General features: G+C 39.1%; 2 protein-coding genes and 1 pseudogene across 3 annotated transcripts; 1 reads left to right on the top strand and 2 right to left on the bottom strand.

Moving 5' to 3' along the window:
• LOC149841932 (uncharacterized) overlaps positions 1 to 1247 on the top strand; it is a 1911-nt pseudogene extending 664 nt beyond the window's left edge.
• Positions 1248 to 15732: 14485 nt separating this feature from the next.
• On the bottom strand, positions 15733 to 40046 carry DRS1 (DROUGHT SENSITIVE 1). Its single transcript, XM_090000551.1, has 5 exons — positions 39928 to 40046; positions 39269 to 39860; positions 23449 to 23855; positions 17642 to 17740; positions 15733 to 16139 (listed from the first exon to the last, which is right to left on the bottom strand). The coding sequence occupies exons 1-5, from the start codon at positions 40044 to 40046 to the stop codon at positions 15929 to 15931; spliced, it is 1428 nt and encodes a 475-aa protein (XP_089856677.1). The 3' UTR covers positions 15733 to 15928.
• Positions 40047 to 43357: 3311 nt separating this feature from the next.
• Positions 43358 to 50440, bottom strand: LOC149841930 (plasma membrane ATPase 4-like). Of its 2 annotated transcripts, XM_089998788.1 has the most exons (18): positions 50174 to 50440; positions 49246 to 49365; positions 48967 to 49065; positions 48462 to 48599; positions 48052 to 48366; positions 47551 to 47877; positions 46967 to 47086; positions 46700 to 46822; positions 46201 to 46305; positions 45709 to 46018; positions 45353 to 45591; positions 45208 to 45240; positions 45028 to 45109; positions 44771 to 44931; positions 44530 to 44703; positions 44088 to 44270; positions 43776 to 43957; positions 43358 to 43678 (listed from the first exon to the last, which is right to left on the bottom strand). In XM_089998788.1, the coding sequence occupies exons 1-18, from the start codon at positions 50243 to 50245 to the stop codon at positions 43582 to 43584; spliced, it is 2880 nt and encodes a 959-aa protein (XP_089854914.1). In that variant the 5' UTR covers positions 50246 to 50440; the 3' UTR covers positions 43358 to 43581. The 2 variants fall into 2 exon arrangements, with proteins under 2 accessions (XP_089854914.1, XP_089854913.1); XM_089998787.1 differs by having other exon boundaries at positions 45353 to 46018.
• Between the last annotated feature and the right edge of the window lie 21649 nt (positions 50441 to 72089).

The raw sequence follows: 72089 nt of genomic DNA, 5'->3' as shown, positions 1-72089 counted from the left end.
ATAGTGTAGTATTCCAAAACATTAAGCCTTCATTCTCTCGGTCAAGCATAGTACTGTTTGATTGATATAGCAAGTCATTATTAGCCAATTATGTTTAAGTTATTCAATTTGTGTGGGATTGGTGGTTTCTTATCATTGAAGGCACATTAATAGTATACATTAAATTTGCCATTTCAAGGCAGCCAAAAGTTTGGTTCTCTGGAGGTTCTTCGTAAGGGAATTCCTTGGGAGTTTTCTCAAGAACTTGTGATTTTAAAGTTTCTCTGAAATGAAACCATAAAACAATAGACTATGACGAACTGAAATTGTTTATATATCTGTTTCAGAAAAACTGATCAATATTATGACACTTCCATGAAAATCTTGTTTAGTTCAGTGATCACAAAATTTAGATTCACTAACTTGCCAATAAAGACCAGTTAATTTTGGGCAGTGGCATTATTTTCATAAACATTCACATTTGTTCACCATGTATTGATGATTATGCTTATGTATGCTTTCACAATCACATGCACATGCATGTTCAGAGTTTTTTCGTTTTATACATCCGGGAATTGAAGTCTGGGATCTTCTCTAAGCTTTGGGTCTGATGGTTCATACAGTGCAGTGATGGTATGTCTTGGTGCAAACTCGTGCTTGTTGCCTAAACTATCGGGAAAGCTCCCTCTGAGAACATGCAGAGGTGTTATCATGCATATGCAACTACCACATGAGTTTGAGTAAAGCTTCTACTTGGATTTTTTTATGGTTTAGCATATGTGATGTTTGAAATTTTTACTGATGCTAGCTGTTTGTCTCAGGGGAGAATATACAGATCACACTCCCTCAATATTGTCAGATGTGTGGCTTGCAATCCAAGGACCTCGTGATTTGGTCATTGGTTCAACATGGGAATGGAGTTCAAAAGATTACTCATCCACTGTTTCTGAAGAGGAAGCATCTTCTGCTCTTCAGGATATTCTACCAAAGGCTTCAGCTGTATTTCCTAACATCAGGAACTGGGCCTTCAACAGTGCAAAAGGAGGCATGAGGGCCATGCCGTCCTTACTGAGCATGGATCACTGCCTCTCTTGGGGTGTTTGGATGATCTTGTCGGAGGGAATGCAAAGTGTAGATACTGGTTTGTAGGGGGATTAGGTGCAAGAGGCCTGCTTTACCATGCTTGGCTTGGAAAGTTGATGTCTAAAGCTGTGCCTTCCTGTGATGAAGATCTGTTACCTTCTGAATTAACTGCATGGACGAACTGATGTGATTGCAGTTTTTATTGGGTCCCGACCACAAAGTTGCCGTCGAAGTATAATGTTGGCAACAAAAACACCAGGCCTGTTGCCCATGGTCAAATACATCCACTCACAAGGTGATATAAGTGGTTTAGTTTTTATATCACCTGAATGTGCCAGTTTCTTACGGTTCAGAGATAAGATATTCGGTCCTACGAATATCGTGAGCCAGCTCAAGCTCAACAACTGTCAGCATCAAATGTGGAGGAGGCTCGTAGGATCATATCCTCGTATGATGAGGAAGGCAACTGTCCAGCGTCAAATGTGGAGGCTCGTAGGATCAGATCTTCGTCTGATGACAGAAGGCAACTGTCCAGTGTCAAATGTGGAGGAGGATCATGTTTGGAGCAAGTGTCATTTTTCTAACTGTGTATATATATGTAGCCCGGTTTCTGTATTGTAATTCATATATCATCCAGGAAAATAAAACAAGAAATATATTTTTCTCTTGAGCATCCCTCCCCTCAACTTTGGAACTCCTTAGGCCCTTCTCTACACCGCATATCTTAGTAGGTGATGATTCTCACGTTGCGCATCATTGGTGGCTTTCAGACGTCACATTCGAAGGAACTGACATTGAGCTCTATCTCAGAACATGACTGCTCTATAGCCTTGCACACGGATTCCTGAATTAGGATGCTTGCACTATACCATCTCCTGTAGTCCAGATCCAGTCACCTCTCAATTGAAGAAATATCAACGAGGATGTTGATTTGTTCTAGTGGAGAAGAATGTGCTAAACTTTATTCGTCACCAACCAAAAGTGGTGCACATGTGTATGCAGGGCAGTGGGACCTATGGTGACGTGCGTGTTGATAAGTGAAAAGCCCATGTCTTGGCTATGACATGTAACGATGGCACAAGATAACGTTATACTGCTCGTAAGCAACTCAACAAGCAAGCTTAAAGTATGTGCGCTACTTCTCAAGTACATCTGCTTAGCTCCATGATCCATGCTTCATGCCATATGAGTCTCTCCAACTACCCGCGACCATGTATCATGCTTCGTGGGTGCTACGCCACCCACGACTTGCAAACGAAACAATTCTACATATAATTCATGTGCCACGGTCGAATATTCTCTCATACAATCATATGTGGAGCATACGTTTGTGAAGTCAAATCATAGAAAAAAGCAACTTCATCCTGTCATGCCAGCCTACACAGGCCCATCAAAACTTCGGGGCCGCTTATCTCCTTACATGTTGAGAATTACCGAACCAAGATCAAAATCTCGTCGATACATTCATACAAAGACCTTAGTGTGATCGTTTCGGCAAAATACGAAGTCTATGTTCGAAAACTCTATTGAGAACAAAAGCGGTATGTTTTTAAAGGATATTAGGATTCTTCCTATTGACGAAAAGTCACTACCTATAACACCTATATAGGAGACCTTTCTTTTGATTTGCATTGGTGCAGTATGGTCCTGAGCGTTGCTCTTCTCAGAGTTTGCAATTTTCACAAAACGGCCAAAAGGCCCAAAAGTATATCCAACGGTCATGTACAAGATGGCCAAGTAGGAGTGTATCGACGACATAATGTTGCATACCCTTGGACCAAGAAGATACTAGTAGCTGTGTGTGTATATGTGTGTGTGAGAGAGAGATCTTTAAATATCACATATGCATTGGTCCGTGTTTCTCCTTAAATATCACATACAGTCTTTTTTGCCTTTGTAAAATTGTTGATGTTGTTTACTACACTTAAAAGGCACCAACTAAAGATCATTTTCCTACTGAATTACTATGTGGCCATCAAAAGGGGATCAGGTGTAGGGATGGCAGTGGACCTTGGAAAAATGGGGCGGCACCCCGTTTGGATCGGGGATGGAGGACATGAAATGGGGATGGAGGTTAAAGTCAAAACCCATGCGGGGATAGACTTACGCTTTCCCCGTCCCACCCTATACCCACTTTGCCCTGTCCTGCCCCGTCCCCAATCCTTCTTTAGGGATGGCAGTGGACCGAGGGGACAGGGTCCCTCCCAGTTTGGACCGGGGATGGAAGACATGAAACGGGGATAGAGGTTAAAATCAAAACCTGTGCGGGGACGAAGGCAGGGATGTAGGTTAAAATCAAAACCCGTGCGGGGATGAAGGGCAGGATTTTGAGACAGGGCTGGGGAGGAGACCTTGTCCCCCACCCTGTCCCTGTCCTCTGCCATCCCTAATCAGGTGTTACCAGCAGGAGTCGTTCAGATGTTCATCCATGCAGTGAATGTGATCCAACCACCATTGCTGGGCAGATTTATTCTCAGCAATCCATTCCATACATTCTAAGCGCAGTTCATTTAGAGCATGGGCGTTTCCCAAAAAGGTTGTGAATGATTGGAGTTGGATGCTCCAACAACCATAGTTGGTTGTTCATTCATTACATGGATAAACGGAATCGGATTGGACTTTTGGCAGCATTTTGGCAAGGGGCAAGCATGGCCCGCTTCGTTGTAGTCTCTGAATAAATTTACAGTTCCATTTTTTTCATGCGTAGCTGGATGGTAAGGTCGTATTATCAAAACCAAGAGGTCTCAGGTAGAATCTACAGAGGCTATACCCCAGCTTGCCTATAAAGAAAAACTAACGTGAAAAGGCCAAACGGATTGATTTACATATCTTGAGAATTGAGGTAAGGCAGCATGCATATCATGTACACGGATATGCATGCGTGCGGGTGCGGGCACACACACAATTTAGCACTAAAGAGCTTTACCGATCCAAGACTGAATCAGGCAAAAGTCACCCAAACCCTGGGTATCGGCGGGCTAAGCTGGGCAACTAAAAGACACTGAACATGAGGCTTCCCAAAGTTAATGGCATAGTCCAATATACCACTTCACTCCTTTAGCAATGCACTAAATTGTATACAAATTGCCAACCAATGTCACTGATTTAATTGCATTCAAAAACCGCCAGCAGATCACACAGTAATATATACACATTTTCAACTTAGATCCACCATCCAAAATGGCCTTTAAGGCATTCAAGTTAAAAGTTGTAAGAGTTTGACACCAAAGGTGTGTGTCCCTTGACTTAAAGCCAAAGCAGCAGGCTCCCTGGTAGGCAGGGGGGCAGCCAAGGGATTTTAGCTGCTTGGCGATGGTTCATACGACAGAGCAATCTCTTCCAGGCCCTACCACCTGAAACAGTGTTTCCCCACAAAAAATAAAAGAACAAAAAAAAACTCAAACTAAGAGCAGTCAATACCCCGGTTCTTTATGCTGTAGTCCACATATACACCTGACCTCCAGTTGTACCACCTGCTAAACACCCTAAGATACATGGATGTGCAGCAAAACGGGATGGAATGGCAGTCATCAGGGAGCGCTTTAAGCTTGTGGTGGTTTTGGAGCTTGTGGAGATGACATCCACTGCCGGTGGTGTGTTACCAATGAAAACATATGAATCATCCCATCCCCAGATCGCTCTGAATCAAGTAGAACAGTAAGACATAAAAAACAACTCAGATATAGAAATGAAGGCACAAGGAGAATTATGTAAACAACATATAAGAGCTGGATTGAACATTGCTATGATAAACATCATTCTAGAGTTTGCAACAGAAATAGATTGATGTAACACTGTGATTGGAGCCGTTTATTTGTTGTCATATCTAAAAAAAGGAAACAAAAACACAGACACCACTAGCATCATTTTCATACTTCCGTGATTACAATTAACTGTGCCAAATATAATTTACATTTTGAAATAACATGTTTTTATCTTATTGTGATATTTTCAGAAGCAAATATAATACCAAGAAACGTGATATTTTCAAAGTAAAACCTATTACGAGATAGTGAATTTTTTATCAGGATATCAGTGCAATAAAAATATTTTCTGTTATTTATGTCTTTTGTATATACAAATATTTTGGTGAGATTTTGCTGTGCACATCCAAAAATTTCAAAATATCACAAGATTTTCCCTTGCCAAGATCTTCCCAAGAAGGAGATCTGTGACCTTAGTTACAGGGAGTCTTTCAACAAGGTAACATCAAGGAGGTTAAATTTAAACTACTAAAAAGGATGATATTCAATATGGAGGAAATTTGCGACAGCTAACAGCAGGCTCAGCCTCACTGAGAATTCCAGCTAGGACTTCAATAAGGATAGCCACAAAGTTAGCAAAACCTGGTTTTGAAGTCATAAAGCTGATATCCCAGGGTGAAAAGCTTTTAAAGGTCAGTGAAGGACATATTACATCTGAAACAGAAAAAAGGGAAACTGACACAAGCTGCCAAAGGCAAGCGCATATTGTGAACTTGGTATCCAGTCTACCACAGAGTAAATTTTCCAGCAGAAAATTCCATCATCTTCCAGAAAAAATACCCACTGAGCATCATGTTTGAATGTGTTTGAAACAGATTAACCTAATGTATGATCATACCTGAAGCAAGCAATGGATCCAGGGGCAAAATTCTTACGATGAACATAGGTTAATTCTCCAGCATCAACGGTTCTCAACAGTCCCACTCGATTGTCTAAACTGCATTTGGCAATTAAAATAGATTAACAGGAACTGATTGATAATAACCCCTTTCCATAATGGGCTTATGTGGAGAAAGACAGTTTTCTCAATTACCAAACCAACCGCTTCTCAATTAGTGCAACTATATGCACTAAACCAGGACTGGATCAATCGAACGACAAGGTCAATACAAAATGGAAAGCAAAACAAAGACTACTAATTTATTTCTTCTTCAAAGAGCTAAGAATACAACATAACGACCATGGCTAGACCCCACTTACCCTTGGACACACAAGTTAAAAAAAGTGCTACACTTCACCTTCAAGAGGCATAAAACCTCTAAGATAACTAGGAACTCTTAAAGAAGGGACACTTAACTCTCACACAAAAAGAAACTTGGACCCTCTAGAATGGTAAGGGACTCCTTGTGAAGAACATAGGGAAAATACATGCTTTTGGGTAAAGGGGAATGGAGTATTTATAGGGAATGTTTGAGCATGAAGTGCAATGAAGCAGGTGTGGCATGGGTTAAGGGGAGTTAAAATGAAAGTGACATGGGTTTTGGTTGGTGGGAAGGATGGAGAAAATTTAGACAAAAAAAGGAGGGAGATAGGTTTTTGACGGTGGAAAGGATTAGTAAAAAAACGTAGGCAATGGGATTTGGTGTGCTAATGGGACCTACTAACTAAATAAAATAAAATAAAATTAAAATTGCAAGCCCATCCTTACTACAATCACTCGAACAAAAATGACCAAGCTAAAATCTAGAAAAGCACTTCATATTTTCAACAGCTTGTACAGTAGAAAACGTAAAGTAGCATGAACGTAACTGGTAACTAGTAGATCCCAAGAGAAAGTAGAACAGCCGACACATTCATAAGAAATGACCCACATAGTCTTCAGCCAAGTCTTCTCATGATCACCATTTCTCAGTCACAAATCACCAGGTCCACAGACCACGTGCATGTGGGAATGTATAGGGGGATGTGTATGTGTGAATAGGGTGCATATACGAGTACATGTATATTATGGAAGCTAAAACTTAAGTGAAGCCATGTTTCTGTCAAACTTTCAACTTGCAAACGAATATATAAACAAGGCAAGGTTTAGTGCAAGATTATTTCCACTCAACCAACAATTTACAAATGGATATAGATGCACATGCATGTTGCATGTGTACATGTATAGATGTCTGTGTGTGATAGCGGTGCACATATGCATGTTTATATACATTATCAAAGCTAAAACTTGGTGAAACAGTAATCTTGTTTAAAATTCAACATACAAGGAAAGATTTAGTGGACTGTCCCTGCTGACATACAGAGATTCCAGGATTTTGGAAGCTTATTTGTGAGTAATGACAGGATGATAGAATGCTACTAGTGGACCAAAAACAAAAGAGAAGCCCCTTTCAGAAAACTAAAAAGGAGGATTTACAAATAAATATACATCAACCTCATATTTTTCTGCACCTCGTTTGCAGGTTGTGTGGTTCAAATGCAACACCTAGACACCAGATCATTGGTTCTGCTAAAGGAGAGAACATGGTAATCAAGGGAAACATTTAATATTGTTCTATTTGAAACTTCGTTCAACCAAGCATGCATAAGCGGATATACATATTCATTGAATGTATCAAGCCAATTTGCTAGACCCATGATCCAGGAGACTGGATGAGGGGTTGGGATCAAGAAGAAAATACAGTAAAATATGGTCCTGCCTATGAGGTCCTCTCAAGAACAGTTGACTCAAAAAAATTCTACTCAACCTTCGTTGAATAATGACTCCCATCTGAATGCAGTGATGACAACTGGAACAAACCTGACACTGAAGAATCTTAACAATGAAGTTTAGCGTAATGAGTGGTAAGAAAACAAAAAGCCGCAGTACCATTAAACTGTTTAAAGATTGAAACTTAAGTAAATCATAACTAAAAAGATAGAGAAAATTTCGGTTTGGCACAGGTTACATTGTGTTTTTTGTTTTATTTTTTTTGGAAAAGCTGGTGCAAATTAAGAGAAAAGAAGAACCAATAACAAGCTAATAAAAAAAAGAATTAGTAAAAAATATAATAATTTAAATTAAACTAAAAAAGGGAAAGATAAGAAAACGTGTTAGCTTTAGGGATATATAAAAAGAAAAAAAAACTAGCCAAGATTTCGTAGTTTTGCTAATCTTCCTAACTATAAAAAAAATGCTGCAAGGATTGAAAAGACCTCACCGTATTTGTCAATACAACAAGGAATACGGAGACATGCATGCAAGTGCTTTATGGTGCTAGAGTGGTTAGTGCAAACTGCAAACCTTGTTGTTGCTACACGGCTTCCAGTTGGTGAGAAAAAGACTGAATAAACAGCTCGTTCATGATTTATAGTAGTTATATGTCTTGATGGACTTTTCTCGATATTCCTCAAATCCCAAATGCAGGCTGTTCCATCTGATGAGCTTGTTAACATTAGGTTGGTGTTATTTGGATTAAAGTCAATGGAATTGATCCTTCGAGCATGTACAAGGCAAGAAATAGAGATTTTCCCTGCTCTATCATCCCAAACCTTTAACTCCCCTCGTCCTTCTCCAAAGTAGAGCAACTTATCATCATTAATTATGACACTGGGCAAGAGAAGGAATTGCCTTTGAACAAGAGTAGACCATATGAAAGGTCTCTTCTTCAATGTCCATCATATGGATAAAACCATCATAACAGCTGGTAAATACTTGTAAATTATAGTTCAACCGAACTTACCAATTAAGTCGAGTTGAGACTACAAGCTAGACAAAGTGAATATGAATATTCAATAAGCATTAGAGTGAAATATTGTGATGAACAGCAGAAGCAACCAGAAAAAAGAAAATAAAGAAAGCACCAAGATAAGGAACGGAAAGAACGGCGGCAAGCATGTGCCCAACAATTGAAATGTTTGGATAAGCACAATTGCAAATGCTAACTTCACCATCAAATGAAACACAGATTTACTAGCTGTAATTGTGATTCAGCATCTACACCATTAGCATATTCGGTGCAAATGGCAACAAACATATTGGATGTCCAAAAAGCAACTATAAGACCCATTTCAGATGCTACGAGAACTCTGGCAAATAATACAATTTCCATAACCCAGAAGTTACCAATGCCAAATTCACAAAATGCAAGTCCGACTTAAGTAAAAATTAACTAGATAACTACTACACCAAAAACCAAAAAATAAAAGCATGTCCAGATCAAGGGCCAAGAACCTAAGAATACAAGCAATTACCTTAGATAACACGAATGGCTGAATGGTAATCCCCGAAACAGGGGCAGAGTGAGGGCTATAGATGTAAGCCCCATCACCACCCTCCCCATCTCCACCATAATCAACATCCCATAAACCAACATGACCAAACTTGTCACCGGCAACAATCACGGTCTGTTGATCTGTCGGGAAGAACCTCACACAATATCTCATACGCTATTGTCTTTCATAGATTTAAACTCTTCATGCATGACATCTATCCACTTTTGAAAGTTAGAACTTTGTATAACTTTATGAAAGTTGATTGGATCATCTTCCTTTAAGACAATATCACTTTCATGTTCTTGAAGAAAAATAATATAATCATCTGAATTGCCCTTCTCCCCTCTCTAGTGGATTTCTTTAATGACACTTGTTCTTGAGTTACTTGAGGTTGTTGAGTTTGTACTCTAGGAGTAAAAACTTGATTTCGGATAGAAAGATCGTGAACATTACCTTGTTGAACAATGTCAGAAATTGAAATATGATCATCATCACTAACAACTGTAGGAAGAGAAACATATTCTTCTTTAAAAGCAATGTCTTTTACCTTATCACTTCCCCTAAACTCAGTATCTTCAAACAAACAAGCATTTTTCATCTCAAAAAATGACTTATTCACATGATAATAAAATTTATAACTCCTAGATCTTTCAGAATACCGTTCTTGAGTCCAGTTTCCTTTCATATGCCCTGTATGACCTTGCCTCAGCTGGACATCCCCAAATATAAAAATGCTACATACTAGGCTTCTTGCCTGCCCACATTTCATACGGGGTTTTGGTTACTGTTTTACTTGGTACTTTGTTCAGTACATAGGTTGCAGTCTTTAGTGCCTCTCCCTAAAGGGATTCTGGTAAAGTAGAATGACAAATCATACTCCTTACCATATCTTTTAAGATCTTGTTTTGTCTTTTAGTAACACCATGTATGCTACAAGTTTATGTCATGGTGTACTGTAGGACGTTACCGCATTTCTCTAAAACTTTAACAAATGGCCCTAGATGTTGTTCACCTGATCCATCATATCTATCATAGTATTCACCACCACGGTCAGATCTGACGACTTTAATCATTTTGCTAAGTTAAGTTTCAACTTCGGCCTTAAACGATTTGAACACATCTTGTGACTAAGACTTTTCATGAATCAAATATAGGTACCCATAACGTGAATAGTCGTCTATGAACATAATAAAAAATTATTGATCATTCCAAGAAGTTGTAGGAAATGGCCCACAAATATCTGTATGAATAAGTTGTAAGACATCTATTTTTCTGTCAGCACCTATTTTTCTTATGTTTGTTCATTTTTCTTTTATGCACTCAACATAAACCTGAAAGTCAGTAAAATCAAGGAAATCAAGAATTTCACTTGTCACAATTCTTTTAATTCTTTGTTTAGAAATGTGACCTAAACGCTTGTGTCATAATATAGCAGAATTCTCATTAGCTAATTTTTGTTTTATACCATGTAAACTTGTATGCAAGGTTTCATGATATGAGGCAATATTATTAAGTAAATATAGATTATCGACTACAAATAAAGAACCAGTTCTAATAAGATTTAAATTAATAAATAACTTAAACTGACTATTTTTAAATAAACAAGAATAACCAAATTTGTCTGATGCGGAAATACAAATCAAATTTCATCTAAATGATGGTACAATGTATGTTTCTTTCAAATTCAAATAATAACTAGTCTTTAATAATAACCTAAAAGTTCCTATTGCCTTAACTTGAATTGATTTGTCATCACCCATATAGATGAATCTTTCAGCATCAATTAGTATTCGGCAACTTAGGCAACCCTACATAAATACACTTATATGTGTGGTAGTACTAAAATACATCAACCAAGTGTGCTTGGGTACATAAATTAAATTAACCTTAGAACAAACCAAAATAAGGAGGGTACCTTTTTTTTCACGTCAAGCATGATATTTGGTACAATCTTTCTTCATATAACCCTTGCTTTTGTAAAAGAAACAACTAAACTTTGCATCCTGATGTTTCTACTATTTTTTTTTGCGATGGAAGGTCCACTACAACTTTCTTATCCTTTTTTCTTTTCTTATATTTGTCTTTAGAGGTAATTGCCAAGTAAACACTTTTTTTCTTTTCTTATTTCATCATTTCATCTTCTTACACACAATGTGAAATGAGCTCATTTAAAGTTCATTTATCTTTTTAACAAATATAACTGACCTTAAATTGACTGTATTATATAGGAAGAGATATCAGAACTAAATGCACAAGTAAGTCCTCAGACAACTCTAACTTTAGTGCCTTTAGTTTTGAAGTAAGATGAGATATTTTTATTATGTACTCCTTTATGTTTCCTTTACCTTTATACCTCATTGAAACAAGACTCGCATGAAGAGTGTTTGTCTCAGCCTTTTCATTTTTAGCAAAATGTTTTTCAAATTTTTTAAGGAACTTCTTGGCATTAACCTCTTCAGACATAGTGCCCCTGAAGGTTTTCAGAATTGTATGTTTAATGATCATAAGACTCATGTGATTGGATCAATTTCACCTCTCATGGTTGTTTTTATTCCCAGTAGAACTCCTATTTGTGAGAACAGTGAATTGATCATCTCGAAGTGCAAGATCCAAATCCATGCACCCAACAACAATCATAACATTCTCTTTCCAGTTTGTGTAATTCAAAATATGGATTGAATTGATATTTGCAGATATTGTAGAAACAAAAGAATTTACTAAATCAAGAACAAAACAAACCACAACAAGCTTATAATCAATATACATATTCACATGCATTAACATTAATTGACATATTTAAACTGTGGTGAACCCCATCACAAGATACCCAACACAACATTGACATTTAGTCTTTGAACAGAAATGTTAACTTGTAAGTGACACTCTTATTACAGTAATCAAACATGGATAATTAATCCTGTCAAACAACAAGTCTTTCTTTGAACCGACTCATTGTTCACATGAAAAACTTGATAATCATCCGATATTTATTACTAAAAGTATGTTTGAGCTCGGCAAAATAATAATCTTTCTTTGGGTCGATCACTATTCACATGAATCTTAAATATACAAACATCTTAATATTCTAAATAAATCAATTTTCACAAGAGAGGTTACTTTGGTAACATGTTGTTTCAATCAACTCATTTTAGAATATTAGACCCTTATTTCAAAGAAGAATACCAAAGTTCGAATATAATATGTAATTACATGGATATGAATAAGAAAAATAAAGGCACAATCCAAATTGGGTAAAAAATATCCAAAGTCAACCCACTAAAAGACCCAAATGGCATACATGATGTCCTGGACCCAATAAAAATTTTCTTAATATATATATATATATTATGAATTCTAAGGCACATGCGAAGGGGTCTAGGGTCGGCAGGGTGGGTCAGACCAGACCCAATCCCGCGGGTTAGGTCAGACCTGACCTGATCCGGGTCTGACCCAATCCTGCAAGTCAGATCAGACCTGACCTGACCTGGGTCAGACTTGACCCAGCTTGGGTCGGTCCCTGCAAAGTCCGGTAGGGGGCCGAACCCTACCCCGCCCACCGCCAGATTTGGGTCACCCGACCGTGGTTGGAGCATATAGCCGACCCCAGACCATCGTCGTCGGATGCCGACATGGCATCCGGCAAGGGCCAGCCAGCCCTCCCGGTTGCTGGAATCCTAAGGGAAAGGCCTAATCGACCCCTCCTTCGATAGAATCAAAAGGGGAAGGGCCGAATCGGCCCTCCTCCACCCATGCATGGTCGGAGAGCCGTTCGACCATCCTTCGCCTGCGCACCACCGCCAAATGGAGGAGGGGGCCATCCGGCCTCCAAAGCCAAATTTGGAGAGGTGGATAGGGGAGGACCGTTCGGTCCTCTCGGTCTCCTCTCTCCCTATGCAGGCACCTAACGGTGCCTGCGCAGAGCCAGATGACGTCCAGTGGTCTGCGGCTATCGAAGGGGTGTGCCACCCCTTGCGGTTGGTCGTCGGTCCCAACAACTCCCAAACGACATCGTTGGCTCCGATGAAAGATAAATTTTTTTTATTAACGACCCCTAATGTCGGCGATCAAAGAGGGGAAAATTGAATCCAATGAGATTTCAGTGACCCAACAAAAAATATACAATAACAAAATCAAATATTTCAACGATTTAATATGAACAGGCGGCTCTGATACCAATTATTGGATCTGGATTAAGAAAATTATTTTCTCATTCATATTCTTATGAGAATTCCTATGTATATTCATGTTTTTCATAACTTCATGCACGCATTCATGTGTGCATGCATATTTTTCTTGATCTCTAAATTTATTCGTGCTAAATCATTGAAAAGATCAGGAACAAATAAATAAAATGTAATGTGGAAGCATATCCGAATCCATCGTTGCACCGGTAGATCTTGATGGAGTTCGATCTTTCAAAACCTCTTTAGGTGACATTTTCTTCTGCTCTAAACCTAAGGAGAGATAGGCAATTTTCTTTCTTGATGGAGAGGCAAAATAGAGTATCCACTATATATGGTTTTGGGGACTATAACCTAATTGTAACCACTCTATTATCTTTTTTGTAATTCAATCAATCATAAAATCAAAAATCGACATATGAGAGTACATAACGTATCTACACATTATTATAACCATACTTTATAAGATGTCATATGGCCCAACAATATAAGATCATTTAAATAGGCATTCACCTTAGACAATTTATAATGATTAGTTAATTACATATGTAGGCCCATGTGAAATATCTAACAGATTTGCCTAACACCATCTTTCTATGTCTAAGAGAGAGAGAGAGAGAGAGAGAAGAAAAAGAAGAAGGCACCGCTACTCCCTTTTGCAATCGTTGATCTTACCGCCATATAAACTCTCGCAAGGATTTGGCAGAAAGAAGAGGGTCAGGGCCGTTATTGGGGGAGAAAAGAGGGTGATCGACAACAGACTTGGGGAAAACGGGGCTTGCCTCACCCCGTTTGGACCAGGGATAGAAGACATGAAACGATGATGGAGGCGGGGATGAAGGTTAAAATCAAAACCCATGCGGGGATTGAGGTGGGGATGAACTTATGCTTTCCACTGCCCCACTCCGTCCCCCATCCTCGATCCCCGCCTTGCCCCCACCCCACCTCGTTCCCGATATTTCTTTAGAGATGGTAGCGGACCAAGGGAAAACGGGTCCCACCCTGCCTCACCTTGTTTGGATTGGAGATAAGAGGTTAAAATCAAAACCAGTGCTGGGATGGAGGCAGGGATGGAGGGTAGGTTTTTGAGATGGGATGGGGTGGAGACCTTGTCCGCCACCCCCACTCCGATCCACTGCCATCCCTAGTGACCCATGACGTTTATTACCCGAGAAGATCCATGTGTGATCGGACACGAGTACATAATAAAGTACCCGGTCCACACAAAACGCAGAAAACTGCTGCGCCCGTAGTGATTTTCTGTGTTTTGTCTTTTACAACTAAAACCGCTGCAGACTGTAGTGTTTTTTTTTTGTTTTGTGTTTTACACAGAAAATCGCTACATGCAGTAGCGATTTTTGTCTTAGTGATTTTCTGTAATTTGTGTTTTACAACTAAAATCGCAGCAGGCGCAGGGATTTTTTGTTGTTTGTGTTTTACACTGAAAATAGCTACATGCAGTAGCCATTTTCTGTGCTTAGACTTATTTTACATTACATTGTATAGCGTAGACAAATGGTTGAATTGCAAGCTTTTTTTAGAGTTTGAATTTTACTGCTTTCAGCTTTTTTTTGTTTTGTTTATTACAAGAGAAAAAACACAAACGGTATCAGAGACTTATCTTGCTATACTTGCGAAGCCTCTTAAGCCGAAGGAGCTTTTATATGATGTATTTCTTTTGTAAACAAATTGGCTAAATAGGAAAAGATTTGCTAGTCTTGATCGGGTGGCGTCGACTGATCCCTACTAAAAAATGTAGTAGCCTTGCTCAATTCCCACGTAAGTCACTTTCAGGGCTACCAATGCCGTCGATAGCACTGGTACAAACGTGATACACATGACTTTATCTTTAAATATCACGCAAACAATGGTCCTCGTTTCTTCTCAATTGTCACTTACATAATAGTCCTTTCCATTTGTAAAAAAAATGCACTTTTTTTAAAAAAAATTTACTTGTACTGTTTCCAAATCTCGAAAGGCATTAACTAAACATCGTTTTCCCACTGAATTACCAGGCGGTCAACAATAGTGGATCAGATATAAACATCAGGGAGTCTCAGATGCCAACCTGGTCAAACTCATCCCCTATGTCATCCTTATCGTCATACCTCATCTGGGATCTCATTGATGCAAGTGATTTTATCAAATCTGATGCCATAAATGGATCCAGCATGGTCAATTTGATGTAAATCAACCATTTTATTGCATTTTTTTGACAAAAAAATGACTCTTTTTTAAAATCCACAAATTTTGGCATGTTTACAACCATTGATTTTTATAGCTTTGTGACAAAAAAATATGACTTTTTAAATCCACAAAATTTGGAATGTTTATACCATTGATTTTTGAGTCGGCAGAGATTCTGGTGATTCAAATGCTAATATTCATTAAATAAACCGTGCAGAACACATCTACCGAGTCATATTTGATCCAGACAACTTGCATCAAATGTGTGTGTACATATATAAGGAAAATCAGCAGTCCCCAGCCAAGCTGGGTAAAATTCAAAAGAGCCTGAACAATGAGGCTGCCACTCCAGCAACGCACTAAATGGTACCACAAACTACCACGATGTCAGTGATTTAATAGGTTTCAGAAACCAGCACGAGATAATATACACAATTTCAGCTTAGACACACTATCCAAAATGGCCTCTATTAGCAAAAGCTTCACTAGATGCTACAGAAAAAGTCCACAGCAACTCAAAGTAAGCAACCGGTAGCCTATTTATGCTGTAGTCCACATATATACCTGACCTCCACCTGTTGCACCTGCTAGGCTCCCTGAGATGTATGGATGTACAGCAAAACGGCATGGAATGGCAGTCATCAGGGAGCTCTTTAAGCTTGTGGTGGTTTTGGAACTTGTGGAGATGACATCCACTGCCCGTCCCGTGTTACCAACGAAAAGATACGAATCATCCCATCCCCAGATCGCTCTGTACAAAATAGACAATAAGACATAAAACAGAAACAGCTCAGAAATCAAGGCACAGGCAAACCATGTAAACATATATAAAAGAGAAACTGAACATGGTGTGAGTGTGGGCACAGATATCAGAAAAATCATTTGCCAAACGGCTAGATTGAATATGGCATATGATTCATTGATCTTCCTACACTGCAGAAGAAACAGATTGATGTAACGCCCTGATCGTAGCCATTAGTTTGTTGTCACGCTGAAAAAGGCACAACTAGCACCATCTTCGCATTGCTGTGGTTAGGATTCAATGTCACAAATTTCAACAGTATCTTGAAGATATTGTGATAGGAAAGCTGGAGGAATAAGCCCTGCGGAATTAGAATACAAGACCTGACTTTTTTTTTTGATATTTACATGGAGAAACCGCCCACAAGATCAGAGACCTAGCTGTGCTGACTCTGCCTGTCGTACTTACGGTTGTTGTTCTGGCGGCGTAAAACTCCATGGGCTTACCCCCTTGCCCCCAGGGAGTCACCATGCTTCAGCTTGCGCAAAGGGTGACCGCCTGCCTAGCGGCCTAGGCCCCATCTCACTATGCCAAACCCCTTTGGGGCCCAAGACCTGACTTGATATTTTCAAAAGTCGATATAATACGAAAAAAGTGATATTTAAAAAAAAATACTAATTTCAAAATATTCCATTTTCAACACGATATTAATGTAATTAAATAATTTTTATGGTATTTTCATAACACTTATATTTTTATCTACAAATTTATATATATATATATATATATACCAATAATTTTTCTGAGATTTTTCTATGAAAACCAAAATTCTCAAAATATTTACAAGATTTTCCCTTACCTAGATTTGCCCAAGAACCAGAATTATGACATTGATTACAAAGAGCCTTTCAACAAGATACTATCAAGGAGGTTCAATTTAAACTACCAGAAAGATCATGGCAGACAATGGAAGAAATTTGTGACAACAGCAGGCTCAGCCAAGAGCAGATCAGGACATATTATATATAATTGATTTATCAGTTATATTCAGTCCCCACCACCCATCTCACTCAACGGAGATGTGCACAGACCCTGATGCATGGTTCCTAAGTGAGATAAGTGTAGGGATTGAACATAAGCGATGCTAGGTTATATACAATATGACATGGCCTGCTCCAGCTCTGCTGCATTGAACAATCCAACTAGGACTTATAGCAAAAAAATAGCAAAACCTGGTTTTGTATATAGTCACAAAGCTGATGTCCCGTGGTGAATAGCTTTCAAAGGTCAGTGAAGAACATATTGCATATGAAACAGAAAAAAATGAACTGACACAAGGTGCAAAAGTAAGTGCATATTGTGACTTCGCTAAAAAAAATCTGCACAGAAGGATAAGTGAAATATGCACTAGAGTATCCAGTCTACTGCTAGACAGCTTTTCCAGCAGAAAAACCCATGGAGCATCAAGTTTGAAAGTGTTTGAAACAGATTAATCAAATGTGTGATCACACCTGAAGGAGGAAATCCATCTGCTTGTCTGATTGTTATGATGAACATAGGTCAATTCTCCAGCGTCAGTGCCTCTCAACAACCCCACTCGATTGTCAAAACTGCATTGGGCAATTAAAACAAATTATCATGAATGAATGATGGCATCTCCTTGCCACAACTGCCTTTTACAGTTTTCTTTATAACAAGGAACCCTCGCCGAAGCGAGGAAAACCCCGGGTGGGGCCCCACGACCACCCTGCCTTACATGGCCAACCAACTGCCTTTTACAGTTGAAATCTTCAACTTGCAAATAAATACAAACAAGGAAGGTTTAGTGCAGCAATGTTCCTGATGAACCAACAGAAGGATTCCAAGGCTGCTGGAAGCTTATGTGAGAGCAATGACAGGATGAGTAAAAGATGTCACCAGAACAAAAACATATGTGAAAATCCTTTCCAGAAAGAAGCGTTTACAAATAGGCATACATCTAATATGTGGTCTGCACCTCATTTGCAGGTTGTGTAATTCTGTTATGTAGCAAATCAGTCCGGATCCAAGACTGATGCAGAGCAGGCCCAGAACATCCCAGGCGCCCAGATCCAACAGCACACATAGTTCATCTCGGGTCCGGGTCCGGACCCGAGACCTGGATCCAGCCAAAACCCTTTAAATAGGGTGCCAAGGGTTTCATGAAGGAGAGACGTAATTAAAAAGATTGCAGCAGCATTTTCCTTTTCAGCAGTTCCTTTTCCTTTGTCATTTTCCTTGATTCTTCCTGTTTTGCATTTATATTTTTGCCATTAAGTCTTTGCTTGTTCTGTTTTCTTCTTTTTTATTTCTTTTCTGTCAGACGTAGACACGGTGCAGCAGTGCCTGTCTTGTTTTCCTTTTACTGTTCCCTTTGATTCCCTTGTTGCTTAGGGATCATTATTTATTAGTCAGTTCCTGTTAGTCTGAGTTATGCATTGTCTCGCTGATTCCCATTGAAAATAAGGAATAAAGTATCGTTCATTGCTTGGGTGCCCCTTTTCATTGTTTATTTGCACTGGTTCGTGGCACGACTTGGGTCGTGTTTTCAGTTCAGCCCACAACACACGGCCAGCGCTCCTGTGTTTGCTGATTTCCCTTGCAATAAAGAAAATAAAGCTACCCACCATCGTTTGGGTGGTTTTCATTTGACTGCGTCTGTGCATTGTTCAACGTGGGAACCGTGATCTTCAAACCAACACCCAAGTGGGGTCGTGCCCTCATCTGTCGAGGCCAACGTGCTAGTCGGCTCTGCATCACAGTGTCGTGTTTTTCTTCCTCCCTAAAGTTGTGATCTATTTTCACTACGTCAACGTGGGGTCCCCATTAACGTAAAGTTGTGATTTGTTTCCGCTGCATCAAATGGTATCAGAGCCCAGCCCCTCCTCCTTCGTCAACGACAGGACGCAAGAAGTGAGGAACGGTCCTATGAGCGGAAAGGCGCGAGAGGAGATCCTGAAGCGGCTACTCAACAAGTTGACGGAGATGCAGGAAGATATGCTATGCCTAGAAAAAGAGGTAGCCGGTCTGTCAAAGCGCATGGATAGAGTCGAAGCACGGTTGGGTGCGCTTGAATCCAAGGTGGATGCGCACACAGTGCCGTTGAATCAACTAGGCGCGCGCACGATCCACCCTGTTGATACTATCGTCGTCAATCCAGCCCCGGTGACGCTCCAACAAACATCGCAACGTGAGGCTGTTGAAGAAACTCTGCACAGGGATGCAGGTTGCGACAATTCTCCCCATCTGGTACCCCCCCTTCAACTCGAATCAGCAGTGACCTGCGTGAACCCTCTCATCGAGGAAGTAGTCCAGTCGGTGCACCGTCAGCCCATCCATGCCACCACCTCGCCCTCGAGCCCTACAATAGGTAATGTTAATGGAGATGGGAGGACAGACGTTGTGGTTCCAACAGTATCAGGGTCCATCTTTGTTCTTAGTGGAAAAGATGGATCTCAAGTTCGTCTGTTTCCTTATCGTATTCATGTCAGAGATAATGTTGATGGTGAATATGACCTTGACCTTGTTGTTACAACCATGAACGACAATGTTTTTTGCTTTTCAACTTCATCTCCTGACTATCCTTTGAAGGTTTGGACCTCCATCAATCAGGGGACGAATAATGTCGCCTCACGGTATAATCATGAAGGAATTTACATCAAGCCATCATCAAGAACTTTCCGGGATGAGGAAGGTAGCAACTTCTGAGTTGAAGTGGTCATTGGTACGCTTGCAGAGTCAGGAGCAGATCACAATTTTAAATGGAGGTGCCTATCTTCGGTGTGTCTGCTCTATATGCTTACTGTGGGGAAGATCAGTCGTCAGAGCCAACTTCTTCCCAACCCGGGGAGAATGATGCAGAGCAGGCCCAGAACATCCCAGGCGCCCAGATCCAACAACACACATAGTTCCTCTCGGGTCTGGGTCCGGACCCGAGACCTGGATCCAGCCAAAACCATTTAAATAGGCTGCCTAGGGTTTCGTGAAGGAGAGACGTAATTAAAAAGATTGCAGCAGCCTTTTCCTTTTCAGCAGTTTCTTTTCCTTTTGTCATTAAGTCTTTGCTTGTTCTGTTTTCTTCTTTTTTTTATTTTTTATTTTGTCAGACGTAGACACAGTGCAGCAGTGCCTGTCTTGTTTAACTTTTACTGTTCCCTTTGATTCCCTTGTTGCTTAGGGATCATTATTTATTAGTCAGTTCCTGTTAGTCTGAGTTATGCATTGTCTCGCTGATTCCCATTGAAAATAAGGAATAAAGTATCGTTCATTGCTTGGGTGCCCCTTTTCATTGTTTATTTGCACGGGTTCGTGGCACAACTTGGGTCGTGTTTTCAATTCAGCCCACAACACACGGCCAGCGCTCCTGTGTTTGCTGATTTCCCTTGCAATAAAGAAAATAAAGCTACCCACCATCGTTTGGATGGTTTTCATTTGACTGCGTCTGTGCATTGTTCAACATGGGAACCGTGATCTTCAAACCAACACCCAAGTGGGGTCGTGCCCTCATTTGTCGAGGCCAACGTGCTAGTCGACTCTGCATCACAGTGTCATGTTTTTTTTCCTCCCTAAAGTTGTGATCTATTTTCGCTACGTCAACGTGGGGTCCCCATTAACGTAAAGTTGTGATTTTTTTCCGCTGCATCAAATAGTATCAGAGCCCAACCCCTCCTCCTTCGTCAACGACATGACGCAAGAAGTGAGGAACGGTCCTATGAGCGGAAAGGCGCGAGAGAAGATCCTGAAGCGGCTACTCAACAAGTTGACGGAGATGCAGTAAGATATGCTATGCCTAGAAAAAGAGGTAGCCGGTCTGTCAAAGCGCATGGATGGAGTCGAAGCACAGTTGGGTGCGCTTGAATCCAAGGTGGATGCGCACACAGTGTCGTTGAATCATCTAGGCGCGCGCACGATCCACCCTGTTGATACTATCGTCGTCAATCCAGCCCCGGTGACGCTCCAACAAACATCGCGACGTGAGGCTGTTGAAGAAACTCTGCACAGGCATGCAGGTTGCAACAGTTCTCCCCATCTGGTACCCCCGCTTCAACTCGAATCAGCAGCGACCTGCGTGAACCCTCTCATCGCAGAAGCAATCCAGTCGGTGCACCGTCAACCCATCCATGCCACCACCTCGCCCTCGAGCCCTACAATAGGTAATGTTAATGGAGATGGGAGGACAGACGTTGTGGTTCCAACAGTATCAGGGACCATCTTTGTTCTTAGTGGAAAAGATGGATCTCAAGTTCGTTTGTTTCCTTATCGTATTCATGGCAGAGATAATGTTGATGGTGAAAATGACCTTGACCTTGTTGTTACAACCATGAACGACAATGTTTTTTGCTTTTCAACTTCATCTCCTGACTATCCTTTGAAGGCGTGGACCTCCATCAATCAGGGGAGGAATAATGTCGCCTCACGGTATAATCATGAAGGAATTTACATCAAGCCATCATCAAGAACTTTCCGGGATGAGGAAGGTAGCAACTTCTGGGTTGAAGTGGTCATTGGTACGCTTGCAGAGTCAGGAGCAGATCACAATTTTAAATGGAGGTGCCTATCTTCGGTGTGTCTGCTCTATATGCTTATTGTGGAGAAGATCAGTCGTCAGAGCCGACTTCTTCCCAACCCGGGGAGAATGATGCAGAGCAGGCCCAGAACATTCCAGGCGCCCAGATCAAACAACACACATAGTTCATCTCGGGTCCGGGTCCGGACCCGAGACCTGGATCCAGCCAATACCCTTTAAATAGGCTGCCTAGGGTTTCGTGAAGGAGAGACGTAATTAAAAAGATTGCAGCAGCCTTTTCCTTTTCAGCAGTTCCTTTTCCTTTGTCATTTTCCTTGATTCTTCCTGTTTTGCATTTATATTTTTGTCATTAAGTCTGTGCTTGTTCTGTTTTCTTCTTCTTTTTATTTCTTTTCTGTCAGACGTAGACACGGTGCAGCAGTGCCTGTCTTGTTTTCCTTTTACTGTTCCCTTTGATTCCCTTGTTGCTTAGGGATCATTATTTATTAGTCAGTTCCTGTTAGTCCGAGTTATGCATTGTCTCGCTGATTCCCATTGAAAATAAGGAATAAAGTATCGTTCATTGCTTGGGTGCCCCTTTTCATTGTTTATTTGCACTGGTTCGTGGCACGACTTGGGTCGTGTTTTCAGTTCAGCCCACAACACACGGCCAGCGCTCCTGTGTTTGCTGATTTCCCTTGCAATAAAGAAAATAAAGCTACCCACCATCGTTTGGGTGGTTTTCATTTGACTGCGTCTGTGCATTGTTCAATGTGGGAACCGTGATCTTCAAACCAACACCGAAGTGGGGTCGTGCCCTCATCTGCCGAGGCCAACGTGCTAGTCGACTCTGCATCACAGTGTCGTGTTTTTCTTCCTCCCTAAAGTTGTGATCTATTTTCGCTGCGTCAACGTGGGGTCCCCATTAACGTAAAGTTGTGATTTGTTTCCGCTGCATCAAAGACCCAGGATACTGGACCATGGATTGTGCTAAAGCGGAGAACCAGTAATCAACGGTAACATCTAAAGTAATATTGTTCCAGTTGAAACTTCATTGAACCAAACATGCATAAGTGAATATAAATATTCATGTCCTACTCATTTTACGTCTAAGTTACATACATAAATTGAGGAATGAATCGAGCCAATTTGCTAGTCCTACGACCCAGGAGACTGGACTGGGGTTGTGCCCAAGAAGATAATACAATAAAATATGGTCCTACCTGTCAGTTCCTTTCCAGAACAGTTGAATAAATTGCTATTCAACCTTAACTGAATAAATTACTAATATATGGGTGCAGTGATGGCAACTGGAACAGATGTGGCAATAAATAGTCTTAACAAATAATTCTAGCATGTTGAGCAATAAGAAATTGAAAAGCCAAACTACCATTAAACTACTCAAAGATTGAAACTCAAGCAATTAAGCAAACGGCAAAGAAATAACAATGTTATGGGAAAAATTTTGGCATGGGTTTCCTTGTTTTTTTCTGTTTATGCTTCTGGAAAAAGTAGTAAAGATTAAGAGATTAAAAAGTAAACAATAAAAAGAAAAATTAAAGAAATCAAATTACATTAAAAAAGGGCAAAGCAATAAACAAAAAATCTTTGCTATATTCAGGGGAAAATAAAAAAATAAAAATCTCATAAAGATTTAGTACTTTTACTGATCTCCTTAACTATAAGAAAAACACTGCAAAACATGAAAGATCTCATTCTATTTGTTAATAAAACCATAAATCCAGAGACCAAATATGCAAGCGCTTTTCTGTGCTAAGAGTGATTAGTGCACACCTTGTTGTTGCTAGAAGACTTCCAGATGGTGAGAAAAAGGCCGAATGAACAGCCCTTTCATGATTTACAGTAGTTATATGTGTTGATCGGCTTTTCTTGATATTCCTCAAATCCCAAATGCAGGCTGTTCCATCTGATGAGCTTGTCGACATTAGGTTGGTGTTATTTGGATTAAAATCAATGGAATTGATTCTCTGAGTATGCAAAAAGCAAGAGGTGGAGAATTTTCCAGATCTATTGTCCCAAACCTTTAACTCCCCTGGACCCTCTCCAAAGTATAACAACTTATCATCATTAGGACATTGGGCAAGAGAAAAAATTGCTTCTGAACAAGAGTAAACCATATGAAAGATCTCTTCTTCAATGTCCACCATACGGATAAATCCATCATAACAGCTGGTAAATACCTGCAGTTGCATCATAAGACATTTAAGACCAAGCAAAAATACATGAGGAAATGACAAAGCTTTGTTGAACCATTTAGCATCTTCAGCAATGATAACAGTTAAAAGATTCCTTAAGCTTGAGAAAATGCCTAGCCTCACATATTCACATACCGAACAGCACCTTAATGCAGTTACTCACAAGCATGTGGAATAGCTCCCAAGTCCCAAAGTAGAAAAACTGCACGCTACTTTACCTAGGATCAAATTCATATCATTTCTAACTCTATTAGGTTCCTCCAAAGCAGAGAAATATGTCTTGCAATGTAAAGAACTAATTCCAACAATACATGACTCGAAATAGTTTTACTTTGGTTTCTTTTAAAGGCCGAATTTGAAAGTACTAAAATATTTTCATATAATACAACTGATCATGCATAATTTCTGCATTTTATTCATACTATTCTATGCATGATCCAATGAAAAATTGCATTAAAAACTCATTCTTATCAGCATTTTCAAGAAACTGCTTTAAATTGAAAATAAAAGAAAAATCACATATTTCAAGTTCTACCCTGAGTTTTTTTTAGTGTTTTGTTTAGTTTAGAACTTTTCAAGTATTAGTCTAATTAGTTTAGAAGTGTTTAATAAATATTTTAGTTTGTTTAGAAGTCCCCATCTCAAAACACGTTTTTGGAGAGGTGTCTTTTAGAATTTTCGAAAATTAACATGGGTTTTCAGAAAAAATCGTGACCTAGATTTTACATTATAAAAACTATTTTTCCGGCAAAGAGGGGTGTCATCCTCTGCCTCACTCCCTCTCTTCTCTTCTTCCCCCGTTTCACTCATGGTCGGTTTCTTCCCGTTTCTTCTTTCCCTCTTGTTTTGTCTTACTTCTAATCTCTGCTATCGCCGACTTCTCCTTGTCCCCATCGTCGGAGGTACGTGCAGCCCGGAGGAAAGATCACTTCTTCTTCTCAACCCCTCAATCGGAGGTAAATCACACAGTTTGCTTCTTCATCCTCTTCTCTTTACATTCATGTGCATAGATTAGATTCTTTGTTTTGTTTTCCTTCACTGAATGCATATATCATAATTTCTTTTAGCATCACATAAATCATATTTGATTCCCTGCATTTGCATAGCATCTAAAAGAGTTTGCTTCAGTATTTTGTTTTCTATATTTAGGTTAGAAATAAATCCAATACATTGCATCACATAGATAACTCTTTGCAGTTTGTTTGGTTCTTTTTACTGTTCTAAAATTTTTTAGAAACCGCAGTCCATACTTACTCTTTTGAGGCCGGCGAACGGACCTGCATATTCACGCAAATCGGTTTGAATCTCCAAAACATTAAGGGATCAGCCTGAATGATTGATTTCATACAGGCCTTGACCAGACGTGAAACCGAGTGATGTCATTGTTGTTAAAATGTAATCTGTAATATATATATATATATATTATTTAATATTATTATATTTTCTTTTATTATTTTCTTTTTTTATTTTATTTTTTTAGCATCTAGTTCAATAGAAACTAGATATTTGATCCAGTCAAGTTCCTGTTGGAACTTGACTGTGCAAATAGATGTTGGACTGTAGTCCAACCGCTATAATAAATGTTGTTGGACTATAGTCCAACAGCTATAATAATAAATGTTGTTGGACTGTAGTCCAACAACTATATTAAGAGACGTTGGAATCCAACGTCTCTTTTGGAGAGCTCAAAATGAGCTCTCCTCTCTCTTCCACTTTTTTGTATATATAGGGGTGAACCCCTTCAATGTAAAGCACCATGCTTCTTAAGCATTTTGTTCATGAATAAAGTATTATTTATTTTTCAAGTGTTCTTCCTTTTATACCCTTTCAAGTGTCATGCTTGTAGTGTCTCCAATAGACACTTGTTTGTGAGTTATTTGTGCATTTGTTGAAGACCACCATTTCATTACATGGTATCAGAGCTACGAAATCCTTAGATCTTGAAGTGCTTCCGCCTCGATTTCCGTGCCACATTTACAAAAGGTGTTTCATCACCTTGTTCTTGGCTCAAGAAGATTTGTTTGAAGAAAGACGAACTTGTGCTACAAAAAAAAATTGGTTTTGTATCCTCTCTTATTCTTTTGTCTACTCTTTTTCTTTTCTTTTTATTTTTCTCTCTCTCTCTCCTCCTATTTATTCCTCTCTTACCCTTGTAAAAGATGGATGACAATGATAAGATCACCATCATTCCTATGAAGCTAAATGATACTAACTATGTAATGTGGGCTTCGATTATGAAGCACCACATTTGGGGAAAAGGTTTATGGGGTATAGTGGATGGTTCCGATTTGGAACCTAAACTATCTCTTACCAAGAAAGAGGGTGATAAAGAGGTTCCTCTAACGGAAGAAGAGAAGAGTAAAGCGTTAACCACTTATGAAAAGAAATGGAAAGAATGAAGGATAGGGCATGCAAAAATTATGTCATGGCTCATCAATAGCATAGACATTAAAAAATGCTCTAGTCTAGCTAAGTTTGAGCATGCCGATAAGGCTTGGGAATACCTCAAAAACATGTATTCCCTTAAAGATATTGCACATGTATGCAATTTACAAGATAAAGTTCGGACAATGACTCAAAAAGATAAAACTATTCGAGAATATTATAATGAGTTGTCCGAACTTTAGGAAGAGTTGGCTCTTCTTGAGCCCAAATGGCATTGTGCCGAAGACATCGAGCTTCGCCAAAAGCAACTCGATATGGAACATTTCTATCAATTTGTGAATGGTCTAAGGCCGGAGTTTGAATCCACCAAATCGGCCATTTTACATCGTGGAAAAATTCCTTCTATTGTTGATACTATAGAAGAGCTCACTATGGAGGAAAATAGACTTAGAAAAGGTACTCCAAAAGTTGATGATGACTCCGTTTTAGCTGTATCTAGACCGAGAAATCATACTCGTACTTACAAGCCGCCTCATTTTGGAAGGCAAAACGGCGACTTTGATAAAAGAAAAGTTATTTGTCATCATTGTCATGAACCGGGGCACTATAGGCCTCAATGTCCAAAGTTAAAAAGAAGAGAAGAAAAAAGAGTTGCATCTGTTGAATCTGAGTCAAAAGATCAAGATGCACCTGTGTCTATGGCTCAACTGATGGAAATCCTTCAACCTCTTCTCAAAGGGGTATCCTCCTCAACCGAAGCCTCAACTGGAGCGGCAGTTGCATCTTTCTCCGATCCAGGTAACTTTCCTTGTCTTTTAGATTCTGGTGCTTCTTTTCATATGACCCCAAATGTTAATAGTTTATCCAAATGTCTTAAAAATAACTCAAGTGTGTCAAAGGTTTTTACAGCCGATGACACATCTCTCGAAGTAAAAGGAATAGGATGTTTTGAAAATCTTCAAAAATCCAAAAGATTTTTTATCCCAGAAGTTAGATATATCCCTAAACTTAATTTGAATCTCTTATCTGTCTCGCAAATATCTGATTATGGATGTAATATCTCCTTCTCTTCTCATGGTTGTTGGGTACAGGATCGCCAGTCAGGGAAGCTGATTGGGGAAGGCCATAGAGAAGGAGGACTTTATTACATGGACTTTTTGGAATTACCCAAGAATGCATTTTGTTATAATATTCAAAAATTAGAATTGGATTTATGGCACAAAAGGCGTGGCCATCCTCATATGTCTAAAATTCAATATTTTCCAAGTTTGGAAAAATTTTGTAATTCTGAAAATTTTTCTTGTAAAGACTGCATTCTTGGCAAAATGAAAAGGTTACCATTTCTTAGTAGAACTTTTGTTTCCTCACGACCACTTGAGTTAATACATTCGGATGTTTGGGGCCCCGCACCAGTAATTTCCAAAGGTGGTTATACATGTTATGTCATTTTTGTTGATGACTTTTCTAGACATACTTGGATTTATTTTCTTAAACATAAATCTGATGTCTTTGCTAACTTCCAAATATTTCATAAAATGGTTAAAAATAAGTTTCAAAATGATATTTCTATTTTTCGCACTGATTCAAGGGGAGAATTTATGTCTAACGAATTCAAAGACTATCTCAATTTACATGGTATTACACATCAAAGATCATGTCCACACACTCCACAACAGAATGGCCTAGCCGAACGCAAACATCGGCACATTATGGAAACTACTAGGACATTGCTAATTGCAAATCAAGTTCCAAAAAGTTTTTGGGCTGAAGCGGTCCTAACTGCCACCTACTTCATTAATAGGATGCCATCTTCCTCATTAAAGAATACAACTCCAATAGAAAAGCTTGTTAACTTAACTCCAGATTATTCTAGATTAAGAGTCTTTGGATGCAAATGTTTTGTTTTCACCAACAGAAATGACAAACTCTCTCCTCGTGCAATCCCATGTGCCTTTTTAGGATATGCTGATAATCAAAAAGGCTACAGGTGTTTCGATTTTCAAAATGACAAATTATATGTGTCAAGAAATGTATCTTTTTTGGAAAAAGAAAGCTTCTTTGAATTTGAAAAATCCAAGGATGTCACTGAATACTCGTTTTTAATTGATCAAATTTCAAAATCCAATGAATGTGATGTTGGATGTGACCTTGACAATGATCAAAGTCCTATTGCTGTTGAAAATGATGATAATGAAGAGCAAATCCATAGGGATGTTAGTCTACAATATTCAAGACGTAGAGAGCAAAATCTTCCATGTGCATTACAAAAATACTCTGAAGTCTCACCTAGAAGAACGTCTAGAATCTCTAAACCTCCAGAAAAATTTGTGTCTTATGAATCTTTTTCACCCACGTATAGGGCCGCCATTACATTAATACAATCATATGTTGAACCATCATCCTATTCTCAAGCAAAAAATCATATAGAATGGATAGAAGCCATGAAAATAGAATTGGATGCACTAGAAAAGGCCAATACTTGGACGATACAAGATATTCCTCCGGGTAAAAAACCTATAGGTTGTAGGTGGGTATACAAAGTCAAAACCAAAAGTGATGGGACCCTTGAAAGATATAAGGCCCGTTTAGTAGCAAAAGGATATGCCCAAGAGTATGGCATCGATTATGAAGAAACATTTGCTCCTATGGCCCGTATGACCACTATTAGAACTTTAATAGCCTTGGCCTCCATTAGAACATGGCCTATCTTTCAATTAGATGTCAAAAATGCTTTCCTGAATGGGAATCTCGTTGAAGAAGTATACATGGAAGCCCCACCTGGTATTAGTATCCCTAAGGGTAAAGCTCTTCGTCTAGAAAAAGCTCTTTATGGTCTTAAACAGGCTCCAAAAGCCTGGTATGACCGATTTAGTCATGTTATGCTTGATATTGGTTTTCAACCTTGTTTAACTGACACTGTTTTGTTTGTTAAGAAATCTGATGCAGGCATCATTATTCTTCTTCTCTATGTGGACGATATGATCATCACCGGAGGCGACAAACAGGGAGTTGCAAATATCAAATCTCTTCTTAAAACTCACTTTGAAATGACTGACTTAGGTTTATTAAGATATTTTTTAGGCATTGAAGTTGCTTATTCCCCTCGGGGGTATTTGATATCTCAATCTAAATTTGCTCTTGATATTGTTTCCAGGTCTGGAATTACAGATGATAAGAAAGTAGACACTCCAGAAGTTGTCAATGTTAAAATGAAAATTGATGATGGAGAACTTCTTGATGATCCTACTCCTTATAGACAGCTTGTTGGAGCTCTTTCTTATCTTTCCATTACTAGGCCAGATATAACTCATGTGGTTCATACAGTCAGTCAGTTTCAGCATGCTCCCACCTTCGTGCACATGGGAGCGATTTTGCGTATTATTAGATACTTAAAATCCTCTCTTTCACGAGGACTCTTCTTGTCTGCTTCATCTTTATTAAATTTAATTGCATATACTGATGCTGACTGGGGAGGTGATCCCAATAATAGACACTCAACTACTGGTTTTTGTGTGTTCCTAGGTGAAACCTTAATTTCGTGGAGGTGCAAGAAGCAACAGAAAGTCTATTTTTCCTCCACCGAAGCTGAATACAAAGCCATGACAACTACCACTATGGAGGTTGTTTGGCTCAGACGATTGCTAGCGGATATGGGAGCTAAAGCAACGCAAGCTTCAAAGATGTGCTGTGACAACAAAAGTGCGATCTACATTGCAAGCAACCGGACATTCCATGAGCGCACTAAACACATTGAGATGGACTGTCACTATGTCAGAGATGAATACTTACATGGAACCATTGATCTGCCATATGTTACATCAGAATATCAATTAGCAGACTTCTTCACCAAGCCTCTCGCTGCTCCCAGATTTCACTTCCTCTTAGACAAACTTTCGCTCATTGTACCGTAAGTTTGAGGGGGAGTGTTAAAATGTAATCTGTAATATATATATATATATATATATATATATATATATATATATATATATATATTATTTAATATTATTATATTTTCTTTTATTATTTTCTTTTTTTATTTTATTTTTTTAGCATCTAGTTCAATAGAAACTAGATATTTGATCCAGTCAAGTTCCTGTTGGAACTTGACTGTGCAAATAGCTGTTGGACTGTAGTCCAACAGCTATAATAAACGCTGTTGGACTACAGTCCAACAGCTATAATAATAAATGTTGTTGGACTGTAGTCCAACAGCTATATTAAGAGACGTTGGAATCCAACGTCTCTTTTGGAGAGCTCAAAATGAGCTCTCCTCTCTCCCACTTTTTTGTATATATAGGGGTGAACCCCTTCAATGTAAATAACCATGCTTCTTAAGCATTTTGTTCATGAATAAAGTATTATTTATTTTTCAAGTGTTCTTCCTTTTATACCCTTTCAAGGGTCATGCTTGTAGTGTCTCCAATAGACACTTGTTTGTGAGTTATTTGTGCATTTGTTGAAGACCACCATTTCATTACAATTGTTGTATCAGATTTTTTTTTATCGGTGTAAGTTGCAAATCACGCAAACTTGCATGAATTGCTGTCATGTTCTGTTGGCCTGCTGAAATCAACATACACTACATGGTATACACAGAATCAATCTGCATCGGCTTGTCCCGGGGTCATGACCAGTATTGATAAAATATTTGCTCACCCGTCCCAGTCTTAAACTGCGAGGAACCGGCACATGTACACTGCTTCAGATATTAACTTCTTTGTGTCGTTGGGATCCAGCAAACCGTGCTTTTCACATTGACGCGGGCTGAATTTCTGTGGACAATATAGCGTAGTAGAGCTGCAGTAGTTGATTTACCAAGGTAACTTTAGATTAATTGATTCTAGATTTTAACGTTGTGTTTGTTATTAACTAGTTAATCTGCACTAACGTATTTTGTTTAGTATGTTTCAGATTAGTGAGTCATAGTCATTTAATTGGTTAGCATGTTTTAAATGCAATTTAGATTAACCATACGACTCCTTGATAAACATTTTGTTTTAGACTAAATAGTTGATTGGCAGTCATATTCTAATGTGCAAATTTTTTTATCATTTAATTAATTTAGCATTAGGTTGAGTAAATCTGTTAAAAGCAAGTGTTCCGTCTTTTTCGCTTAATCAAATAGATTAGATTAATTTCTTTCATAGTTGTAATCTAGTTAGTTTAGATTCAATTTTTATTAGTTAGTTTGTTAAGTGGATTGTTACATTGATTAGTTTCGTGATTGTTAGTTAGTTTTGTTATTTTGTCATTTATTGCTTTAGTTAGTTACATGTTAGTCACATGTCAATGGTTTGTTAAATTTTATTAGAGTAATTTCTTAATTTTTCTTGATTGAATTATTAGATTTTGGTATTGGTTCTTTTCGTGGTTCTGCCATTCTGTGTTTTTGTTTTGCAGAAAAGCGGTTGGACATGCGGTAGACCCTCACAAATACCCTCGAAGAGCCCTCAGAGGTCCCCTCAAAAGGCCCTTTGAGCCCCTCAGGGAGCCTTCAATAAGCAAGAACATACATAAAATTCAAGAAAGGGACTAGAAGCTCACGCATTGAAGACCCTTCTTCTTTTATTTTTAGCTTAGGATTTATTTTATTTATTTGATTCATTGAGTTTGTAATACAACAACAACAACAACTACGCCTTCATCCCAAAACAATTGGAGTAGGCGATATGAACCAACAAAGAAAATCATTCTGGGTCTTCCACATGAATCCTTCTCCTCCATTCATTTCTATCCAATGCCATGTCCTCGGTGAGTTTCAAAGCATTCATATCCTTTCCTATCACCTCCATCCATGTCTTCCTAGGCCTACCCCGACCTCTTTTAACTAATATATTTTCCCATTTCTCCATCCTTCTAACTGGAGCATCATTAGGCCTTCGTCGAATATGTCCAAACCACCGTAAACGATTCTCTCTCATCTTATTTTCAATGGGTGCAACGCCTACCTTCTTACGTATCTCCTCGTTCTGAATCTTATCTTTTATTGTATTTCCACACATCCATCTCAGCATACGCATCTCAGCTACACTCATTTTTTGAATATGATGTCTCTTGTCAGCCCAACATTCCGTACCATATAGTAAAGCGGGCCTAATAGTCGTCCTATAAAACTTTCCCTTCAACCGCAATGGCATTCTACGATCGCACAACACTCCAGTTGCACTCTTCCATTTCATCCACCCAACCTTTATCCTATGATTTACATCTCCATCAATTTCTCCATACTTTTGAATGATAGATCCCAAATATTTGAAAGAATCATCCACCAGTATTTCTTGCTCACCAAGCTTCACTACACTCCCATCACTACTTCGTTGCTTACTAAACCGACATTTTATATATTTTGTCTTACTCTTACTAAACTTAAAACCTCTTGCTTCTAAAGTCTGTATCCATAATTCTAACTTAGCATTAACCCCAGCTCTAGACTCATCAATCAAAATGATATCATCAGCTCATCCATCACTATAGCAAATAGGAAAGGGCTTAAAGCAAATCCTTGATGTAACCCAACCGTTATAGGAAAATTGGTTGTCACCCCTCCACAAGTGCGGACATTGGTTACTACTCCTTCATACATATCTTTAATTATACTAATGTACTTGAGAGAAACACCTTTCTTTATCATTGTCCACCAGAGAACGTCCCTAGGTACTCTATCGTAAGCCTTCTCCAAATCAATAAAAACCATATGCAAATCTTTGTTCCTCTCTCTATTTCTCTCAATAAGTTGTCTAAGAAGATGCATAGCTTCCATAATAGATCTTCCAGGCATAAAACCAAATTGATTCTCCGATATCATGACAACCTTCCTCAACCTAGACTCAATCACCCTCTCCCAAAGTTTCATAGTATGACTCATGAGTTTTATACCACGATAGTTTGTGTAATCTTGTATACCACCCTTATTCTTATATAGAGGCACCAAAGTACTCTTCCTCCACTCATTAGACATCTTATTTGTCTGCCAAATCTTGTTAAAAAGATTTGTCAACCATTATAAACCTTTCTCTCCCAAGCATTTCCAAGCCTCGATAGGTATACCATCTGGGCCAACTGCCCTTCTTGATTTCATTTTCTTCAAAGCCTCTGCAATTTCTTTCTTTTGAATCTTGCGCATGAAGTCACGATTCATCTCATGAAAAGGAATGGAAAAGTCTCCAAGATCCTGAGCATGACTTTCATTAAATAGCTTATCAAAATAATCTTTCCATCTCTCCTTAATCTCCTCATCTTTGACTAAAACCCTTTGCGTTTCATCTTTGATACATCTAACCATACCCAGATCCCTCGATTCCCTATCTCTCATTTTTGCAATCCTATAAATATCCTTCTCACCCTCTTTGGTATCCAACTTGTCATAAACCTCCTTATATATCTTATCCCTCGCGTTCCAAACTACTTTTTTAGCTTCCTTCTTTGCTATCATATACTTCTCCAAATTCTCATTATCACGACTTTTACTTAGATTTCTATAACACTCTCTTTTAACCTTAATAGTTAATTTGTCATCCTCGTTCCACCACGATATATCCTTACCTAGCAGTGCACCGCCTTTAGACTCACCCAATACCTCCTTAGCCACCTTTCTCATGCCACCCGCTATCTTATTTCACATAGATTTTGAATCCTCCTCGAGACACCAATCAACTTCCTTAACTACCCGCTCTACAAACATTCCTTGTTTAGCTCCTTTCAGTGCCCACCACTTAATTCTAGGATCTATCCTATGTCTATCCCTTTTGCGGCATTGTCTAATTCTAAGATCTAAAATTAAGACTCTATGTTGTGTAGCTACACTTTCTCCCGGTATAACCTTACAATCGATGCAACCCCTATCTCTCTTTCTAAGTAGGAAAAAATCTATCTGACTCGTATTAACCCCACTTTTAAAAGTTACTAGGTGAGACTCCCTCTTCCTAAACCAAGTGTTTGCTAAGATCATATCATAGGACAAACCAAAATCTAAAATCCTTTCTCCACTATCGTTTTTTTCTCCTATACCATAGCCTCCATGGATACTCTCAAATCCATCCCTACTAATGCCTACATGCCCATTAAGGTCACCGCCGATGAAAAGCCTTTCTCCATAAGATATCCCTTGTACTACTCCATCTAAATCTTCCCAAAATTGACGCTTAGTAGAATCATCTAAACCTACTTGAAGTGCATAAACACTAATAATATTAATAATATCCGTACCTAATACTAATTTAATAAGTAAAATCCTATCACCCTTCCTACGGACCTGAACTACATTATCTATAAACTCACGACTCATAACAATCCCTACTCCATTCCTATTCTTATTTATTCCTGTATACCAAATCTTATATCCCCAAGGTTCTATCACTTTTGCTTTCTCACCTACCCATTTGGTCTCTTGTAGACATAAAATATCAATCTTTCTCCTACACATAACATCTACTAACTCTACCAACTTACCAGTTAAAGACCCTATGTTCCAAGTGGCTAACCTAATTTTATGGTCTTGAACTAACTTCTTTACCCCCACCCGTCCAACAAAGTGAGGGAACCCTTGCCTATTTGACACCACACCCGGGTGCCGGTGTGACGCGTCGCTTCCGGGCGACGACCTAGCAACCCTTGCCCATTTATCACTGCCCCCGGGCCTATAGAGTACAGCGCGTCGCTCAGTAGGAAACGCCCCAACGAAATTCTTATATTGGTTCATATTCATAGGGTATGACTAAGTTTTTATGTTGGCTGTCACAGGCCTACCGCAACCCTCCTCCTTTATCCGGGCTTGGGACCGGCAGTGTATAACTAAACAGTTATACACAAGCGGAGTTTGTAATAAGACTACTTTATTATTTTTATTTGTTTAAGCTCTCCTCAGAGGGCCGCACTCTTAGTTAAGTAATTCTTTTATTTTTTTCAAGACAATAAAGAGTATATTAGTTTTAAGTGTTTCTCTCATTCCCTAAGATTGACCCGGACTCCACCACTCATGCGAAGCGTTTTTTAATATTTGGTGTCCGGCTTTCACACTGTTATTATTGAAAATATTGTTTTAAAAGTCTATTGCAAAAACTTACACCAACAACCTTTAAAAATGAAAATGTATCATATTAAAAACCTTTGTTTTCCCCTTTTGGCCTTTAAATCTTACTAAATGAATGAATAGCCATTGACCCAAACTTTTGGAGTTTTGAAAGCTTTTGAAGGGAGCAATGTCCTTTGGTTTTTGGTGTTCTTTTCTCATATTAAGATTTTGTAGGAAAGAAAAGGAAGACACAAATTTAAACACCAATTTGTAGGAAATGGTTGAAGTTCAAATAGGACCAACATGGAAGATAGAGCTTGGTCGTGGAGCAGGAAGGTAGGGATAACTTGAGAACTTGAGCATAGAGATCACACTCTTAATGCAATTTGTAGATGCATTGGAATCAACATAGAAGACAACGTGTACAAGAGGAAACCAAGGAGCAGCAGCAAAAAGTGAAAGTAACAAGGTTCTTCTTCCCTGTTTGTCAAACAAAGGCAACATGTGTACTTTTATTTTCTCAAAACAAACAGTAGTGCACTCTAGACAGTGAGGTTTCTTTCAACCTCCCTATTTTTGCTTCTTTTAATTTTCCCTTGTAAATTTCCTTCAAGCGACATCAGATGTATGACAAGAAGATCTTACAAATTTACACATTTTTTAAAATGCCTATATAATTAAGGTATTACTCAGCCTAATGAATGATTTCAACTGTTGAACAAAATTTCCCCTAAACATCTTCAAGGACAGTCTATGGGCTTCCGGGAGCTGGAAAGTTGTGTGAAGCAAATTAGATGGAATGTGGATATTCAGGTCAAAATTGATAATCTGATTGCTAAAATGCCACTGTTTTAGCCAAGGGTCCTCAGGTGAGAAGTGCACTCACCTCGTCATGTGTTTGTACCTTGATTTCCTGAAGTTCAATATTTAGATTTCAGTTGTCTTGATGTATGCAAGTTTCTCTCGAAAGTAGTCTTATTAGAAATGTTCTTAGCTATCCAAAATATCAGCTACATTTTCAAAATATCTCAATTTTATCATGATATTTTTAAAAGCTGACATAATTCCAAAAAACATAACAATTTTAAAATATTTCTATTTTAAAAGAATCATGATTTATTAACTCGATAAGAAATTTCTTTTCTATATTTTTCTCTATAGTAACATATATTCTTTGTAGAGCAGGTAGTTAACAAAGTTGATTGGTGTCTCGAGGAGGATTCAGAATCAATGTGGAATAAGATAGCGGGTGGCATAAGAAAGGTGGCTAAGGAGGTATTGGGTGAGTCTAAAGGTTGTGCACCGCTAGGTAAGGATATATCATGGTGGAACGAGGATGTCAAATTAGCTATTAAGGTTAAAAGAGAGTGTTATAGAAATCTAAGTAAGAGTCGTTATAATGAGAATTTGGAGAAGTATATGATAGCAAAGAAGTAAGCTAAAAAAGTAGTTAGAAACACGAGGGATAAGGTATATAAGGAGGTTTATGACAAGTTGGATACCAAAGAGGGCGAGAAGGATATTTATAGACTTGCAAAGATGAGAGATAGGAAATCGAGGGATCTGGGTATGGTTAGATGTATCAAAGATGAGGAGATTAAGGAGAGATGGAAAGATTATTTTGATAAGCTATTTAATGGAAGTCATGCTCAGGATCTTGGAGACTTGTCCATTCATTTTCATGAGATGAATCGTGACTTCATGTGCAAGATTCAAATGAAAGAAATTGTAAAGGCTTTGAAGAAAATAAAATCAAGAAGGGCAGTTGGCCCAGATGGTATACCTATCGAGGCTTGGAAATGCTTGAGAGAGAAAGGTTTAGAATGGTTGACAAATCTTTTTAACAAGATTTGACAGACAAATAAGATGCCTAATGAGTGGAAGAAGAGTACTTTGGTGCCTCTATATAAGAATAAGGGTGATATACAAGATTGCACAAACTATTGTGGTATAAAACTCATGAGTCATACTATGAAACTTTGGGAGAGAGTGATTGAATGTAGGTTGAGGAAGGTTGTCATGATATCGGAGAATCAATTTGGTTTTATGCCTGTAAGATCAACTATGGAAGCTATGCATCTTCTTAGACAACTTATTGAGAGAAATAGAGAGAGGAGCAAAGATTTGCATATGGTTTTTATTGATTTGGAGAAATCATATGATAAAGTACCTAGGGATGTTCTCTGATGGACAATGATGAAGAAAAGTGTTTCTCTAAAGTACATTAGTATAATTAAGGATATGTATGAAGGAGTAGTAACCAATGTCCGCACTTGTGGAGGGATGACAACCAATTTTCCTATAACGATTGGGTAATCAAGGATCTGCTTTAAGCCCTTTCCTATTTGCTATAGTGATGGACGAGCTTACGAGATCAATTCAAGAAAATGTGTCGTGGTGTATGTTGTTTGCTGATGATATCATTTTGATTGATGAGTCTAGAGTTGGGGTTAATGCTAAGTTAGAATTATGGATACAGACTTTAGAAGCAAGAGGTTTTAAGTTGAGTAAGAGTAAGACAGAATATATAAAATGTCGGTTTAGTAAGCAACGAAGTAGTGATGGGAGTGTAGTGAAGCTTGGTGAGCAAGAAATACCGGTGGATGATTGTTTCAAATATTTGGGATCTATCATTCAAAAGTATGGAGAAATTGATGGAGATGTAAATCATAGGATAAAGGTTGGGTGGATGAAATGGAAAAGTGCAACTGGAGCGTTGTGCAGTCGTAGAATGCCATTGCGGTTGAAGGGAAAGTTTTATAGGACGACTATTAGGCCCACATTACTATATGGTACGAAATGTTGGCCTGCCAAGATACATCATATTCAAAAAATGAGTGTAGCTGATATGTGTATGCTTAGATGGATGTGTGGAAATACAATAAAAGATAAGATTCAGAACGATGAGATACGTAAGAAGGTAGGCGTTGCACCCATTGAAAATAAGATGAGAGAGAATCGTTTACGGTGGTTTGGACATATTCGGCAAAGGCCTAATGATGCTCCAGTTAGAAGGATGGAGAAATGAGAAAATATATTAGTTAAAAGAGGTCAGGGTAGGCCTAAGAAGACTTGGATGGAGATGATAGGAAAGGATATGAATGCTTTAAACCTCACCGAGGACATGGCATTGGATAGAAATGATTGGAGGAGAAGGATTCATGTGGAAGACCCAGAATGATTTTCGTTGTTGGTTCATATCGCCAACCCCAATTGTTTGGGATGAAGGCGTAGTTGTTGTTGTTGTTTGTAGTAACATATATTCTTTATATTTTAAGATTTTTATATATTCCAATACGTGTTCTGAGAAAAAAGCTTTTAGGAGAATGAGGTTAGTGCCATTGATGTTTAACACCATCTTGATAAATCAGAGCACTAGCCCACCATGAAAGTAGTTTGTGATGAAATATCAACAAAATATGGTTTTCACATGTTGATTTTGTTACAGAACTAAAGAAAGCATGTTGTTCCCTCTACAACTCAAACGAACTTACCATACAACCAACTTGAGCTGAGAAGACAAACTAGAGACAGTGAACATGAATATTTAATAAGCATTAGAGTGAAAGGTCGTGCTGATCAGCAGAAGCAAAAAAACAGAATAAAGACAGCACCAAGTTATGGAACGGAAAGATCAAGAGCAAGCAAGTGCCCAACAATTGAAATGTTCGGATAATACAATTGCAAATGCTAACTTCTCCATAAAAATGAAGCACGGATCTAAAAGCTCTATTTGTGATTTAGCATCTAAACCATTAACATAGATTGTGCAAATGGTAACGATATTTTGGATGTCCAAAGACCAAGCTCCATTTCAGATGCTCCGAGAAGTCGAGAAAAACTAGAAAAATAACACAATTTCCATGACTAAGAAATTACCAATACCAAATGCTGTCAACAATCCCACTTTAGTAATTTTTAGCTGGATAATTGTTACACCACAGACCGAAAATAAAATTGTGCGCGGATCAACGAACAAGCAATTAAGAACAAGAGCAATTACCTTCGTTAACGCGAACGGCTGAATGACAATCCCGGAAACAGGGGCAGAGTGAGGGCAATAGATGTAAACCCCATCACCACCCTCCCCTTCGTCGCCATAATCAACATCCCAGAAACCAACGTGGCCAAACTTGTCGCCAGCAACAATCAACGTCCGTTGATCCGTCGGGAAGAACCTCACGTTGAAGATCCTACCGCGCACGACCCTTGCGATATTCTCCTCTTTCAGGCCCATCCGCTCCAACTCGAAAGAACCCTTCGGTTCCTCGCGACCGCCCAATCGAGCCAAAGGGGTTGTATCGCAGACATTGACGATCGTTTTCGTGAATTTCCCCTCATCAGATTTCCCCTGGTAAACTTCGCTTGCGCGAAATGGGGTTTTCCTCTTGTAGGGAGGACGGGGCGAAGAAGAAGAAGAAGGAAAATATGGGTTGTGTCGATCGGGGCTGGGGAGATCGTCATCGAGGCATTTTGAAAGGACGGCGTCGGGAGGGATACCTTTGGCCCGAAGGGATCTTCTGATGACGATGGGGGCGCTCTCTTTCTTGGGCTTCTTCTTGTCCGGAGAGGATTTGTAGCCCTTTATCCCCTTCCTGGTTATGAAGGAAACGGATCAAAACGAGAAAGAGAGAGAGAGAGAGAGAGAGAGAGAGAGAGTACCTCTTGGGAGGAGGTGGAGTGAGGAGTTGATGGGTATTGAGGTTGAGGGAAGCAAGCATCTGTTGGTTGCGTTCGATATTCTCCATCCTCGTCTTCTCATAGTTGGTGAGGGACGCCATTGCTGTCTCGGAGAGAGAGAGAGAGAGAGAGAAGAAGAATAAGGAACCGCCACTCTCTTTTAGAGCCCTTGATCTTCCCGCCAAATAAATTATCGACACTTCATCGGGTTTTGGCGGGAAGAATGGGCAGTTTTTGGGGAAACACTACTGGATGCAGTGCGTGAACAAGTATGTTAACTCTATATCTGCCACGTGGTAAGTTCTTGACTGAACTGCTCTCGGGTCCTTCCTAGTGTGAATGAGTCGGGTTTGACCTGGACACGACCCGTGTCAAACCAGGTGATAAAAAAGGAGGTCTGATTCGAAACTGAGTCAGACCTAAAGAGTCCGGAACCGAGTATGGCTCACTTATCAAACTCGAGTCCGAACCAAGTTCCGATTAAAACCCGTGATTTTTTAAATATTAAAAACATAAAATATATTATTTTACTGCCTATGTATTGTGTCTGATTCATGGTCTTTATAAGATCTGGGTATCGTTTTCCTAATAGCAGATCGAACCGAAATCCAAACCCAGTACCAACATCTAAAAAACAAATCCAGGTTCGAACTCACCTAGCTCTAAACCCCATCCGACCCGTTGACACCCTTATTGCTAAGGATTAATAAAGATAGGGTTGCAAACGGTCGGATAGGAAGTGGACCGGGACAGATGCGGGGGACATCCTCACTTGTGCCCCATTTCAAAATTCTGCCCTCCATCCCCCTGCCTTTATCTTCACACAGGTTTTGATTTTAACCTCCATCCCGGGTTCAAACAGGGCGAAGTGGGGGTGAGGCTCCGTTTTCCTCCGGTAAACTGCCTTCCGCAAAGGAGGTTGAACCGTCGAAGGATATTTTAATTATTTTACTAACAAGGATCGGGGACGAGACAGGGGAACACATAAGTCCATCCCGGCACGGGTTTTGATTTTAACCTTCATCCCCGCCTCCATCCCTGGTCCAAAAGGGGTGAAGAGGGGCGAGTTCCCATTTCCCATAGCTCCACTGCCATCCCTACGCACACCCAGTAAAAGTAGAACTTGGGGGTGAAGGGATCAGCACCTTGTCCCCAAGCTGCTTCCACCTAGCTCATGGAAGATTTAATTAAAATAATAAAAAATATTGGTTTAATTACATGAGTTGTCAATTGTATTTACTATTTAGTGTTATTTATGGAAACAATCCATCTTCACTAATATAACTTGGATCTCACAATGAAACTTGAGATGCAGTTATGGGTACTGACATATGTAATAAAACATTAATATATAAAAGTATTGTATATCAAATATAATGTCGCATGTGCTATATATCTTTTAGCAACTTATAATATTCTCATTATTTCTTTTATAATTAATATCATGGCACTAATGACCATAGTATATAGCATAGTGACGAATGTTAAAAACGGCAAAATCTCGTTTTTAAAAAACTCACGAGAATTTGAAAAAAGTTCATAAATCTTGCATTTTTGGCAAAATCTCAGCAATAAAAAATAAATAAAAAATATAAAATTATTTTATAAGAAAATATTAATAACAATTATTTTTAAAAAACATAGTTTTTCATGATAAATAGCCGTTTAAAACATAAATATCGCCTTTGAATCGCCGCATTTATTTTTTTTATAAAACTGGAGATATTTTGAAAATCTCACGAGAAATTGCCATTTTAAACTTTCGAACAATGATTTTTCACAAATATCACGATATTTGTCACATAGGTATATAGTTAATTATAAGTTTCGGTCCAATTTTTAAGCAAAATGTGCAAATGGGTTTCATAAGAGCAAATTGAAGTGTATATATATATATATATATATATATATATAGAGAGAGAGAGAGAGAGAGAGAGAGAGAGAGAGGCTATAATTGGGTCAAGTTGAGTATTCTTTTGATCTGTACCAGGTTTTGCAATTTGGGGTATTAATATGATCTGAGCTGATTCATGCGTCAATTTGGTTTTAGGTACGATTAAAATTGCAGACCGATATCAGTTAGTTGGTTTATGTACAAACTGGTCAGGATTAAATGAGCTTTTGTACTGGATCAAATGTTACCACACATAATTAGGGTCTTATGCAACCTTACCACATCAGATTTCTTTTGGAACCAGTCCTTTTTAAATAAGATACAAGCTATTTTTTTTAGTCTCATCTTTACATGGATTTTATTATGCTAGACACCCTGTTATCGATATTTGATCACAATGAAAAAACCTGAAATATGTGAATAATGGTTTTTGCTTCTTGAAGTTTTTAAATTAGACAATCAACGATGGATCCAACCTTTATCCCATAGATAACCGGAATTGACTGAAGCATAGGGACCTAAACAAGTGGGTTTGAGTCATTGGGGCATATAGCTGGCCAACCCAAATTGGATTCCTTAAGCACACTCATAAAATAATGATCAAGTGCTATGTGGTCTGAGAATTCCGTGACCAAATCCCATGACCTTCAAGATATCCATATTAGGCCATAACTTAACTCCAATTTGGTTGTTTGCAGGCAAAACTTAGAGCAACAAGGCCAGCTCTAAATATCAATTCATAGAATAATGTAAACTAAATTTTGATCTTTTAGTTTCTTCTGGAAGGTAAGAGCGTGTGAGCAACACATAAAAGGTATACAGAAGAAAGTAACACGATATATGAAACTAAGCACTACATGAGTCACCAAATCTCGCTGCAGTATCAACAGCGATTCCAGTTTTTTGACAGAAAGCATTAAAAGCTTGAATCTTAGATAGAATAAAAAAATCAAAAGCGTGTCTATTCAACCTGCAGTATGTGGTTCAAGCAAAGACCATCGTGCAACTTATGAAGCAACTTAGACCTAACAACAAGAATTCATTCCACTGAACTCAATCAACAAGCAGTCACCAGCTCAGCATCACCCCCGACCCCTTTCTTCCTACTGACGAGAACACAAGAAAGGCCTAAAAGCGGTAGAAGAGACTAAGCAGCACAGGATTGACAGAGCGTTGAAAGCTTGAATCTTAGAATCAGAGAGAGAGAGAGAGAGATCTACTCTTTCATTGTTTGTTAATCCTTGTGAAAGTACCCGGTCTGACCATGTCCTATCATTTGCTATTGAACCTTCAAATCAACTGGGTCTACAATTTTTCTTTTAACTTAGAGCCCGCTTGTTATGCACTAATGCTTTTCGTAGGAAATGGTTGAACCCCGAGAAAGAATGTGGGGCCCATTTCACTGCCACATGGGCTGTTGGCTGGTTGCATTTCACGGTTACGCGCGGACAAGAAACCCTGAAACAAAAATAATTGGGGACAGCGCATAGTTTCAAGTTTCAAGAGCAAAAAAGCGGCTAGATACTACACCACACCATTATTATCTCTGATACAACAAAATAGAGGAGAAACAAAGATTCAGGTATTAGTTAGTACAAAGAATACAAAATGGTATCAGACTGAGACATCAGCAGACCTCCATTCATGTTCCATCTTTCACATACGGGAATGAGTTTGTTTATTTATTCGCCTACATCAATATCGGTCGAGGCAAAACACTCCTTCCCCGAGGCTACCATCGCTTAAAGGGTGTAGTGCTGTTGGATGGTCTCTATATCCAACCCCTTCAACTTAACAACGGACTCCACATGTCCTTTAAGCGTGTGAAGCTCGCGCAACCTGCGGTAGAGATCATGAAGAGCATCCGAATCAAATTGAGCGGATCCAAGAAACGGGCCCGAGTCACAAATTAATAACGCATTTCTTTGATTCTTACCTGGCGACCTCAGCACGCCTCTTTGCCTGCTCTGCGATCTCTGACAGTTCCCTGTAGCTATTCTTGTCATTGAAAAGGTTAGCGGTCTCTGGGTTTTGAAGCCCATGCAGGGTGCGCTGAGCAAGAGCCCATTGGGCCTCCCTCTCCCCTCTTCCGTAATCCTTCTTGGTTGTGAAGGCCGTCTGCAGCAGGGCCAAATAACAGACACTTATCATAAGATTTTACTTGTTAAAAAAAAACGAAGCAAGAAGGAATATATCTCATTCTTGCCACTGCTTTTCGTTTTTCATTCCTTCTCTACCGACAATATACCTTGTTCTGGAGCAAGGAATCCCAAGCCTTTCCACTCAAACCGTAGCGGACAGCAAACTTCATGATGTCGAGAGGAATGTAGAAGATAACGCTGTAGAGCCAGATCACTCCTGCCCATCCCCATCCTATTCCTTCGACCCTTGCGAAGGCCCAGTTTGCGTAGACTGCAATGACGGTTGCAATCTGGAACAGAAAATTACAACCAATAAGTCATGTCCCATACATCCAAAGTCTCCAAAAGCTATATTGATTTTATAATGGTCGGATAAGTATCGTAGTTTGCTGGTTGAGATACTACTGCAGCTATCCCAATTAACACCCAGGAGGTTGAATTTAGATCCCAGCTTGGCTTCAATTGAATGGGCCCCAAGAAACACCAATCAAGAGGAAACCTTATGTGGGTACATAAATTATGAACTCTAGAAGGAACAAGAGAACTTACCAGCTGAGCAATGACGAAGGCACTGACCAACAGGAAACCGGGGCGCTCAATGAAGGACCAGCTTCTTGATCGTGTCACGAAGATGAGGGCCTGGCTCACTATACTCACTTGGAGGTAGAGAGCGGAAGTCAATTCGTAATCGTTGTCTCTAATTGATCTAACCCCAAATATATTCTGCCAAACACGTATAAGATCAGATATGTCGACAGGTGGAGAGTTTTGATCCCATCCGACTACTTACCGAGAAGAAGTCGGTATCGTGGGCACCCCAGAAGAAGATGACCGTCATCACGGCCAGGTAGGTTCCTAGAACAACGCCAGTGGCGAAAATCTCCTTGAGCTTCCAACTGTCCGGCATGGGCGAGGGCTTCACCCTGTCCTTTGAGATCGTCATGATCGTCCCTGCTCAACCCACAAAAAAGTTCAGTATGTGCGCACACGAGTGTGTGTGTGTGTGTGTGTGTGCGCGCGCGCATGAGAGAAAGAGAGAGTCTTTACCATCGTTGAGAATAGCGATTATCAGAACCATGAAAGGAGAGAAGTCAAACTTCCAGATGAGAGCAATGAGCATGAAACCCAGCTGACATTTACCAAGAAAGAGTGCAAAACCAAAGTAAGGCATCCATGAACTTTTTCAGTAGAAGACTAGAAAACGCATTTAACTATACTGATACTTACAACTATACGGATTGTGATGGACACGGCATATATCTGAAAGAAAGGAAAACAAACAACTTAGTGAGAGTTTATTAAACAATACCAACCACACAGGAGTTGAAGAGCGAATCGTGATTCTTAAACATAGTGATGAGAGAGGTTTTACAGTGTAGTTCTTCATCCTCTGGAAGATGGCTCTACTCGTCAAGACAGCACTGACGATGACGCTCAAACCAGGCTCGGTGAGGACGATATCTGATGCACTCCTGGCTGCATCGGTTGCGTCGGCGACGGCAATACCAATGTCAGCCTTCTTGAGCGCAGGAGCATCATTCACACCGTCTCCGGTCATGCCACAAATGTGCTTACTCTCCTGCAATTTCCTCACGATCTCGTATTTATGCTCTGTTTTATCATTCAAAAACCGACACAGAGTTCCAGTTACCCACCACAGATACTGATTTAGAAGGAAAAGCAGGATAACCATCACGGGCATTGATTCTGAGAGTTGGGTGGTCTTACCTGGGAAGACCCCAGCGAAGCCATCGGCCTTCTCAATCAGTTCGTCGACGGGGAGAGCAGCAATGGACGCGTCCTTGGACTGGCCCAGGAGAGAGGAGGAAGGATACATGTTGGTACCCATCCCAAGCCTTCTCCCGGTCTCCTTGGCGATGGCGAGCTGATCACCAGTGATCATCTTTACATTGACACCCAGGTTGAGAGCTCGGCGAATGGTCTCAGCGCTATCGTGTCTAGGAGGGTCGAAGAGAGGCAACAGACCTACGAATTGCCATGGACCTCCGGCGCTGTCTTTGTTTGCCTCAGGCACCGCCTGCCAACGCACATGACAAGAATAAATATCACAACTCACTAAAAACTCTAGGGAATGAGCTTTCAAATAAAGAACCAAACGGCCGATTATGAGTCATGACAATTGACAAGAAGCACGATCAACAAGGTGCTTATTGACATTTTCCGCTGGGAAGGTTAAAAAGAAGAAGGCGTGCTCCAAACCTGTCTTGCAACAGCCAATGAACGGAGACCGCGTTCGGCAAACTTATCAATGATGGCGTGAACCCTCTTCCTGGCATCATCTTTCAGGTTGCATAGCTCCACTATCTGTTTGAGTCAACGTCATCCAGGAAATCAATAACCAAAAATAGGAAGTAATTGAAAGAAGGGTGCGTGAATGCGAGAACACACGTACACAGGTCCATCCAAAAACAAAAAAGCAACAAATCGTGCTTCTTGCACCACAAGAATAAAGAAATTTTTGGTAAAACAATCTAGGATTGCTACACTTTCACATCTGACAGTAGACTGCTCAAGGGCTTCTCTCTCAAATACAGTTGTAGTCACAGAAACCTTTTTCTTTTTCTTTTCTTTTCTTTGTTTTTAATGGGTACGGAGGAGCATGGAAAGAAAAGGAAATACTACTACTGCGCAATTCACGGGTATCGTTTGGATATACTGAACCGGTCATGACTCGCACAAGAGGGGCGTGAACGCTCACCTGCTCAGGGGCACCTTTGCTAGCACGATGCCAAGTGCCGTCTTGGTCGATGTAGGTGATAGCGGTACGCTTATCAACAGGGTTGAAAGGCAGGAAGTGGACCTCCGTGATGCCCGCTCGTGCCTAACCAACAAACGCGAACCAGTTAGTATTTATTAAGAGAGAGACCGCCTCGCTTTTATTGAGTTACTTTTCTGGCATTGACTCGATTATCGGTAATAAGATGAAGATGTCCAAAAGCGTGGCAAGGGCCCTTTTCCAACGAACCTCTTTGGGATCTGCCAGCATTCCGACGGTGGCAGCATCGATGGCGTCCTGGTTTTCTACTCTTGATGCCCTTGCTGCAAGCAATACCACCGTATCCTTGTCCATGTCCTTAACGAAAACCTGCAACCAATCAATCAATAAAATCATCGCTCAGTCATCAAGCAAAATACAGACCCTCCTGCACCCAGCCCAATTACTCACTGCCCTAGGTCTAGGTCACTGCCAAAAGTTGCGCTCAGCTACCTAGCTCGATCCCACCAAAAGCATAGAGCAGATCGGGTGAAACATTTTATGAAAACAATCAACACAGACGTGACATCAGTCCCATCAATAGAGACCCCCTAGTATATACTTCGTTGTGTGCCAATCAGGAGACGTGTCACGTTTATGTTGGAGTTTTACAATAGCATGTAAAACGCCGTTTTACCTGATCAGCCACCAAGCCTGCTTCCCGACCGTTCCATGGTCCTTACTAACCCCACCCAGCGTTAGGTCCAAATGCTTTAACTGTTTTTTTTTCATGTTATACTCATCTAATATTAGAAGACTAATTGACGAAACTCTAGCATGCATTAGCTATCAACCTCGATGAGGCTCTTATCGATGGTGAGCTTGTTGAGCGTGAGGGTGCCGGTCTTGTCGCTGCAGAGAACGTCCATGCCTGCCATCTCTTCGATTGCAGTCATCCGCTTGGTGATCGCACCCTGCTCGGACAGCCTGTGCGAGCCGATAGCCATGGTCACGGAGAGGACGGTTGGCATAGCGATGGGGATCCCACCGATCAAGAGCACCAGCAGGTTGTCGATACCATCCCTGTATCTGCGATTCTGAATGGGGTACATCACTAGGATCTCGATGATCATGCCCACTCCAATAGAGCAGATACAGAAGTTCCCGATGGCCGTAAGAACCTGCATTGCAGAAACAACAATCAAAACTCAGAAATTTGGTAGGTTGTTTGGATGAACTTGGAATTTTGAACTATGCAGCTTGATGAAACATAAGAATTTATCCCAGTTGTCTACACAAGTGAAATCAGATATTCGTAATGGATGAAAAGGTAGGAGGAGGAAGAAGAAATAGACCTTTTGGAAGTGCCCAACGTTATTGGTGCTGTCGACCAAATGGGCAGCCTTGCCGAAGAAGGTATGAACACCGGTGGCGATGACAACAGCCTCGATCTCACCCTGCTTGCAAGTCGACCCGGAGAAGACCTCCTCTCCAGGATTCTTGGTGACGGGCAGAGACTCACCAGTGAGGGCAGATTGATCGATCTTCAGAGCATCGCCCTCGAGAAGTCGGGCGTCGGCCGGAACGATGTCACCGAGTTTGATGCTGATCACGTCCCCTGGCACAAGAATTGCAGCATCCTGCTCGCACCACTTACCGTCTCGGAGGACCTTCATTTTAGCATTAGCGTCAAACACATAACGCGTTAGCGTCCGCGTACCCGCTATCCATATTCGCTCCTTTCTATTTAATTTGATTTGCTTACCTTGGTCTTTGGTGCCAGACCCGCCATGAGAGCAGCTGCTGCATTCCCAGCATTGTTCTCTTCAATGAAACTGATTGTGGAATTGATGAACAGCAAGACAACAATGCCCACGAAATCTTGCCAATCTGGGGGTTTGCCCTGCAAAAAAGGATGGTTTATTAACGATCGGTTTGGACAGGACCACCATCCGGTTGGTAACTTGAGGAGGTGATGCTCATAGGGGACAACGAAGGGAGGAAGTGGGGATGAATGAAAAATGGGTCCGTTCTCTTTGGGGATGAGAGTGACACCGTCATCGCAACTTTTCTCTTGCATATAGACTCTTGTTTCCCAGCATGGCATACATAGAGAATCGTATGGATTTTTTATTTTTCATCCATGATAAGAGGGCCTATAGTTTACATCATAAGAGTTCACATTCAAGGCGTAGAATGCGAAAAATCACACTACCGCATGACATCATTTTGGTATATACACGAAATGCATGTGAAAGATAGCAACGTACTCCTCCGTTGGCAAGAGCAATGGCCATCACGGCAGCGACCTCCATGACCCATGAGAGAGGATTCCACATGAAGCCCAAGAACTTGAGGAACTTGCACTCCTGATTAATTCACAAAAAGTAAGAATAAGAAAACTGAAGAAAAATATTTTATCACCAGGGTAACCAATTTCACCCTAAATATTGAGAGAGAGAGAGAGAGATGGCATTTAAGAAACTTTTTTCAACGATTCGTGGTAAAACTGGTAGTGATTTAAGAGATGACTGGAGAGAAGAGCAAACCTTCTTCTCCTCCAACTTGTTGGGGCCAAAGATCTGGAGACGCTGCTCCCCTTCCTCCGTTGTCAATCCCTCCTTGGTGCATTTGAGCTGCTCGAAGACCTCCTCGATCGGGATCCTCTCCTAATGATGATGACGGGTTGGATACAAATGAACAACCAACGATATTAAGGACAATTATTCAGAACTAAAGAAAACTCGTGGCATTCTAGGAACATTTTTTTTTTCGTTTACTTTTGCTTTGATTGGAAGGCCGAGTGGAACAAAAGAATAAGTCATCGACATGCTATGAAATTACCAAAAATGGCAAAAAAAGCAGAAAAACGCGGGAAGATATATGCAAAATTTGTAACTCAAAAAATCATGTATTAAAAATCACGTAAAAAGGGAAAAACAGCAGGAAAATTCTTTTTCTTTTATAACTTCTGGAAGAAACAAGAAAACTGAGAAAGAGGCGAGGATTTCTCATAAGCGGTTTCCAAATGACTGAAGAAAAAGTACTGAAATTACGAATAAAAGCCATTGGATCGAGAGAGGAATGAAGAAAAGAGCACCAAAATTAAAAACAAAAAGAAAAGAAAAGAAGAACCATGTCTAGGAGATAAGACGTTAGGGACGACAATATCGTCCATAAAACGGGAAAAGTGAAACAACCTGTAAAATGCGTAAGGAAACTCCGATCGGAGACGACGTTAAAAGCCAACACGAAGCGACAAAAACGAAAAAGGACGCAAGTAATCGACAGGAAATTTTCAAAAAAAACTCTTTTTCAAGAATTCTGAGAAGGATTTAACAGATCGATTCTTCTCCTGACAAGCAACGGGGAGAAGAACTAAATCTGAACCGAAATCAAGCAGACAGAAGCTCAGATCCAAACAAAAACAACAAGAGAAAGGAAGAAAAAAAAACAAGAGAACGGAGGAAATCTCACCAGATCGACGGCCTCGTTCTTGATCTGCTCAAGGCTGATCGCCTTCTCACTGCCGGATTCCGCGCTCGCCATCTCCGTTCCCGGCCGGGGACCTCTCGGATCTCAGTCCACCAGCCGGAAACTTAGCCAGAGAACGAGAGAGCCAAAAAGAAAGGACGGTAAAATCGCTCTTACTATCCCGTTCCCGGATGACAATCCCACCCCTTGTTAGAACGACGCGCTACGCATCCCCCGGAAGCAGCAGCCGAACTCTGTCCGTTCCCTCCCCTTTTTGTGGACTCAGGCTTCCCACTGGGACGTGAGCAAGCGAGTGCCCATGCAGAGAGAGAGAGACAGACGGGACACACTCCCACCTCCCTTTTATATCCCTCCACTCGTCGCTTCCCGGAGGTACCACCGGAGCAACCGGTGACGTGTCGGTAGCCCGTCGCGGTTCGAAGGCCGCTTGTGGCTCGGAGGAGAGCGCGGGCGCTTCGCTCGGGCCCCGCTAACGGAAGCAGATCAAGTGATCTGCCAAATCACTTTTAGAAAAGTGATTTACCATCCTCACCGTCCACAATGTACACGGACCTCAGGATGAAGCAATGGACGGTGAAGATGTTAAATTACTTTTTAAAGTGATTCGACACAGCACCTGATCTGTTCTTCCCGTTTAGGGAGCTCTAAGTGGGCCCCACGTTCTTTTCCCCGAGACCGGGCTTTTCGGGACGCCTCTCGTCCCGTCGTGGTCGTCCTGAACGCAAGCGAGGCCGCTTGTTTCCTGCCCTATTGTGGTGGGGGATGTTCCTACTGTGATTGTGGTGGGGTTCTCATCCGGACGTTGGGCGGTTGGCCTGCTTGCCTCTCTACCGTTGGTTCGTGAGTGGGCTTCCAATGGTAAGGGGTAGGGTCCTTCCATGTTCCGTCATGTTTGTGGTACGGTTTGGGTTTGATATCTAACTCAACCAAATCCGTTTTAGTTAAAATTAGTTCCGACCGGCCTGGCTTATTTGCTTAATGAGATAGTTGGATGGATAGGTTTTACTGTCATAACTGAAGGGTCTCTAGTTCAAATCCCATGGGTGTTATCTTTTCGCTTGCCGATAAATAAAATTAAAAGGCAAAAAAAAAAAGTGGTAGAGACACTTTCGATTTCAAATCTAAGCTGAATCTAATTGAATAACTTAACAAGATTAGCATAAAAAAAAATAGATCATAAATTTCTTTATTGTGTTAATATTAGGCGATAATATTGTTTTTTCAGGGCAATGTAGCAATAAAATCAAGATATTTTCCTGAAGGCAAGGGGTAGGGGTGGCAATCGGGTCAGGTTGGCGGGTTGGCGTGTCAGCATACCTCAACCCGAACCCGACCCGTTTATTAAACAGGTCGGCTGTGGCAAACACGAACCCGACCCGTTTAATAAACGGGTAACCCGACACGACCCGCCAACCCATTTAATAAATGGGTTGGGTCGGGTAAATGGGTTTTCAGGTTCGCGGGTCAGGTTGGCGGGTCGGGTTGGCGGGTTGGCGGGTTGGCATACCCCCAACCCGAACCCGACCTGTTTAATAAACGGGTTACGCGGGTCGACCCGTTTATTAAACGGGCCGCCTAAGAGGCGGGTTGTCGGGTTGGCGGGTTGTGTCAGAAATTGCCACCCCTAGCAAGGGGTAAGCTCATGAAATTTTGTGTTGTCAGGACAGCAACTGTAAGTACGGCAGTCAGCACTGCTAGGTCTACGATCTTGGGGTGGTTTCTCCGTGTAAATATTTAAAAAAAATAAAGATATTTTGAAACGTTCCTGATATCCGTGAGATTCAATTTGGATCAGTTTTTGGGTCAATGCTGCAGTAGGGGAGCTCCTGTCATGTCCTTATCTTTGCTCATACAGGACAACCGCTATGGTAGAGGTGTGGTTAGGTGAGGGACATACCCATGTGTCTTTAAGCTAGGATGCGATCTACACATGGATGGGCTGGATATCGGGTCCAACACAGAAAAGCCATATTATAAGATCCGGTCATATGTTTAGGTACCCAATCTGATTCATTTTCCACCTCATATGAACTGACGAACAAAACCTGTACAGCAATTGGGGCATATCTACCGGAAGTAAATAACCTTAAACCATATCCAGATCCAAATTCCTAAACCCAATGAGATAAAAGGTTCCTCCATGGTTCATGCCCAGGTCCATGGCAAATTGCTTGATTTGAAAGCAAAACCTAACAACTCACAAGTCTTGTACTCTGGAAAATCTCGTGACAAATTAAACCTTTTCGTTCTTTGAAAAGCATCAAGAAAATATCACCGCATATAAAAACATAAAATATAAAAATCTATATATAAAAGTGTAAAGAATATATACAATTAAAAAAAATATGACAAGGACTTTATTGTATTAACATCGAGCTAAGACCCAAAGTGGGTTTTCTATAAGTTGATGCAATTAATTCGAGTTTAATATATGGTGTTATTGAAGGCACACAATTATTGAGTATAAATCACCCTCTTTTCATAATTTTTTGACTTTTATTCAATAAAATTTAGAGAAATGGATAAGTGAGAAAGTAGAGAGAACTTACTCGGGTTTCGAAGAGACCCTTGACTTGATTTCAGCAGTACTTTCATGTCCCGTGTACCATCAAGGTCCGATCCTTGTAGGAAAAGAGGCTTCCCCACAAGAACAGGTGTTTCTTGGAATAAAGATTCCAAGAACAAAGAATCATGGATGAGAAAAACCCAAAAAATACAAGAAAAATATTTGAATCCAATGGGAACAAATGAGTTTTAAATTATACCTCAAGGCCCCCTCCTTGAACGACCAAGGTTGCCGTTTTGAATCATATGATTATGATCCGAAAAAAAGTTTTTTAAACTCCACAATGCACTACAATTTTACAACTCTTAATGATCATGTTTCTAAATCGAAATAGCATGATCCAAGGTTTGATTCTTAACAAATAAGTGATGCGCTATGTAGTTAGATTGTAAAAGTTTTTTAGATAAACATTTCATTCATAACCAATTATACATTTTATCAATAACCAATGGAAATGGCTATCGATAATCTAGTATATGGTTACACACTTTATCGATAACCAATGATGTATATTGTTATACATTTTATCGATAACCAATGGAAATGGTTATCGATAATCTTGCTATCAATACGGTTATTGGGTTATCGATAACCTTGTTATCAATAACCCTCTTATCAAGAATCAAGGTAACAATTTAGTCGTGTTATATCGATAATCTAGTTATCCATAATCAATGAAAAATGTTAGACTTGTTATCGACAATTAGAGTCGGTTGTAAATATATTTATTTTTTTTATTTTCTTTAAGTCATGTGTAATCTATATGTACAACACCCTAATTCCGGGAGTTCACTAATTTCAAGGGAGAAAATGATACTTTTTTATATTCTTGATTTCATTTTCTTTTATGGTATCAGAGCACTCAGGTGTCATCCCAACAAGATGGATAGAAAAATTGAAAGTGCATCAAGTCAGAATCCTAAAGAAATAGAGAGCCCATTTTTCCTCTATCACTCAAATAACCCTGTCATGGCGCTTGTATCGCAATCACTAACCAACGACAACTATATCAGATGGTGTCGTGCTATGACTATGATACTACCTGTGAAAAACAAGTTTGGATTCGTAGATGGATCCATCGCAAAATCGATTTCTTTCACAAAATCGATTACTGCCTGGGAACGATGCCACAACATGATCCTGTCGTAGCTACTCAACTCGTTGCATTCAGATCTATCCTCAAGCATCATTTACACTAAAACCATTGTTGAAGTATGGGTCAAACTTCATGACAGATTCTCTTAGTAAATACTCCACACATATATCAAATTTAGCAAGAAATCATAAATCTCGAGCACATGTAAACCTCTCTGGTAGCATAGTACACAAAGATGAAGGGTCTATGGGATGAGTTGTCCACATACATGACCACTCTGCCGTGCACATGCAGAATGGTGAAGGACATTCATAAGCAACAAAACCTGGAAAGACTTATGCAATTCTTAATGGGATTGAATGCGAGCTATAGTGTCATAAGGAGCCAATTGCTCTTGATGACACCATTGACAAACATATCTAAAGACTTCTCACTACTTGTGCAGGAAGAAAAGCAATGTGATCTCAGGGTCACAGCTAATCAAGAATCGGCGGCGGCAATCACAAACGGATCCAATGCTTAAATCAACATGGATCCAAATAAAAATTGGCAAAATCGTATTCGTCCAAAATGCGATCAGTGCGAAAAACTCGGTCATGTGAAGGCCAAATTTTTTTACCTTCATAGGTTTCCTAATCAATCTGGTACACCCTCTAACACTCGCCAAAGGAGTCAAGCTGGTGTTAATTTTGCGTCTTTCGAATGCAACAAGTCAATGTCCGTCCAAAGCCCCCAACGACTTACCCAGGAACAACTTGATCAAATTCTAGTAGCAATAAATTTAGATAATCTCAAACCAACACCTGCAGTCAACCTAACATGTAATCTTAATGTTTCTTTTATTTGCTCTATATCGCCCAAAAATTAGATCATAGACACGGGAGCGACAGACCATACTAATAATTTCTTGTCAAATCTAATGTTTTCAATGCCCACTATTTTTTCTCCTATTGTGTTACCAAACCTATCATCTACATATGCGACTTACATGGGTAGTGTTCGATTGACGCCAAAATGTCTCATCTCAAATGTCCTTTTTATTCCAGAATTTAGATTTAATCTTATTTTTGTGAGTAAGATCAGTGATAATTTTTCCTTGAGTAGTTTACTTTTTTATTCTAATATCTGGTACTTAAGACTTGGACATCTTTCGAATAATAGATTGCAAACCCTTATAAATGATAACAAATTACGTGGTTGTGTTCTTCACAATTATTGTGATATCTGTCATATGACCAAATAAACTCATCTTCCTTTTCCTAGCAAGTCGATTTTCTCATTAAAATCTTTTCAACTAATACATTGCGACATATAGGGAGGATATCAAACAACCTCGTTATCTGGAGCACAGTATTTCTTGACCATAGTGGATGACTATTCCAAAACCACATGGGTTTATCTTATGTGGCACAAATCAGAAGCCATAGTCCAGATAAAAAAAAATTTACTTGTTGAAAATCAATTCAATAGCAAGATTTTGAGTCTCTGATCTAACAATGGAATTGATTTTTTCTCAAATGACATGCAAAACTTTTTAAAAGAAAAGGGCGTTGAACACCAACATAGTTGCGTTGTGACCCCCAACAAAATGGCATGGTCGAGCGCAAACACAGAGATTTTCTCAATGTTGCGAGAGCCTTGAGATTTCAAGCCCCTTTACCCATTAAGTTTTGGGAAGAATGCATTTTAAAAACTGCATATATTATTAATCGCATTCATTCCAAACCGTTAATGGGCAAAAGCTCTTACGAGTTATTTCATGGAAAGAATCTCGTTTATGATCATTTTTGTGTTTTTGGATGTTTGTGTTATGCCCACAACATACACCACTCTAATAAATTTGATAATCGCGCATGCAAAGGAGTTTTCATATGGTAACCATATGGTAAAGTCGGTTACCGTGTATATGACCTTGAAATAAAAAAGGTTTTTGTTAGTCGAGATGTAAAGTTTTATAAAATCATTTTTCTCTTTCAAGATCATAACAATCCGGATAAAGGAGAATGGTGTATCCTACCCATCTTCATATTCGAGCCTCGACCTTATGAGATTCAAGAACCTAATGATATTTAAGTCAATGAGATTCCTAATCCCAACCATCTTGATCCAAATTCTGAATCTCCCAATTATGGAGCCACTGAACCAACTCAAGTTCATCTTTGAAAATCTGAAAGAACCCGTCTACCACCACCGCATATCAAAGACTACAGCGGTTACACGGTTTCTCCCATACTTCAATTGACTGACATAAGAGAGGAGGTCCACAACATGGATCATGAATTGTCCAAAGTCATAAGTTATGATCATTTTTCCAGAGGACACCACATCTTCTTAAGTGCCATTTCTCAACACTCATAACCCCAAACCTTTTTTCATACCATAAAGTTTCAGTAATGGCGTGATGTTATGACCTTAGAGATTAAGGTATTGGAGGAGAACAACACTTGGTCAATTATGGATCTACCTATGGACAAACACCCCGTTGGTTTCAAATGGTTGTATAAAATCAAACATCACTCTCATGGCTCCATTGAAAGGTATAAAGCTCAACTCGTGGCCAATGGCTATACCTAAATCAAATTATTATATTATAATGTGACCTTTGCTTCTGTTGCTAAGTTGGTAACATTGCGATACTTGATAGCTATTGCAGTAATAAAAAATTGGCATCTCTATCAAATAGGTGTTAACAATGTCTTTCTCCACGGGGACCTTGATAAAGAGGTGTATATGAACTTGCCACCAGGTTTTTCTGTTCAAGAGTAGCGTAAAGTTTATAAGTTGCATAAATCACTTTACATACTCAAACAATCCTTTAGAAACTGGTTTTCCAAGCTCTCACACTATCTGTTTTAAGAAGGAGTCACCCAATCTAAAGTTGATTATTCATTTTTTTCAAAAGCTACTAATGTGGTATACATCTTTGTTCGAGTTTATGTGGATGACATCATCATTACAGAAGATGATATTACATACAACGAGCAACTTAAATCTCACATCAATTAGCAATTCTGATTGAAGGACCTTGGACGACTAAAATATTTCCTCGACATTAAAGTTGCAAGATCTAAAAATGGCATTTTCATCTCAACGAAAATATGCTCTTGATATTCTGCAGGACATAGGTTACCTTGGAGCTAAGCCAAGTCAATTTTTCATGGAACCACATACCAAACTCAGTAATGAAGATAGAGATTTGTTGGAAGATCCAAGGTCGTATAGGCGCCTAGTGGGTCGAGTGCTATATTTTACTGTAATCCAACCCGATATCATTTTCGCGATCAATATTCTAAGTCAGTTCAACAGTCCATCACGACAACCTCATATGGACACTGCCATGTGGGTCTTTTTATATATCAAGGGTTCCCAAAAAAAAAAATCTAATGTCGTTCACCAACAAGATTCAAGTAGTTGGTTACTGTGATTCAGACTAGACCTATTGCCCAATGACTTGTAGATCTACATTTGGTTATTGCATCATGATTGAGAACAACCCTATTTCTTGAAAGACTAAAAAGTAGTCTATCGTGGCACGATCATTAGCCAAAGCTGAATATCGTTTCATGGCCCTAGCATGTTGTGAACTCATATGGATTAAGTACCTACTGTTGGACTTCAACATTGATTACTTTCAAGCTATGATGCTATATTGTGATAACCAAGCAACTCTTCACATTGCCGCCAATCCAGTTTATCACGAGTGCACCAAACATATCGAGATTAATTGCCACCTCGTGCGGGAGAAAATTCAAAGTAGTCTAATTCAAACATGATTCATCCCCGCACATTGTCAATATGCAGACTTTTTCACCAAGGCACTTGGCACCTATCATTTCACTTGACTCAAAACCAAGTTAGGCATTCTCAATCCGCATGTCCTATCTTGAAGGGGAGTAAAAGTTTTTTTGATAATACATGTGTACATTTTACTGTACGCGTGTACATTTCATCGATAACCAATTATACATTTTATCGATACACGTGTACATTTCATCGACAACCAATCATACATTTTATCATAACCAATGGAAATGGTTATTGATAATCTTGCTATCAATACGGTTATTGATAACCTTGTTATCAATAACCGTGTTATCGAGAATCAAGGTAATAGTTTAGCTGTGTTATATCAATAACCTAGTTATCGATAATCAAGGAAAAATGTTAGACTTGTTATAGAAGGTCGGTTGTAAATATATTTATTTTTTATTTTCTTTAAATAGTGTGTAATCCATATGTACAGCACCTTAATTCCAGGAGTTCAATAATTTCAAGAGAGAAAAGGATGTATTCTTGATTTCATTTTCTTTCATATTGAGACAATAACACTTGAACCTATGATTTCCTGCTCAATATTTCATGCCTTCAATAACACCAAATATTAACCCATTCACATGGTTGGCCATGGCCTGTCGGCAGAATATGATGGTGTGACCATTCAAAAGAACCCTCACTTCATGGAAGCTATAAGAATCATGAGCTACACTTATGAAACTTGGAAGCTAGAGTTCAGTTTCTATCAATGTTGTCAGTATCGGAATCAGACCTGTATCATTTGCCCAACAATTCAGGTGAATCGGTCGATACAGATTCTCAAGCGGTTGTTCTGAATCGCTCAAAAAATAATTAAAAAATATTACATGTCAATCAGAATCGTAACACGTGTTAAAGCCATTAAAACAGTATTAAAACATTAATTTTAAGCTATTTTTTACATTTATTATAAAATAACCAATCCAGGTCAGTATCTTACCGATTTTCTGGCAATAAGATACACATCAGCCAATAAGCACCGATACTGTCAACACTGGTTTCTATCCCCTTACAGCTTTGCTGTGATCTATTTATTTTGTAAATGTGCAAGTTTCAGTTCGAGTCCAAATTCTATTATTTCAACTAAAAAATGTTTCATTTTTTTTGTGCAGATTGACTCGGTACAAGAACAGCCGAGCTTGAACACCCTAAGATTGATTCGTTCGGCCTGTTTATCAGTCCCATTTACCACCAGTGGTGGTCAAATATTGGAAGACACGAAATGCAAATAAAGTTAGCAACGTAGGAGATCCTCACAAATTGTGTATATTCATCAGTTCAAAGCCAATAAGCATAGTTGTCAGCTGCACTTGGATCATTTTACATCTTGAAACTCAATGCCAGTCAGACAATAAGAGCTTTATGGATGCATTACACTTTGAGGAATGGCACCTTCACTGATTCAATGGCTCAATTCCGTAGTTGTAAAGTTGGTGGTTGCTCAGTAAACAATGGTGGAGGGAAAAGCCGGCCACTGATTTATGCAGCTTGCTTTTAATCATGTTACAAATGCTTAAAACTCAACTAAGCTTTCCGAACAATAACATGTCTTTGGCGCTTATACTCAACCTCATCTCTTTGATGCATTATCAACAGCGCTCCTCACCTGGCATCAGCAAAGCATAGGTTAAGATCATCCATGTAAATGAACACACACTTAAAGAGGAAGAATGTAAGTGGTAGATTATGAACAGATAAATTGCGCACAATTGATTCATTCATTCACATTCGGGTAAGGTCGACGATTAGACGTCTCTCTAAAATATGACTTCCGATTCCCATTCTTCTCTTTATTTGTGTTTCAGCTTGCTGTAATGAACAGGCAATGAGATTCTTACCTTGATTACGTCTGCAACTCAATACCTGATGGACACATACAAGATTGGCAACTTTATATACCTTTATCTCATTTCTCATCTCAGCTGTCAAATTCATCCAGATCGAGCAGCATCCATTGTGGATACGTGGAAGAGTCTTAGAGCTTCTGTAACATGTTCTTCCGTAGCAACTGGGGATCAGAAATGAATATTTGCAGTTAGAATAGTTGAAGAAACAAACTGGAGCAAAAAGTTATTTAGTGGCAAAACAATTAGACATTTTTTTTAAATCCTATGACTCTTCTTGTGTTTTATTTTTCCTTTTGGTTATATATTTTCTGCTAGGTTATATTGTTAATAAACTAAGGGAAAATGGTTTGGCGGGAAAGGCTGGTGATCATGGTGTGGTTTTCACAGGTCCGAATCATTCGGGTCTGGAACCCACGAGTGGTATTAAGGGTGTCAATGCGTTGGGTGTGACCCGAATCCGGTAGGATCTGGGTTTGGTAAGAAAGAAAGAAAGAGGTCTAATAATCTGGGTTCGTGGTTCCTGAGATTATTGTATCACTAGTTGCAAAGTGGCCAAAATCTGCCAACTCATAATCGGCTACTAATGTGTTGCGTTCATTACGAGAAGAAGCCAGTTCCTGCCAAGGGTGTCAACGGGCCTGGTTTACCCACACCCGACCCGAACTAAACCCTATAGGGTCCGGATATGGTGATAAATAAAAAGACTTGGGTCCAGACCAAAGGTCTGATTAATAGATGTACGCAGGTATAGTTTGTGAATTTTTATACCAGACCTGGACTCTACCCAAGTTTTGATTAAGACCCAGAATTTTTCAACGTAAAAATGATAAAAAAAATATGCTTTTTACTGTGTATGGTCCGGTTTTAGTTCATGTAGTTCTTATCGGGTCCGGGTATGATTTTTCTCATAATTTACCGAAACTCGCTTACCGGTCAACTCTTTTTTATTTCTAACTTGAACTTGCCCCTGCCTCCATTCCTGGTCCAATATATTTTTTAACATTTGACCGAGAATCTAGAAATCAGTATTCAATATATTTTTAACATTTAAAAAAAATCAAAATATTATTTAATATTTTATTTACATGTATCATCTGCTGGTTAAAAAAAATGACCGATTGAGCTCGATTTTATTGCAGTTATTGCAAATTTTCCAATTCACTTGATTTTTTCTTTTCTCAACTAAGATCCATTTAGATTTATCAGAGTGATAATGACTATTAAGTGCTTGCAAGGGTTCCGGCTTCATGAATAGGGGCGGCCATGGTTTGTCGTTTGACTTGGGACCATAGTGACAAAAGTTAAAAACAGCAAAAATATGGTTTTTCAAAAACTCGCAAGAATTTGAATTTTTTTTTATAAATCTTGTATTTTTTTGGCAAAATCTCGGTCATAAAAAACAAATTAAAAAATATATAAAATAAATTTTATAAGAAAATATTAATAAAAATTATTTAAAAATAAAAACACAGTTTTTCATGATAAATAGCTGTTTAAAACGTAAATATCGCATTTAAATCACAGTATTTATGTTTTCTCATAAATCTTGCGATATTTTGAAAATCTCACGAGAAATTGCAATTTTAAACTTTTTGACCATTTCTCGCAATATTATCGAGAGATTTTCATAAATCTCGCGATATTTGTCACAGAGCTTGGGACAACCATGGCTCAAAACCCAAAGGGGGACAGCCCTTGTTGCAAGGTAGAAGCTGAGTCTACTCCCTAGGTGAACTAAAAGATGTCCACAGTTTTATCAGCAAGAGGCCTGCCAATGTGTTAGTGATGGGTTTTTGTCTTTAAAAAAAAAAGACTAACAAGTGACACTTGTCTATGACCATAGATGGAAAGATATTACTGGCAACATTTTTTTTTTTTTGGGCATAGAAAGCTGTGGTTAGGCAGACCCCTACATGTTTATTAGAAAACCCTAAAATACAAATTTACATTGGGGGAACCCAATCAGGGTTTATGTGGAATAAAAAGAAATTACACTTCTGTCAAACAAATACATGCATTGAACAAGTTGCTGAATGAGATCATTGGTTGTGCCCCTGCCCTCCAAACGTTTGTTGATCTGGCCCTTTCCAGATGCCACAAGAATAATGCTAGGAAACTTGTATGAAACTTGAGATTTTCACCCAATTGTGGAAGTCTTTTTCCATGAGACTAGGCTTATCGATAATCCACCTTGCTGTTATGAAGTGTCCATGGGAATCTCAGATCACATAGCCCACTTCCCATCTGTTACAATAGATACTGAAAACATTGATTTTGGTCCATTGCGCAGGAGGGGGAGTCCACGTTCTCTAACAGCAACGAAACACATTTTTTGAATCTGATACACATTGAGATTTATTTCTTCAAAGATGATCTATTTGTGAATGCCCCAGATTTTCCAAATAATCACTTGAAAGACCACTGTTCAAATGAAAAAGTTGGCTTGCATACGAGAAAATATACAGATGGTGTCAACCTGTCGATGATCACCAGATCACATTCAATCCTTAGTCTTTGAAAATTCGGTGACAAAATTCATTGTGATATCCACCTGTTTCTACACTGGGATGAATAGTGGTTGCAATAATCTTTTCGATCTCTGATGTTTGATCTTTACACGAGGTATCTGCTGACAAACTCAACAACAATCTTCTTCATTCCACTCTACCAAAAGTTGTCCCTCAAATTCATGTACATCTTCGTCTGGAATAATGTGCATCATCAAGTAGTAATTTTCTAAGTTCCTCGTCTTTAGGAATTCATACCTGATCTTGAAATCTCAAAATTCTTAAATGGTCGACCTTGAAGTTTGGAACCGCACCCTTAGATATTGCTAATTTGATTGCTTTTACTTCTGGATCTAAATATTGCTTCTCCTTAATCTTATCCCAAATTTTTGATCGTAAGGTTGTCTATACAAACATCAATCCACCTAGTAAGCATTAAACATCTGCAGGTGTTCTTCATGTTGCTCCTTCGTGGTCAAATAGATAAGAATATCATCAACAAATACTACCATGAATTTATCCAAGTATGGCCTAAAAATTTTGTTTATCAGATCCATAAATGCAGCTGATGCATTAGTCAGCCCAAAATGCATGATCAAGAACTTATAATGGCCATATATATAACTAAAGGCTCTCTTAGTCACGTCTTCATTTTTAATCTTTAGTTGGTGATATCTCGAACATAAATCCAATTTCGAAAAACACATAGTTTTTGATAGTCACTCGTTCAACTGTCGATAATCAATGCACTTTCATAAGATCTGCCCTTTTTGACAAATAGTATTAGAGTGCCCCACAGAGATAGAGACGATTGTGTAAAACCTCTCTTCAATAGTTCTTGAAGTTGCTCATTGAGTTCCCTGAATTTCACGAGTCTCATCTTATAAGGGGCTTTGGAGATGGGTATTGTTCACAGTGCAAGATCGATCTGGAACTCAATCTCTCTATCAGGAGGAAGACCTTAAAGTTCTTTCGAAAACATGCCTACATATTCTTGCACTATCTCTATGTCCTCTATTATGAGGTTTTCCTTTTCTTCCAACTTCACATAGACCAGAAATACAATGCATCATCCTTGAAATCATCCTTGAATGTACTTGTCAACCTTTAGACGCGATATGATAGTTGACTTAGTCAGTTTCCTAACGCCCTATAATATGAAAGTTGGAACCTAGGATTTTAGGAAACTAACACACTTCCTTTTGCAGTCAATAGTAGCATGGTGGTTGGACAACCAGTCCATGCCTAACACTATATCTAAACCATTGAATTCTAATTGTAGAAGGTTTTACACACCACACAATTTTTATACTTTGTGTTTACTATAACAAAATTCTCTATAGGTATTTCTATTCGATAAGGAATGTCTAACTGTGATGATGCAACTGGTAGCAAAATTTTGAACAATGGGGTGGCGAAACTATGTATGGCTCATGAGTCAAACAATATATGTATTAAAGCTTCTGAAATACAAAGTGTACCTTCCATCACATCACTCGTGAAATATGAAGTGTACCTTCCACCATATCAGTGCTATAAAGAGCTTCTTGGAGTATGACAACATACACTTGGTCTGGCGTTGTTTGTTTCTGCTTCTTAGTCGCATTGTCTATATGGTCAGGCTGCGGATACTTGCTGACATAGTGACCCATTTGGTTACAATTATAACACTTAGCGTTCTTCATGTCACAAGGACCCTCGTGCTTCTTCAGGCCACAAGTCTTGCATTTGTCTCCAAAATGGGTATGATTTTGTATCTTTTGCCTCTTTGTCTGTTGTCCAGCTATAGTCTTGCCTTATTGTTTGCTGTCATGCTTATCACTTTGACTTTCTTGGGGCTTCTTGTACTTTTGCGGGTAACAACCTCCATACTTAAACTTCTTCTAAGAGGTCTCAGGCACGTTTTAGTTGCAGGTTCTCGGCTTCTCTTCCATCTTGGTTATCTCCTTCATTTTTTGTTCGAGAGCTCATACATAGAATCCTGCTTCACAAGTCGACTGTACTTCTTTATTTTCATCGGCCCCACCAACCTCAAGATTTTAGGTCTTAAGCCCCTCTTATAGCTCCTTTATTTCTTCTTCTCGATCGCTACTAAAGACTTTGCAAAGCGGAAGAGAGAGTTAAAACACACCGTGTACTAGGCCACAATCATGTTAACTTATCATAGCTTTCTAAATTCTTCCTCATTTTCTATTTCCTCGATCTTCAGAACAAGTTACATGTGAAACTTTCTTACAAACTTGGACCAAGACAAGTAAGTGTTGGGTTCCAAGGTGTCATGAATGGATCTCCACCAATGTTCTGCATACCCATTAGATTTGATATTGCTACCCAAACTCACTATCTTTCGGGCATTGAATAGCATGTATGGCTTTCTCTACCTGTATTAGCCAGTTGTTCACTACCATGCCATCCACAGTAGCATCATACAAAGGGGGTTATATATTTTTAACCTTTTGGGCCAAGAAGTGACACCTGAGATGATGGTCTACAGTTATCCCTATTGTGCCTGCATGGTTTGTAGTAGTTCATACAGGACCCAATCCATGGTATATTCTGCAGGTATTCTTGTATTCTCTTCTGTGGAATTGCTTACTGGAGTCATTGTTGGAACTTCTCAACTTTTTGCTTCCTGACTTCATAGAGTACGACTACCTAGGGTACGAGATGCAGAGGATGCTTTCCTGGATGATGCACCTCCTCACTCCCCACTCCCATGCATGACCTCCAATTGTTCTGCTTCATGCCTTCCTGGTTGCATGGAGTCTCTCTTGATAAGTAACAAGTTCCTCTATGAGTAGTCATAATGTATTGCATGATAATATGTTACATGTGTAATTTATTATTCACTCAATTATATTTATTTGAGACTGTCTATATAACATTAACCCACAACATAACAAAGATTTTCTTTAACAAGTATTTTATTTATATCAATGCAGTACATATATGACAATATTACATGTATTAAGTTAAAGAATGTCTACTATGTTTTCATCACATATCACCATCATCACTCAATATAGGGTGATAAAGGAGCATGACAGGAGCGTACAAGGGCGTAGCTGAAGTATAATTGAAGAACTCTGAGCTGGACGAGGAAGACTCTAGAGTATAGGAGGGCTCGTCATCTCCTTGATAGCCCAACGAGCTCCCCTAGAACGTTGACACCATAGACATGACCGAACTATTTTTTCTGGCTATAACAGCCACTGCCTCTTTGTATATCGCCATATCAACTCGAGAAGGATCTGCCATCGCGACTCTATAGCGAGCAGGGGACATGTGGCATCCCTGGGCACTGACCATGTGCCTCCTGCCTCTCACGAAATGGGCATGTGCTCTAAGTGCCCCTCTTCTCCAAGTTGAAGTCTCGTCCCCCACAGCTCCACCTTGGACCACCTGTGGACCTCGACAGTGATATTGGTGCCTTCTCCGAGCACCGGGCCATGGTTGCCCACCTCATATTAGAGATGGTACCGATGGATCTCGCAACTATTCACGTGTAAGATTTCAACCCACTTGGCCCATGTCAAAAAACATTGTTAGGGTTATATGTCATTGCGGTGGTGATACGGTCTAAGTGGTTACGATTCTCCATTCCTATCAATAGAATGACCTTGATTAATAAGTTTATATTTATTGAAGACTTAGTATTTTATTGAACATATAATGAATAATGTAGTTTTTATGCCAACCTGGCTTTGATAACAATTTGTAACACCATAATCCAGGACCTCTCGAGTATGGGTTCATAGGTATTACTTCTCAGAGGGAAGAATTCAAAGTGAGCACAAAAGAACTATGACATACTTCATTTTTTTAAATCACATCATAGTTTCATAATTGCAAGCCCTCTCAAGCTACACCATTCATGCATATAAAGAGTTTAATAAAATAAAAGCATAAATGAAAGTTTCATATTGATTTAGTCACCTAAGGACACCTGTTGAAACAGTGACAACTTCGATCAATCTTTAATCAATCACCTGGAACCTACAATTATAATTATTAAAAAGGAGGTGAGTCTACAACTCAGTAAGAAATATTTATAAATAACTGAAGACTTTGACCTACAACTATAGTGGACTCTAAGCCCCTAGTCATAATTTAGTTTCACACCACATAACATACATGTTTGTTTTTTTTTTTAAATCCCTCAATTAATCTTCTCAAAACTCATACCTTACATCCAATTGACGTTAACTACTATACTAAATTGATTATACCAGCAATAGCCTACTTTGGGCATAGCAACCCATATAAAATACCTTAATTCTACGGTGTCGACCAAACTATGAACCACTTCTTATGATCCAATGAAAGTCACAAGGCACAACAGTGAAAGAAGACGCGTTGGTAGCTATCCAGAGAGTCAGACTAGAGAGTTATGCATGCTTCTCAAGGTTTGTGGTTCATGCTATAGCTTGGTCTGCCTAGAATCCCAATTGTTGTGTGAAACATAATCTTTAGGATGTATTAATCAACTTATTGCTTTCCCACATGAACTACCTCAAGTTCACTATTTTTTCTATAACTTATCTAAGTTTTCTCAAGTTCTTCCTAGGGTTCTTATATTCAACGAAAGATCTAAGCATGCAGATGAAGTAATGGCACTACATAATCACTGGTGGCCCACACTTATGGCGGCTCTCACTCTGACGACCATTTGGTAGCCCTTTCTATCCGTCGCCTCTTCTGAAATTTATGGGGTTAAATCTAACATGCTAAATTCAGTTAAACTTCCAGTAACCTAACTGAATGAAGGGACTCTAAGGACTTTACTCAAACACTCAATTATATTCTCATGCATGAAGTTCTACATTCTCTATATGCATTTTTGTCTAAAATATGATAGCTCAGCATGCAATTTATATTGAGAACTTATAAATACATGAAATCATTATTGACATTAGAATAAACTCATATGCATTTATTATATCTCTCATGTAATATGAAACACCTTTTAGAATGTGACAGTATCAAATACAAGATACAACTATGTTCTCAAACATATATGATTTCATGTAAGCTGACTCATACAAGTAACAAACTATGTATTTATTAACTCAACATGTTTATAATATCCCTAACCTCAGTTGCAAGTATTAAACTTTTAACCTGCAGTTGAGTCACTCGTTGAGGTATTATGATTTGTTTAACATATAAATCTTAATTGCTAAACCGACATTTCTCATACTTTATAAAATTACCAAACTATTCTTCTTAAGAATGGTCTATCGATACTCATTTTTCTGTGGTGTGTCTTTGACTATGGATTCCTCTGTGTCCTGAATCCAGCACACCAAATTTTATCTGATTCAAAGCTTAGAGTGAAGAATTATCACTATTTTACCAAAGTAGAACAAGGGCAAAATGATCATTTCACTCCTCAGATGAGTATGGATACTTCAATTCTAAACTTCTCACTAACCTAACCCATCACTAGTCTAGTCTAGGTTTAATCCAAATCAAACCTTTTCGAATTTAGTTCTGGATTCCTCAACTTAGATGCAGATCCAAATCGACTCTACAGCAGATCCCAAACTAGATAGAGATCCAGTGTCCATTTTATATATTGGATCTAGATTCAATATAAGCAATCTAAATTTTGGTTCACTCTAGGTTTGGTACAAAAAATGAAACTAGACAGATCCAATCTAGTTTTGGATCTGAACTGGATCAAAACCTGCTCTATTCTAGTCTAGTCTTTCTGGATCCAAATATGATAATTGGATTCAAACCTGACCCGATCTTGTTTTGGTCGTACTGGATTCAGTTTATGGTGAAAATTTGAGACACTCTCTGTCTCAGTTTCCTCCATAACTATATATATATATATACACTTAAATTTCAATAGGTTTGAAACTCATCTGACCCAGTCTGGATTCTACCCAGAATGGTTCCTTGCTAACTCGGCCCAGTCAAACCCGGATCAAGTTGGTCTTAAGTCCCAAAAATTGAAATCTGTTTCGTTGATCAGACTCAGTCTGGGTTACACCCAGACCGAGTTGATCTGCATCAGGCCAAGACGGTGAGCCCAAAGCTCATTGTCTAGCTTCCTTCTTTACCTGACTCGGTCTAGATGATCCTGAACCGAGTTGATCTTGCAAAAAAATCTGGACAAAGAGTTTTCACTCTCTATCTCATTTTTTCATAGACCTGACTTGGTCTGATCAGACCAAGTCAGTATGTGCCTTACCCACACAGGTCAGTCACATCCCCCCTTAAAACCAGTCTTGGTTAGGAGTGGACCTAAGCCTCTGTCTCACATCACCAATGATCGAACTCCAGATCAAGTCGGTCTATACCGTATACTGAGACAGAGATTTTTCACTCCATGTCTCATCCCAGCCTTAACCAGACCTAGACTGAGTCGGTCCATTATGCCGATTGAGACAAAGAAGTTAGATTCTCTATCTCGCTTTGTGGAAGTGATCGTGCTTGGCCCAGACATTTCTAGAAGGGTCAAGATAAAGAAAAATCTCTCTATCCCATCCTTCTAGACCCGGCTCAATCTGGTTTACCCAAACTCAGTCGGTCTGAATCTAATGGGTATAACAAGACAGAGAGCTGCTCTCTGTCCCGTTTTCCCCACATCCCCAATCGGGCTCGATCTGAGTTCACCCAGATCGAGTTGAATGGGTGATGTCCAGTTGGACCAAGGCGGAGAGCCCCGACTCTCCGTCGCAACCCTCACCATACCAAATTCGGTCTAGTCTCACCCAGACCGGACGACCTGGTGGGTAGCTCATAATCGACTGAGGCAGAGAGGAGTGACTCTCTATCTCGCCCCTGCTTGGGCCGAGTGAGCCCGATGGCTGGCCCAAAAGTGGTCGAACCTGATCATGCTACAAATACCACGGCTCATTTTCTGTCTCCCATCTCTTTAACTGAAAAAAAAAGAAGAATTAGAGAGGAGGAGAAAAGATGACTTACCGATTGTCGAAACATGATCTCCCACGTTGTCCTTCTCTGAAACTCTCTTCTCCCTCCTACTTTTTTCCTCTCAAACTCTCGCCTCTCTCACTTCTCTCTTTTCTCAATCTCCCTCTCTCTTAATGCAAAAATGGGTGATAGAAAGAGGGGACCCATGGGCTTTTATAATGTAATATAATGTATTTTTCTATAATATTAAATTCTGAGACTTCATAAAGTTTGGCTAAGTGTTTCATAAAGTTGATAGAAATCCTCATTTTTATGTAAAGTCAGCTGAGTCTGGGCTTAGCCCAAGATCCATTGACAAGACCTAAACGAGCCAATTAAGATTTGGTAAAACTTTTTATTTTTGACTTTTAAAATCGAGTGAAATGCAGGTTAAATTCAGGTAATATATCATTAGATGTGTTCCAATTGAAAACATTGACAATTTGTTTTTCTCAATTTGAGCTACGATTGACCCAAAATTTGCATTTTTTATAAAATGACCCCCCTCAATGTGACCGATTCTGGATTGGATATGATCCAATTCAATACGTTTGACCCAAGTTAATATAGATCTGGACCCTGTCAAAGACCTATATTAATTAGGATCTGGTTAAGAATGAGATCCATATGGATATTGGATATAGATTTGGATCTTAGATCCAGATCCAAAATCTAAGTCTAACGAATTTAAAGGTTTAATTGAGTGAATTTGCAAGTTAAAAAGACTCCCAGAGGGTAGAGATACCCTCTGAAGCTTTTTAGAAATTTATTATTTAATAAATAATAATAATAATTAATTATAAACAATTAATTAATTTTGAAATTTCTTTTGGATATGACAGTTACCTAAAATATAGGGATTCTAAAGGGGTGGGGTGTGTGTGTGTGTGTGGGGGGGGGGGGGGGGGGGGGTCACCCTCTAGAAGAGCCCAAATTTAGTTAAAAGTAAAAAGGTAAAATTAATAAAATCACTAATTTGTTGAAAAAGTATATAGGAGGTTAGAGATAGAGTTCTACATTCTAAATTGGTAGAACTATATCTCCAAACTAGATTTGGACTCTAGAGGGGCGTCACCCTCTAGAGGAGCCCATCCTTTATAAAAACTCAAAAAAAGAGAAACAAAGAAAGAAAAAGGGAGAGAGAAAAAATCGTGTGAAAGGAGAGAGAAAGGGAAAAGAGGAAAGAAAGAAGGAAGAAGAAGAAGTAAGATGACTTCCTTTATGATCATCTAACGTTATTTTTGATCTTTTTTCATTTTCAAATAAAGGTATGGGTTCTTCTATAGATTCGAACATGAAGAAATAGCCTAAGTTAAGTTTATGTAATGTTTTGGGTGGAAGAAGAAAGAAAGAAATCTGATTTTTTTATAAGTACACACACACACACACATATATATATATATATATATATATATATATATATATATATATATATATATATATATATATATATGTGTGTGTGTGTGTAAATTTATTTTTATAAAGGATAATTTTCTATATGTATCAAAATTCTGTTTTTTTTTCTCTTTGTATACTTATCAATTTTTTTGTATATGCATAGCAAAAGTACAAAAGGATGTAATGGACATGTTCTTAAGTTTGGATCTGCCACATGTACATGTGAACAAATATGGACAGATTTATCTAACAATACCAGTGGACATATATGTCCGACTATACATTTAGAGAGATCTGTTGATTTTCACAGATGTACAGCCAGATCTGCTGCTTTTAAACTGTTATCAGACTATGCTTAAAACTGCTATCAAAACATTCTTTATATACATGATGAAAAATTGTTGGCTGTTAACATAATGGAGTTCTGATTTTCTATTAAAATGTATATGCAGATTTTGTTTAAGGAAGCATGTTCAGATTTTATGCATGTGCAGTTTTTTATGTTTATCATATATCATTTTCATTAAGGAAACATGTTCAGATTTAAATGTATATGCAATTTTTGTTTAAGGAAATCATGTTCAGATTTAATGCACATGCAGTTTTTGATGTTTATCATGTATCATTTTTGTTAAGGAAACATGTTCAGGTTTAGGTTTAAATGTATATGCAATTTTTGTTTAAGAAAGCTTGTTCAAAGTTAATGCATATGCAGTTTTTTATTTTTATCATGTATCAATTTCATTAAGGAAACATGTTCAGATTTAAATGCATATGCATTTTTTGTTTACAAGGTATTATTTCTAATTAAATAAGCATGTTCAGATTTAATGCATATGCAATTTTTTATCATGTATTTCTTTTTACATATTCAGAACGGTTAAGTGTTACGTACATATGCAACTGAAAAATAGAATTTTTGTTTCTGTTGTTATCAGATCTGCCAGGCATATGAGTCTGTAGATCTAGAGCATATCTCTCTCTCTCTCTCTATATATATATATATATATATGTGTGTGTGTGTGTGTGTGTGTGTGTGTGTGTGTGTGTGTGCAAATTTGGCCCAGATCTACCAAGACTCTAGCAGGCAGGTCCGATGTCGATCTGCCGAGCTTAGACTCACTGTTTCGGTCAGATCTGTGGTGCTTTTGCACATGCAGATCTAATGTAAATCTGTCAGGGTTTTTGCACATGCAGATCTAATGTAAATTTGTTAGGGTTTTTGCACATGCAGATCTAATGTAAATTTGCCAGGGTTTTTGCACATGCAAATCTGGTTTAGATCTATCATGTACTTACCCCATTGTCTGGATAAAGTAAAAATACCTTTAGAGTCTATTTTTTTGTTATAATGCATGGTAGCGGTAATTTATATTTGTTAGCCCTGCTAATATTGCATAATATATAGCTACTTCGAGGCTGTCATAGTTGTTTTTATATCATAATTGCATTTGATGTCATTGGGTTAGTTAAAATTGTTTTTAATGTTGTCTTATGACCTGCTATTTATTGTCGAGCTCATAGCCGACCTCTGTGAGGGTCATGAGCAAGTTGTTCATACTCAATTTTGTCCATGATATGGCTATCGTGAAGTTACTTGATGCTGCTACATGGGTTGACATTGAAACAACCTTGAAAATTTAATATTTATCTATGTTAGCTTTATGTCAAAAAAAAATTGTGTATGTTGTCATGATTAGGTTGAATATTAATTTGTTCTTATTGCTGCCATATGATCTGATAA

This window comes from Nuphar pumila, chromosome 3 (assembly GCF_984573655.1).
Source record: "Nuphar pumila chromosome 3, dmNupPumi1.hap1.1, whole genome shotgun sequence".
Lineage (NCBI taxonomy): Eukaryota > Viridiplantae > Streptophyta > Magnoliopsida > Nymphaeales > Nymphaeaceae > Nuphar > Nuphar pumila.
The sequence above is the reverse complement of the archived record's forward strand: the minus strand, read 5'-3'. Positions and strand labels throughout refer to the sequence as shown.

Coding starts and splice junctions, on each gene's coding strand:
- DRS1 (XM_090000551.1), bottom strand. CDS start 40,046: ATGGCGTCCCTCACCAACTATGAGAAGACGAGGATGGAGAATATCGAA. Junction 23,856..39,268: donor AGCCGTTCGCGTTAACGAAG/GTAATTGCTCTT, acceptor ATGCAACTGCAG/GTATTTACCAGCTGTTATGA. Junction 17,741..23,448: donor AGTCTTCTAGCAACAACAAG/GTGTGCACTAAT, acceptor TGCCCAATGCAG/TTTTGACAATCGAGTGGGGT.
- LOC149841930 (XM_089998787.1), bottom strand. CDS start 50,245: ATGGCGAGCGCGGAATCCGGCAGTGAGAAGGCGATCAGCCTTGAGCAG. Junction 48,367..48,461: donor GTCTGGCACCAAAGACCAAG/GTAAGCAAATCA, acceptor GCTAAAATGAAG/GTCCTCCGAGACGGTAAGTG. Junction 46,823..46,966: donor TGCTGGCAGATCCCAAAGAG/GTTCGTTGGAAA, acceptor TTTGTTGGTTAG/GCACGAGCGGGCATCACGGA.